This window comes from Camellia sinensis, chromosome 6, assembly GCF_055761805.1.
Source record: "Camellia sinensis isolate YWXY chromosome 6, ASM5576180v1, whole genome shotgun sequence".
Taxonomy (NCBI): domain Eukaryota; kingdom Viridiplantae; phylum Streptophyta; class Magnoliopsida; order Ericales; family Theaceae; genus Camellia; species Camellia sinensis.
The window spans coordinates 36434893-36497690 of record NC_138966.1 but is presented as its reverse complement, the minus strand read 5'-3'; the positions used below and the strand labels follow the sequence as shown (position 1 = coordinate 36497690).

At 37.0% G+C, this 62798-nt stretch overlaps 4 protein-coding genes and 1 non-coding gene across 5 annotated transcripts; 4 read left to right on the top strand and 1 right to left on the bottom strand.

The window, feature by feature from the left end:
- Positions 1–16520: 16520 nt before the first annotated feature.
- On the top strand, positions 16521–17528 carry LOC114320932 (protein FAR1-RELATED SEQUENCE 5-like). The gene has a single exon (XM_082876054.1). The coding sequence runs from the start codon at positions 16521–16523 to the stop codon at positions 17526–17528; it is 1008 nt and encodes a 335-aa protein (XP_082732180.1).
- A 77-nt stretch (positions 17529–17605) lies between these two features.
- Positions 17606–19124, top strand: LOC114320933 (uncharacterized). The gene is made up of 2 exons (XM_082873708.1): positions 17606–18693; positions 18775–19124. The coding sequence occupies exons 1-2, from the start codon at positions 17815–17817 to the stop codon at positions 18985–18987; spliced, it is 1092 nt and encodes a 363-aa protein (XP_082729834.1). The 5' UTR covers positions 17606–17814; the 3' UTR covers positions 18988–19124.
- Positions 19125–27101: 7977 nt separating this feature from the next.
- On the bottom strand, positions 27102–29797 carry LOC145793268 (protein FAR1-RELATED SEQUENCE 1-like). Its single transcript, XM_082876052.1, has 7 exons — positions 29192–29797; positions 29001–29103; positions 28598–28686; positions 28142–28445; positions 27627–28054; positions 27465–27545; positions 27102–27152 (listed from the first exon to the last, which is right to left on the bottom strand). The coding sequence occupies exons 1-7, from the start codon at positions 29795–29797 to the stop codon at positions 27102–27104; spliced, it is 1662 nt and encodes a 553-aa protein (XP_082732178.1).
- A 1291-nt stretch (positions 29798–31088) lies between these two features.
- Positions 31089–34643, top strand: LOC114320929 (uncharacterized). Its single transcript, XR_014332221.1, has 2 exons — positions 31089–31335; positions 34051–34643. It is a non-coding gene; the product is annotated as an uncharacterized LOC114320929 (transcript).
- An 8354-nt stretch (positions 34644–42997) lies between these two features.
- LOC114320930 (3-ketoacyl-CoA synthase 4) lies at positions 42998–45032 on the top strand. The gene has a single exon (XM_028268031.2). The coding sequence runs from the start codon at positions 43260–43262 to the stop codon at positions 44814–44816; it is 1557 nt and encodes a 518-aa protein (XP_028123832.2). The 5' UTR covers positions 42998–43259; the 3' UTR covers positions 44817–45032.
- The last annotated feature ends 17766 nt before the right edge of the window (positions 45033–62798 follow it).

The following is a 62798-nucleotide window of genomic DNA, read 5'->3' as shown; positions in this document are numbered from 1 at the left end:
GTATGGCAGTTCGGCCGTAGTTAAAACCATCCCACTCGGTTTAAGCAGTGGGGGGGGGGGTGTAAAAGGATAAGCATTATCCTTTAGGAGTATGGATCCTAGGAGGACTCTGCATGGAGAAATAACAGTCCTGCTAGGATTGTGCCACTCGAAACCTATAAAAGCTCACAAGCATCACCTTGGAGGAGGTAACATAACACAACATACAATTTTTCTTCCTGATTACATTGAGCTTTGTCTATTTGTCAAGTTTTCTGACTTAGGCATCGGAGAGGTTTCCGGCACACACCCGCCGGCTAGCTCACGTTTGTGTTTTCAGGTAACAAAGCGACGTCGTACGGAGGAGCGTGGACTTAGTCAACAGGATTATACGAGGAGAATTATTTCTTCCCCGTACAATTGGCGCCGTCTGTGGAAACAACAGACAAGAACAAAACCTCTTGATTAAAGCTTCTTCCCTTTACATTCAATGGCACACATTGAAGAATTGCCGCAGTCCGCCGTCGACGGACTAACTCCAGAAGGGGGCGCAAGGCGTGAAGGATTACCTTCTGTCCCTCCCATGGCGGACTTGGAGCCCCAACGACATACCTCCAGGAGGGATGCTAGGGGAAGGCGGAATAACAGCCCCCATCGCTCTCATTCACAAAGTCCAGACAGGCAAAGACGGAGGATTGACCCTCAAGCTCTGGAAGACCGCGTGAAAGAACAAGATGAATTGATAAGAAAGATGGCGGCGGACATGGAGGCCTTGAAACGCCAGATGAAGAAAAAAGAAGTGGCGACAGGAGAGGGGCACAGAAACAAGACGCCCCCTCGCCACTCAGAAAATCGTAGTAGGAATACTACACCTTCGCAAGGAGAGAGAAGAAGCCTCAGGACAGGCGACACTCAATCCTGGTCTTCCAGAACTCATCACTCCAGGTCTGAGAGGACGAGATCTGAAAGGTCATACACTGAATGAAGCACATATTGGCCTTCACATTCGCACCAAACCAGATCTAGACAGACAGAATTACCCAGATCATCCGACTTACGAACCGTGCTCGAAGAGAAAGCACGATGCAAGGAGGATGCCAGGGCAAGGGATCCACATAGAGTTTCAGCCTTGCAGCGGTTGGCTCCTCGGACGCATGGAAGCGTCGAGGTTGGAATGCCAATACCGCGACCGGCCTACGAACCAACGGACAAAGGATTGGCAAGACTACAGACTTCGCCGTTTGTTCCAGCAATCGAAAACGCGCCCCTTCCATCAGGCTTCCTTCAACCGAAATTCACTACATATGAAGGGAAGACGGATCCCTACTCACACTTTCGCCACTTTCGCCAAGTCATGGCTGTATACAGATGAAACGAGGCCTTAATGTGCATACTCTTCCCATCAAGTCTTGGCGACCTATGCTTGACTTGGTTTGAGAAACTCCCAGAAGGCAGCATAGCCTCTTGGGCACAATTAGCAGAAGCCTTTGTGACAAGGTTCCGAACAAACACTAAAACCACGGTGGAGATCGATCAGCTACTCTCCATCGACATGGGTGATAAAGAGACCCTAAGATCCTACAACAATCGCTACTGGGAGACATTCAATCAGATTGGGGACTGCCCCACCAATCTCGCCATTGCACAGTATAAAAAAGGCCTTCTAGTTGGGAACAGACTGAGGGACTCGATCACCATGACGCCACCCCTCACTATGGAAGCCCTGATGGAAAGAGTGCATCAGCACATCAGGGTAGAAGAGGATGGCGCACGAGCCAAAGCAAAATCTAGTGCGACCGCAATACCAGAAAAGAAGACCTCAGCAAAGGTCAATACAGTAGATCGTCAGAGCAAAAACGGACGTGGCAGACGAGATAATGGAGACGACCCTGATAAAAGATGGTTGAGAATCCGTACTGCCATAACCACGGTGTTCAAGAAACCGATATATCGGATTCTTAGCGAAATAAGAGATGAGCCTTTCGTCAAGTGGCCAACCAAGCTAGGAGAAGCCCAGAAGGATTATGACGAAAGATCGCGGTGCACCTTCCACAAAGAAAAAGGGCACCGTACTGAGAATTGCACGCCATTGAGACAACACTTGGAAGAGTTGGTGGCAGCAGGCCACTTGGATAAATATATTGAAGGAGGGACGCAACCAGCCCCCCAAGATCACAATAACCCCAACGGAATGCCAATCGACGGCCCACCTCAAGGCATTATCAATGTAATACATGGAGTCTTTGAACCTGAGTGTGTATGCGAGCTCAGGGGATCAATCAAGAAGGCTGAGCACTTTAGAGAAGTGTTAAGTGCACAACCTGCCATCAAGAAGGGGAAGACAGAGGCAACAAATGTTATGTCTTTTTCGGATAAAGACTTGGATCGAATATACTGTCCTCACAATGATGCCCTAGTCGTCACTCTCCGAGTCAAGGATTTTGACGTCAAGCGGATTCTGATTGACCAGGGTAGTTCATGTGAAATCATGTACTACGACATATTTAAACAACTGAAGCTACAAGACAAAGACTTGGCGCATGCAGTTTCTCCCCTAATTGGATTCAACTCCATGCCAGAGTGGCCCGTCAGCAAAATAATTCTTTCGGTCAGAGCAGGAAGCGTAACAAAACAAGTGGAGTTCTGGGTATTGAAGGTCCCCTCCATTTACAACATCATCTTGGGCAGAACATGGCTGCACGCCATGCGTTCGGTGGCGTCATCCTACCATTAGGTAATGCGGTTCCCCAACGACACCGGTATAATTGAAGAAGTCTATGGAGATCAGATCATGTCAAAACAATGTTTCGCTACGGTAAATGGCAGCTGCGCTGCCAAAGGATACGTTCATTCGGTGGAGGAACCTGAAAGTAATGAACTATTCGCGGACGTCGGTAAAGAGGCTGATCAAAAAGCGGTGGAGGACTTGGTAGAGGTAAAAATAGATGAGAAGAACCCGGATAAGTTCTTCTTACTTGGCTCATCGTTGTCCAGCGTTGAGAGATTAGAGGTCTTGGAATTCTTGACCTCTATCATCGAAGTGTTTGCCTGGACGCCCTACGACATGCCAGGCATTGATCCAAACTTCATCAGTCACCAACTCAATGTCCACCCATCCGCCAGACCAGTCATTCAACGCATACGCAGATTGGCACTCCACCACGCCGAAATAGTGGCAGAAGAAGTAGGCAACCTGCTGGAAGCAGGAGCAATTAGAGAAGTGCACTACCCAAGATGGATCTCCAACACAGTCGTAGTGCCAAAGAAAAATGGCAAATGGCGAGTCTACGTCGACTACAAAACAGTCAACAAGGCGTGCCCAAAAGACAGCTTTCCTCTACCCCGGATAGATCAACTAGTGGACCTGACGGCAGGGCACAACCGACTTAGCTTTCTGGATGCATACAGAGGCTATCACCAAATCGCCATGCATGAACCAGACCAGGAGGTCACGTCTTTTACAACTCCAAGAGGACTATACTGTTACAAGGTCATGCCCTTTGGCCTAAAGAACGCAGGGGCGACATTCCAACGGATGGTCACCAAGATGTTTGAACCATTGTTAGGCAGAACAATGGAGGCTTACATCGACGACATGGTGGTCAAAATCAAGGATGAGAATGACCGTCTCAAGGACTTAGGAGAGATGTTTGAAGTCTTGAAGAAGCACAAGTTACGCCTCAATGCATCCAAGTGCGCATTCGGAGTAGGATCTGGCAAATTCTTGGGCTTCCTTGTGACCAACCGGGGTATAGAAGCAGACCCCTCCCAGATCAAAGCAATCCAGGAGTTGGAGAGACCAAACTCAGTCAAAGAAGTGCAACATCTTACCGGCATGGCGGCTGCGCTCAATCGGTTCATAAGCAGGTCGTTGGACAGACTATGACCATTCTTCCAAGCTTTAAAAGCCAAGTTTGAGTGGGATGTAGAATGCGACCAAGCTCTGGAAAGCTTGAAGGAATATATGTCTTCCCCACCAATGCTTGTTATCCCAGTACCTGGTGAAGAACTCTTCTTGTACCTTGCAGTCTCTCAGCACGCAGTTAGCGCAGTGTTGGTTCGTGCAGAAGGAATACAACACTTGTCCATTTTTTATGTCAGCAAGACATTGTTGGGAGCCGAAACAAGGTACTTGCCCTTGGAAAAATTAGCATTGGCTTTAATGATGGCCTCCGGGAAATTGGCACACTACTTTCATGCCCACACCATAGTCGTCCTCACAGCCTTTCCACTAAAAGCTTTGTTTGAAAGGGCGAACTTTTCTGGGTGAATTTTGAAGTGGGCAGTAAAGTTGGGACAATTCGACATCAAGTTCCAACCCAAGACCGCAATAAAAGCCCAATCTTTGGCAGACTTCGTCGCAGAGTTTATTCCTGGAAGTCATCATATCTGCCCAGTCGACCTAACTGACAAAACCGAACTAGGGACGGAAGTTGACTCCGGAATAGCGCAACCCCTAGTAGAAGGTAGTCAATCAAACTCCAAGGCAGACCAGACTAAGGAAAACAAGGAAGAAACAAACAAAGGCTCACCAACAATACAATCAGATGACAAAGGGCAGACAGCAAGCATGGACCTTGAAGAAAACACCACTCTTGACCCCACGACATCATCTGACCCCTCCACGTGTTGGAAGTTGTTCGTTGGAGAGATGTGGAAGCTCTTTGTGGATGGAGCATCCAACCGGCATGGTGCAGGGCTGGGCATAGTCCTCATCTCCCCAGACGGCCTGGTTGTAGAGCAAGCAATCAACCTTGTCTTCCCAGCATCAAACAACGAAGCGGAATATGAAGCGCTTCTCGCAGGACTCAAATCAGCATGCTATATGAAGGCCACCGAACTAATGGTTTACAGCGACTCACAGCTGGTGGTAAATCAAATTTCTGGCGACTATGAAGCAAAGGATGATAGGATGGCCAAGTATCAAGAGTTGGTCAGAACAGAAATCAAGAAATTTGAAGTAGTAAGGATAGAACAAATCGGCAGGGAGGAAAATAGCAGAGCAGACGAACTAGCAGTCTTCGCCTCAATGGCAGATCCCTCCATACCTCATCTACTACTAATCGACTACCTACCTAGACCAAGCATAGAAGACCCCGAAGCAGAAGAAGTATGTTGCGCAGAATTAGGCCCCTCTTGGATGGATCCCATCATCCTGTTTCTAAAAGACGGCATCCTACCAGAAGAGAAAAAAGAAACCAACAGAATAAGGGCGAAGTCGCAGCGATTTTGGCTATCTCCATCTTTGGCATTATATAAGAAGTCATTCTCAGGGCCTTACCTAAAGTGCGTTCACCCCAGCAAAGTAGAAGCATTCTTGTTCGAAATACACGAAGGAGTGTGCGGAAGCCATCAAGGGGGAAGGTCGCTAGCTTACAGGGCCATTTCATAAGGTTATTGGTGGCCATCTATGCAGGCAGACTCAGAGAAATATGTGAAGAAGTGTAAAAAATACCAGAAATTTGCACATCAAATACATCAACCAGCTAGAGAACTCCTACCATTGACTAGCCCATGGCCTTTCGCAATGTGGGGCTTAGACATAGTAGGACCACTTCCAACAGCACCCGGCAACAAGAAGTTCTTTCTCGTGGCAACAGACTACTTCACAAAGTGGGTTGAAGCAGAAGCATTGGCATCAATCAAGGAAAAAGATGTGAAGAAGTTCGTCTGGCAAAACATCATCACTCGATTTGGCATACCAAAGGCCCTAATCTCAGACAATGGCACTCAATTCGATGGCAGAATCTTCAGAAGCTTTTGTGAAGAGTACAAGATAGAGTTCTACAATTCTACACCGGCATATCCTCAAGCGAATGGCCAAGCAGAAGCATCAAATAAAGTCGTCTTGGATGGACTTAAGAAAAGACTAGAGAAGGCAAAAGGCAAGTGGACGGACGAACTTCCTCATGTTTTATGGGCTTACCGCACCACACCTTGACGATCAACAGGAGAGACACCATTCTCCTTAGCCTATGGAATAGAAGCAGTAATCCCACTGGAAGTTGGCCTCCCCACAGTTCGAAGCGAAAACTTTGATCCAGACTTAAATGGAGAAGCCATAACATTGGAACTCGACCTTACAGAAGAAAGAAGAGAAAAAGCACTGGTTCACATTGCTTCATACCAACAAGAGTTGATTAGAAAATACAACAAAAAGGTGCATCCAAGACAATTCAAGATCGGCGATTGGGTATTGCGCAAGGTCATGGGAAACACCTTGGTACCAGGAGATGGCAAGTTAGGGCCGAACTGGGAAGGTCCTTACAAAGTGGTTGGGTTAGCAGGCAAAGGGGCATACCACCTAGAAGACAAGGACGACAAAGCAATCCCTAGGCCATGGAATACAGCCAATCTCAAGTTGTTTTATTTTTAGCTTTTTCTCTTTCAAACATATGTAATTTTCTCTTTCCTCAATAAAACAATCAATTCTTTTTCAGCATGAGTTGTTCTTTGTAAAAGTTAGTTTTAGTGAAGATAGGAATATTACAAACCTTTTATTCTAAGTTAGCTGGAAAAAACTAACTTAGAGGTTGGCTGGAATAAACCAACACCCTTTCTAAGCCCAGGATAAGGATCTAGGCTGCAGGACGTTTGGTCGAAATAACCAAACATTGTTCTAAGTTAGCTGGAAAAAACTAACTTAGAGGTTGGCTGAAATAAACCAACTCTTGGTACTGTTCAGCCGAAGTATGAGTACGGCTGAAGAGTGGTTGGCTGGAATAAACCAACTCTTAGTACTCTTCAGCCGAAGTATGAGTACGGCTGAAGAGTGGTTGGCTGGAATAAACCAACTCTTGGTACTCTCCAGCCAAAGTAAGGGTATGGCTGAAGAGTGGTTGGATGGAATAAACCAACTCTTAGTACTCTTCAGCCGAAGTATGAGTACGGCTGAAGAGTGGTTGGCTGGAATAAACCAACTCTTGGTACTCTTCAGCCGAAGTAAGGGTACGACTGAAAAGTGGTTGGCTGGAATAAACCAACTCTTAGTACTCTTCAGCCGAAGTATGAGTACGGCTGAAGAGTGGTTGACTGGAATAAGCCAACTCTTGGTACTCTTCAGCCGAAGTATGGGTATGGCTGAAGAGTGGTTGGCTACAAAACAAACTCTGTATACCCCTCAGCCGAAGTAAATATATCGGCTAAGGAGTGGTTGGCTGGTAAGCATAGTTTAACCAGCTAAAACCGGAATAAGAGTTCAAACAAAATTTTCATTCAAAACATTACAAATGCAAGCACACGAATCAAAACCGGAATAAGAGTTCAAGCAAAATTTTCATTCATTGAAAAGCCACTACAAAGAATGGGCATAGCCCGGTTACAAGGACAAAAAATAACAAAAGAGAAAAAGTACATAATCAAGAGAAAAGTTCTTCAATTTCGGCATCAAAAGCTGCATCAGCATCAGAACGAAGACCGGTTTCAGGAGGGAGCTCGCTCTCGGTTGCCAGGGTGGTTTCGGTTGGAACCACGGTTTCACCTGGTAGTTCATTAGTCAGGTCTTCCACCGTAGGCTCCAACCGAACTGACGGGTCCGCACTAACAACCGGAGTATCTTCAGAGATAGAATCTTCATCAGAATCTGAGTCTCCAAGAAACTGCTCTTGCATGGCATTAGCATACTCCACAAAGGAGCTCGGTATGAAGTAGGCTGGAGGGTTGAAAACCTCGGTCTGTGGATCGTGACCGAGCTTCTCAACAGCCGCCCTCCAGCCGCACTTGAAGAACAGCTCCTTGGCAGCATTGCATTACTTGGCATAAGCATCCTCTGCCTTCTTGAAGCCTTGTTTGCCGGCCTCTTTTGCGCTCTCCTTCACTTGGGATATTTCGGCATCTTTCTTTCTTTCGAGCTTCACCAGCTCGCGCATGTACTTGTCCTTCAGAGCTATGGCAGCCTTCTGCCTTTCTACTTCGGCCGAACTAACCAGTCCGGTCAGCCTGCTGTTCTCAGCTTGTAGCTCGGCCATTTGCTTCTTGATGTCTTCTACCTCGGCCGACTTCACTTCGGCTTCTGCCACAGCTTGCCTTGTAGTTTTTCTGAGTTCTAGCACTTTCTTGTGAGTGTTGTAGTTTTTTTGAATTGCCTGGCAAAAACAAAGACTTCCCATGAGCCGAAGTAAAAATTAAAAAACTAGACAGAAAAACGGACAGAGCTGCTTACCAGGATCATGGACTTTGTTGCAGACCGAATGGACTTTAATTCGGTATTTAGCTGCTTTTGGTGGTGCTCCATATCCTTGGGGAGGCACACACTCTTGGCCAGGCTAAAGGCCAACTGGTGATCTTTTTCGGCGACAGCCGAATCAGCATCTAGGATATCTCGGTCGTTGAAGCTAAGCTTTGGTGCCCAGCTGGTGATAGTTCGGTCGGCAGGCTGCGGTTGGGGGCTCGGTGGCAGAATCGGTGAAACAGCAGTCTCATCTTCTACCAAACTTGGTTCAGACTCGGTGGTTCGGGCGCGTTTGGTTCGGCGCGATGAAGATGGCTGTTGAGAGGGGAGGGCCACAACGGTAGGCTACGTTTGGCTTGGTAACGGTACTTCGGGCCTATTTGTCTCGGTCAGAAGCGCCCTTAGTCTGTTCTTCTTGGCTATTTCCTCTTCAGCGGTTAATGGAATTAATCTTATTTGTGGCAAGGTTGGGTCCGGCTCTGGGGCGTCTTCGAGAAGAAAGTCAGTTACTCTAGCTTTACGGTGACCACTGTATCGGTAGGTCGGCTCGAATTTCAGCAATTTGGCCCAACTACGTTCAGGATATCGTAGTGCGGCTCGCAAAATTGCAAGGTTTGGATAGCTGTATAACGAATGAAGGTGGGCAGAATCTGCGACGGAAGAAATTGTTAGTTCGGTTAATAGACTAACAAACCGAAATAAAAAAAATACAAGAAAGAAGACCGAAGTCAAATTACCAGGCTCTCCTTTTTTCCAATTTATAGGTCGGCCAGGAATTGGGGCTTGAAAATCCTCAAAGTTCCCAGAGACCCAGAAAAAATCGTCGTCGTTTAAGTCCTTATCCGGTGTATATTTAATTATCTTCTCTCGACGGTGGCGTATCCTAAGGTAATAGACCCACCCATCTTCTTTTGAGCCGATGGAGTATTGATGGAAAATTTCGGCCAGGCCAAGATTTAGTCCGGCTTGGCGGTTTAGTTCGGCTATTCCCATGATGATGCGGTAGGAGTTGGTGGACAGTTGGGTAGGGCATAATCTGGTCTGCCTAAGAAATTCACAGATCAACGGTTGAACCGGAAACCGTAGTCCGGTTTCTATGATGGATAAAAGGGTGAAGGGGACGAAGCCTTCATTGTCCCAGGGAATGACGTCTTTTTCGACCAGGACCAGATGGACGTCGTCAGGTATTTGGTAGTCTTTCCTGAATTCGGCTAGGCCGCCCGGAGTATTTACTAAATATCTATACTTCCCCATCTATCGTATAATTTAAGAATAAGTTATTTCGGTGCAAATATTGTGCTCAGTAGCTCGGTTGAGCGCACACAGGAGTGCCTGGGCAACCTAAGTCTGCAAAGTAAAAAACAAAGGGGTTAAGCACAGATCATAGGACCGTGCTACAAATTAAAAGCAAGGTACAAGAGCCCTACTTCGGCCTTGTGAACTGGTTCTACCTCGGTTCATCAAAAGGTTTGGTAGCTCGGTTTGAGCAGGTTACTCATTAGACCGGTTCATCGTCTGGGGACAGCTTTCTGAGTTCGGTCTAGAAAATTAAGAAAGCTGGCTTAGCCCCGAAGGCCTAATTCGGTTAAAATTTGAGTTTTGTTACTTCGGTTAAGCCTCTAGGGGCAACTTTCTGAGTTCGGTATAGAAACTAAGAAAGCTGGCTTAGCCCCAAAGGCTTAGCTCGGTTGAAGACTGAGGTTCCAAGTTTAATGTATTCAAACTTCGTTCGGTGATCTTATTTCGGCTAAGGTGAATCAGAAGGTTATTTTTTGAAACTGCTGTCATCCCTACAAGTTCTAGTTCGGTTATTGTCTAAGGGGATCTACCTATATAGGACAAACAGTATCCTAGTTCGGTTGCTACATGATTTTGGATCCAAGACTGGTTTTCTACAGGATAATTCATACACACATGAGTTCTACTGATTTTTTCATGAAAATACAGAAGCAAAGCAGAAATGGAAGAACATGTTTTGCAAAAATACAGTAAACCAAATGCATAAAGCAGATGTGAAAGCAAAAACAAGGGAGGGAAAAGGATTTGCTTACCAGATTGAAGGAGAGGGAACTAGAGATGGAGCAGTTGCAGCAATGAAAAGCACGGGCTTGGAAGTGAAGAAATGGAGGCACAGAGAGAGAAGACGAAGAATAGAAGAGTAAGTGATTCAAAAATGAAAGGATAGGGTTGTTTTGTGTAAAGGACAAAAGGCAAAAAGGGCGGGACTGTTCAAAAATTTCGTAGTACGAGGGCGGCGTGACAGCTGCCCCCAGCCTATCAGAGCCCGCCACGTGTCATTGGAAAGGGAAGCGTTACAGACGCTGTGATTGAAGAGACGTTTTGACCGGACAAACAGAGCCCGGAGTGAAAATAGCTCGGCTTAAAAAGCTTAGGAGTTTTTAGCTCGGCTGGAGAGGCTAAAGGGTTTTTTAGCTCGGCTGGAAAAGCTTAAAAACTCCAGCCCGGTTAGTAGACTGGTAATCCCAATCATGCTGTGCAGATAGAATTAAGGGGCAATTGAGAGGGTAATTTTTGGTGAAAATTGGGCCGAGCTGTGAGATGGACTTTGTGGCCCAAAGTACGAAGGATTGTGTAAAAAAGGCCGAAAAGTTACTCCGGCCCAGGAGAGATAAAGTTACTTCGGTTCAAGAGTGATAAAGTTACTCCGGCCTAGAAGAGATGTTGAGTTACTTCGGTCCGTGCAACTTGGAGTTAGGCCGGTCTCAGAAATAGTCCGGTCATGATGTATTCTGGGTAGGTCGGTTGGGATGTTGCTATTCAGTAGATCGGTCCAAACACACCATGGTTCGTGTATGGGAGAATCGAGATATGGTGCAGCAAGAGGAAGAACCGAACTACTGTTAGTACGGCCTACTCTGTGACTCAGTATAGCCAGGTTTATCTCGGTCGTATGGCAGTTCGGCCGTAGTTAAAACCATCCCACTCGGTTTAAGCAGTGGGGGGGGGGGTGTAAAAGGATAAGCATTATCCTTTAGGAGTATGGATCCTAGGAGGACTCTGCATGGAGAAATAGCAGTCCTGCTAGGATTGTGCCACTCGAAACCTATAAAAGCTCACAAGCATCACCTTGGAGGAGGTAACATAACACAACATACAATTTTGCTTCCTGATTACATTGAGCTTTGTCTATTTGTCAAGTTTTCTGACTTAGGCATCGGAGAGGTTTCCGGCACACACCCGCCGGCTAGCTCACGTTTGTGTTTTTAGGTGACAAAGCGACGTCGTACGGAGGAGCGTGGACTTAGTCAACACATACGAGGAGAATTATTTCTTCCCCGTATAATGGTGCAATGCTTGCTAAGCAAGGATGGTGGCTTCTAAAGTATCTGGATACCCTACTGCGTTAGCTATTGAAAGCAAAGTATTTCCCACAAACTTCTTTTCTGAAGGCAGAAGTTGATACAAACCCGTCTTATATGTAGAGGAGCATAATCCATTCTCAGCCCTCTATTGGCAGTAGTGGTTTGCTGGAGGGTTGGATGTGGTGAGAGTATTTGGATTGTTGGTGATAGATGGATTCCTAGGCCTACTGTGTTCCAGGTAATTGCTCCACCAACTAATTTGTCTGTTGATTCTAATGTGAGTTTGTGTTAGGATTGTGAGACACTAGAAATCAATCACACACAAATAACACAAGAGATTTAACATGGTTCGGCCTTAAAGCCTACGTCCACGGGAGAGTAACCGATTATTACTATAACAATGGAGAGATTACAAAAAGATTACAATAGAGGAAGAGCTCACACCATCCTCGCTCATTCACTCACCCGTCTCCCTCTCTCACATAGAGAGAGACGGTCTCTTTGCCTCATATCTCTCACTCTCTATTGGTTTGCTCACTATCTTTGGTTTTCTCTCTCAATTCAACCCCTCCTTCTCACCTCAATTTATACACAATTGAGGGATATTCTGATTGGTCACCACCTACCCCTTCCACTAGCTCCATCCACTAGCTAATGGGATAAGTGGAGTGGGAGAACCACCTTCAAGCTAATGGAGGAAGTGGGTTCTCTAATGGAGCTCCTCACACGGGGTGAGATATGAGATATCCAACAAATCACCCCCTCAACCCATGTGAGGTGATCCACTGTACACACTGCTGCTAATCTTGTTACACCCAAATTTCAACATAGTCTGCATCTCCTCATTGAGACGTTTGTATCCCCTGAAGCTAGAGACAACACACCAGAGATACAAGAAGAGGGGGGAATCCTACATCCTCAACTCAACTCACACCACTCTTTGATTTGGAGAGAGCCTCTGCTCCTATCTCCCACAGATCTCTTCCATGCTTCCTGTATCGGATGTCTTCACCTACTATGCTTGAACTTGCATAACCAAGATATCCTGCACCCCTTGATTGAGATGCCCAGCACCCCCTGCCCGAGATGCCTTGCACTCCTTTGAGTGCTCTGTGACACTACAGTTCTTCACTGATTTATTTGTTTTCCTAAATTAAATTGGTTTAGTTGATTTGGAGTTCCAACATTCCATACTAAATTCGTGAATTTTTAAGTTTAAAAATTAAAAAAAAAATTCATGATTTATCATTTCCAATTCCATATGATTTAGAAAAAGAAGAATGAAAAAGATCTTTCTTGTGCATTTTTTCTCTAACCAATTCTTTCTCTTATCCAAAAATCTTAACTATCATACATTACACATTCTCCAAGTCATTTATGTCATCCTCATTATATATATATATATATGAAACAATTGAATATTAGTTTATATTTAGTTTCTTGCATTCTTTAAACAAATTCTTTCATCCTTTAAGTACACCATTTTTTTTTCTTTTTTTTACTTCTGCCCACCTTTTTTTTGTTTTTTGTGCATTTCATATATATATATATATATCATTTCAAAAATGTTTGAGGGCCCGAAATCCCGTTGGCTCGAAACCCAAAACGACGTCGTTTTGGGTTTCATTTTTTTTTTTGTCTTTTCTTTTCTTTCTTTCTTTCCTTTTCTTTCTTTTTGTTGTTGCTTTTGAATACAGAGGAAGAGAGGAGAGGAGAGAGAGAGAGAGAGAGAGAGAAGAGAAGAGGAAGAGAGAAGAGAGAAGAAGGGGAAAAGACGATGATGGCGGTGATCGCCGGTGGGTGTCACCGATCGTCACTCACCACTCTATTTTTTTTTCTGGATCTGGAGCTGTAAATGAAGGGGGGGAAAAAAATTTGTTGGCTGTTGGCTGTGTTGATGAAGATGTTGATAATGAAGATGTTGTTGATGAAGATGTTGATTTTTTTTTTTTTTCTACTGGATCTAAATCTAAAGGTGAGGGGAAGAAAATAAAAATTGTGATGATGATGATGATGATTTGTTGGTTATTGATGATGTTGATGCTGTGTTGATGGTGCTAGGTTTGATTTCTTCTCTTCTCTCTTCTGTTGATGGTGCTGGGTTTGCTGTGTTGATGGTGCTGTGTGATGATTTCTTTTTCTTTTTCTTCTTTTTTCTTTCTTCTCTCTTGTGATGATGCTGTGTTGAGTCAGAAGAAGAGAAGGGAAGGAAGAAGGCAGGGGGAGGAAGAAGAAAAGAAAAAAAAAAAAAAAAATTTCAAAACGGCGTCGTTTTGAAATTCGAGGCAGTCGAGCCATGGGGAATTCGGGCTCTGTAGCGGGATTGATATCAGTTCCCCCTCTACTTTTTACTTACTATTATTTGTTTTTTTGCTTATAACCATTTTTTGTTGTGAAATATTATTTCACTAGAATTTTTGTTCAAAATTTTACCCAAAATTGATGTGATAGTGTCATTTGTATAACAAAAAATATGTCAATGGACTTTTTATTATAAAGTGATAGATTAAAATCCAACCAAATCATTATTAATATATTTCTTTTTTTTACTATTTTTTTTTATTAATTTTACGGCCATAATTCCATTTAATCTATTTTTTCAAAATTGTTAAATATGCATAAATATGTACGTTTTATTATGATAAAAAATTACTAATGATGTCTATTCATCAAATTAAAAAGTATTTACATAAATAAATTGGATAGGGACTCTTCAATCAATGTTGATTGACATAAATCTAACATAGTCTAAGTAGTTCGATCATCTCATAAAATTGAATTTTTTTTTTAAAATACCCTTACATTTTACGGTCAACTTAAATTTATCATATTTTATCAATTTATAAACCGTATTTTACTAATATGAGATTATTTTTCCTAATGTACTTACTGAAATAAATATAAAAATTTAAATATTTTATTTCATTTTTTTGCCACATCATCTTTAAAATAAAGAGAGATAGAAGATGAGTGGGAGAGACGACAAGCGACAAAAAGATTGTTATATCACTTGACATACTATGCTAGGATGAATTATAATTACAAATTTTGTAGATAACGTAATTATACTTGACCGAAAGTATAATTTTTGTAATTTTAGAAAATTTGTTTCTTTTAATTTTACCTTTGAATTATTATATATCTATTTGTTATTTAATACTTAGGACAAAATATTAACAGTAACAAAAAATAAAATAAAATAAAAATTGTGTAACTAATGTTATGTTTGGGATGTTATTTTTCTGATTAAAAAGTCAAGAAACTAAAGAGTGCTAAAATGTGTTTGGTATGTACAAAATAAATAAATAAATAAATAAATAAATAAGAAGCTAAGAAATCTTTGTACCAGTTTGAAAAGACCAAACAATTCTTATGAGTAAGTGAATAGGCGAGTAAAATGAAAATTTTAAGTACTATAAGAAATAAAAATATGACATCACTTATTTGCATTTTCCTATATAATTAAAAAACTCATTCTTAAATACATTCATTTTTTTTATCTCTTAAAAAATTCAAAAAGTCACTTAAAAAAATAATTTCTAACTCTTTTTGTTAAAATAAAAGTTAAAACTTACTTAATCTTATTTATTTTTTAAATTATTTTACAAATAAATTTATCAATCATTATTTAATCCTGTGCATAGCACGGGTCATTTGCTAGTTTATAATAAACTAAATGTTAATTAAATAAGGAAACAAGGAATTATGTTAATTTCTCGTTAGACAAGAAAATAAATACAAAATTATCAAAAATATAAAATTTGAGTTAAGCCCAAATCTGCATATTAGAAAGCAATAGAAATGCGCTAAAATAGACGTTGCTAAAAACGAACTTCTCAAAATAAAGATACTTCAAAAAAAAAAAAAAACTGTTCTAAAACAGCAAAATCACTAATTTGAAGGCCTAAACGAAAGAATTTGGCTAAAATCTATTGTTTGATTTAAAACGCTGTTTTCGAGCAGACTATCAAATTTGAGATAATTCCAAACTCGTCACAAATGTATCACTACAGCTCCGATTTGTAGCTCGAATACAGCCCCCCCGAATCCCTCGAATTTGGAAAAGGTGAGTTTTGAATGTTTGGCTCAGTTGCAACAACATTGGAGAGGAGAGGAACCACGCGCGAGAAATAGAAGAAGAAAAGAGAGGAGAGGAACCAGTTGAAGAAGAATAGGCGAGAGCGACCACCGCCGAGGTCGACCGGTGCTGACACTACCGACCTAGGTGACCATCGGTGACCAGCGAAAAACTTTGCCCACCGTCAGTGTTGTTCGTCGACCAGCGAAAAACTCTGCCCACCTGGTGCGTTTTTTGTGTTTTTTTTCTTCTGATAAATTTATATTTTTTTGTTGGAAGAATGGTTACTCACCTGAATCTGAATTTGAATCTGGTTCGTCAATCTGGTGCGAAATACCACTCCGTCAATATTTCACTCACCTGAATCTGAATATGGTCCGTCAAGTTATAAATTTTTTTGTTTTTTACTCACCTGAATCTGAATGTGGGGGATTAGAAGAATGGTTATCCATGTTTGGGTCTATGTGGGTAGACGATTTCAATTAAAAAATATGTTTGGGGGTCTATGTTTGCTCTTGTTGAAGTGAAATCTAAATTTGCTGAATCTGTGTGTATACTGTGGTTGGTTAATCTCTTTATCTCTTAATCTCTTAAATTTGTAGTCTCTAATCTGTGGTTGTTTAATCTTTGTGATGTCTCTAATCTGTGTGTATACAATCATGTTTAGATTTCACAAATCATGTTCTGTGGTGCTTTGGTTAATCTCTTAATCTGTGTGTATACAATCATGTTTTGGTTGGTTAATTGTTGAATCTGTCTGAATCTCTGAGTCTTGTTTAACATCCACTTGAACCTTATTTATGTGAATATGTGAATCTCTGAATCTGTGATGTCTGAATCTGAATGTAAGTGGTGTTTAACATCACTGAATCTGAATCTGTGAATCTGTGATGTCTTTAACCTTATTTATGATTTGTTGTGCATTTTATTTTGCTGATTTTATACAAATTACAGTAGAGTGTTTCACACAATGGACATTGATTCAAACAATCCTACATTAAGTGGGGGTGAGGAAGTTGAGAAAGCAGAGAACAATCCTTCATTAAATGAGAGTGGTGAAATTGAAGAACCTAAGAAGGGGATGTGTTTTACTTCAAAGCAAGAAGTGCACAAGTTTTATGAAAAATATGCTAAAAATGTTGGATTTGCAATAGCTTACAGAACACAGAATGTTGGAGCGGATGGAAAGGTGAAATACTTTGGAATTGAATGTACTCGAGCGCAGAAGAGGACAAAAAGATCAAAAGTAAACCCCCTGAAACCATCGTTGTCATCAAAAATTGATTGTAAAGCTAAGGTAAGAGGGACTTTACAACCGAATGGAAGATATAAGTTAACTACAGTTGTGCTTGAGCATGCGCATGATTTAATTCCTAGCGACTCACGCCATTTTCCAATGAATAAGAGGATTCGTACTCTTGTGAAGAAAAGATTAGAAATAAACGATGAAGCCGGAATAGGGGTGTCTAGGAATTTTGATTCTATAGTTGTTGAAGCGGGGGGATATGAGGCATTAACATTTGATGAACGAGATACAAGGAACCACATTCAAAATGCTAGAAGATTGAGGCTTGGGGTAGGAGATGCCGAATCAGTTGCATTCTATTTTCATAGGATGCAACAAGAAAATTCAAACTTCTATTCTGCAATTGACTTTGATGTAGATGGTCGCATACGAAACTTGTTTTGGGCGGACGCAAGGAGTAGGACGGCTTATAAAGCATTTGGGGATGTTGTCTCATTTGACACCACCTATCTCACAAACAAGTATGATATGCCGTTTGCTCCGTTTGTAGGAGTTAATCACCATGGACAATCAATCTTGTTTGGTTGTGGGCTATTATCTAATGAGAACACGGACACATTTGTTTGGCTATTCAAAGAATGGTTAAATTGCATGTCAGCCACTCCTCCAAAAGCTATTATAACTGACCAGTGCAGAGCCATGCAAAATGCCATACAAATTGTCTTCCCATAAGCTCGACATCGTTGGTGTTTATGGCATGTAATGAAGAAAATACCTGAGAAATTGAGAGGATATTCCCAATATGAAGCCATCAAATTCGCTTTACAAAATGCAGTCTATGATTCTTTCAAAAAAGATGAATTTGATGAGGAATGGCAAATGATGATTGAAAAGTTTAGCCTTCATAACAACGAGTGGTTTGGGGTATTATATAGTGAGCAACATAGGTGGATTCCTGCGTATGTGAAAGATATATTTTGGGCTGGCATGTCAACTACACAACGAAGTGAGAGCATGAATGCATTTTTTTGATAGCTATGTAAACTCAAAGACTACTTTAAAACAATTTGTTGAACAATACGACAATGCATTGAGAAGTATGGTGGAGAAGGAGACCAAAGCAGACTTCAAATCTCGAAACAAATTGTATGATTGCTTAACGGTGTATGAGTTTGAGAAGCAATTTCATGCTACCTACACAAATGTGAAATTTAAAGAAGTTCGAGTAGAATTGAAGAGACTACTGTATTGTCATGCGACTCTTGTGAAGGAGGAGGGATCCATTTGTACATATCATGTGAAGGAAGCTGTGCTTGTGGGTGACAAAATGAAGAAAGTTGAATTTGTTGTATACTTTAATTCAACTGAATTTGAAATGCAATGTGTGTGTCAGTGGTTTGAGTTTAGGGGGATCATGTGTGCCTATTCCATTAGTGTGCTCATTGAGAGGTGCATATATGAGGTTCCAGATAAGTACATTATGCCAAGATGGAGAAAAGATTTGGAAAGAGGGTACGCATGCATTCCAACAACATACACGAAATTCGGGGCAACTCTTATTGCAAAGGTACATGATAACTACCACAAGACACTGGATGGAATTATAGAAATTACTTCCAACGATGATGGTAAACACAAAGCCATTCAACTTGGGTTGAGAGAAATCAAGGAAAAAGTAAGAAAAGATGAATCTAGTTGTGCGAGTAATGTGCCACTTTCTAGTAGTACTGTCCCATCTTGTAGTAGTAATGTGCCACCTTTTAGTATTACTCGCAAGGTGCTTAGTCCTTTGGTTGCTCGCCGAAGAGGCCGTCCATGTACGAAACAGAAGGTGAGCAAGATGGATGAAATAGTGAATCGGTTGAAGGGAAAGAATAAAAAGGCACCAAAAGTCCAGGTACATTTTTTATTTTCTACTTGTATGTAAATTTCAGAATTTATTTTTTTCAAACTTTTTCACCAATGTGTGTTACTATAGGGTCGTAAGATGGGTCAATGTGAACCTCGCAAGTTGAATTTTGGTTGCACGGACGCCATGGAAGACAATACATACGATCGGGTATGTGTTTCATGGTCCATGTTGAATATTTTGTATGGTATTTATTACATTATGTTTGAACTTATTAATCATATTTTGTTATTATGTATCATAAGGTGCTGCAAGGTCAATCCTACTATTTTCCTTGTATAGATGGGACACAAGAGAGTGCATTGCAAATGGTTGACAAAACTGGAAGCTCATCTTTCAGTGAATCAGGAATGGCGAATATAGATGGTTCAACTTTTGTGGACTTGAATATAGATGTGGATCCGAACGCTCTGTTTTTTTTTTTTAGTTTTTGAACTGATTTTGTAAACTTATGTACTTCACAGATTGTGCACAGGTTTTATTTGATCATGAACAGATCTGAACAGATGCTGTGAAGTTTTTGAATAGATTTTGTAAATTTATGTACTTCACAGATTCTGCACAGGTTTTATTGGATCATGAACAGATCTGAACAAATTTTGTGAAGTTTTTGAACAGATTTTGTAAACCTATGTACTTCATAGATTCTGCACAGGTTATGATGAATATGTTAACTGGTTATATTTTGAACAGGTTATGATGAATCTGTGAACATGTTACATTTTTAACAAGTTATTTGATGAATCTGTGCATTTATTTTGAACATGTTATTTTGAACAGATTCTGCAGAGGTTATTTTGATGAAGATGTGAATAGGTTATTTTGAACAGATTCTGCACATGTCCTATGTTGTTGGATTCCCATTGTGTTTTCTGATGTTGTTTTCATACTGATGAATCTGTGAACGGGTTATTTTGATACATATTATGTGTGTTTTTTCATGTTTTTCCTTTTGTTTCCCCCCTCTAATGACAGATTGATTGTTTGATTCAGTTTTGAACAGATTATGTTCAGATTATAATTGATTCAACAGATTTTGCACAGCAGAATAAGCAGAATGAAGTACAGAAATGATCAGTCCAGAATGAAGCAGAATTGATCAGTCCAGAATAAAGTGCAGAACTGAAGCAGAATAAAGTGCAGAAAGGAAGTGCAGAACTGAAGCAGAACTGAGTAGTCCAGATTCACTGAAAGTACAGAACTGAGCAGTCTAGAATGAAGCAGCACAGCAGAATGAAGCAGGTTGATGCAGAATGAAGTAGAATGAAGCAGGTTGATGCAGAATGATGCAGGTTGATGCAGAATGATGCAGGTTGATGCAGAATGAAGTAGAATGAAGCAGGTTGATGCAGAATAATGCAGCAGAATGATGAAGTAGCACTGTTGATGCAGAATGATGAAGTAGCAGATGAAGTAGGTTGATGCAGAATGAGGCTTTGGGTTTTGTTTAGGTCTGTGCTTATGTAATAGAATTAATGACTCTACATTTCAATATAATGCATTTCTGGCTTTGCTACCGCATTTCTCTCTATGTTTGTTGTTGTGTTGTAATGCCAGAATTGCAGGTTGAATGTTGTGAATGAAAGTCTCTCTTGTTGGGTTTTGCTGTGATGTTTGTGTTTTCAGTGGCTAGTAAAGTGTAAAGACTAGAAAGAAAACTTGGGTTGAATTGAAGGCATGGTTTTGCAATTGGGTTTGTTCTTTTTGATAATCTTTTGCACTGGGCTTGGGTTTTGGTCTTGTTGTTTTGTTGTGGTTTAAGAGGATCTGATTATCAGTTATGTGTTATAATAGAAGCATTTAGCTCTTGTTTATTTGAAATGTTTTTCATTGCCCATATAGGTTTACTGGCTGAGTTTTGGCATTGCTTGGTCTGGTTAATTATCACCTGGATTTGGGCAAGTAATATCACTGACATGGTAATTTCCATAACTGCTACAGTGCTACTCCTGTAGAATGTTGGTTTGATGGTTTATGCCTAGCTCTTCAACAAAACAGCACACCACATATCTTTCTAGGCCTATGATGCATGATTCTCACATAAAAATTGAAAATTTTAAACATGGTTTTGTTATTCCATGGAACAATATCAAGAATGAGCAACATTCTAACCTTTATGACAACAAGGAGTTAGGAGAGCTAGAAGCATGTAATTCTATAAAATGAGCAACACATACACTGGACTAGTCTAGAAAACATGAAATTCTATAGTCTGGTCTCCACTTAGCTCCTTTACCTTGACATCATAATTCAACAAGTCCATTATAGAAATTCAATAAATTCAACATATCTGGTATTGAACTATCAACAAGTCCATTCAATCCATAGAAGTCTATTCAAGAAATTCAACAAGAACTTCAACAAGAAATTCAACCTATCAACAATAATTGAAAATAGAAGTCCATTCAAGTCCATTCAATCCATAAGTACATCCATAAAATCCATTCCATCAATAAGTACATCCATCAAATTCCCCAACAGCTATGAACTCAGTAATTTACATTATAAAATAGAAAACAATACAAAATACAATGACATAAAGCACGACATTTAATTTCTTCTCCATCCTTCGAAGCCTTCTAGCATGCTCTTGAAATTCATTATCCATCTCATAAACCCTTGTGCTTAGATCGTTAAATTCTTTGTTTCATATAGATGTACGAGGTGCAGCATTGGAGATCACGTCGTCATCGTCATCATCATCTGCGAACTTGAAGTAATTGTAGTGTTCCTCACTAATCTACAATGCATGACAATCAGTTAATCAAATCAGGGTAATAAATTTGCAAACAAATTTCAATACTGCTTACATATCTCGATGGACACACAAAGTACACACGCCCTTTATTTCCATTCTGATTGGTTCGGACAATGTGAATGGCAGCTGTTCTCCCACAATCACACAATCTTGGATTCAATCTTATGTTGCTATTATTACTAGAGGAAGAAGCCATTTTTGTAATCTGCATACAAAATGCAACATAAATGTTATAGGTTCGTCTGTTGGGTAGCAGCAACTATAAGCACGAACCCACAAACAGAACATAAATGTTATATGGCATCAGGTAAGTCAAGAATGATAGAACCTTAACTACAAAGCGAATATTTCAGTCTAAAACAAATAGGGACAAATTTGTGTGGAACTTTATTATATCATGCAACAATGGGTTTTGTGAGAAGACAAGAAGACAAGCTAGTCCTGTGAATCACCTATGTCACACACAATATCAGAATATTTAAACAATGGGAGAACTTCAAATCCTAGGAGGTCAGAAAACAGAATGAAGAATATCCAAAATTAGACAGTTTCTTCTCCCCAAGTTCTCTAGTGATATAGAACACAATTCCTAATCTTCACTAGAAGTGGAAGCCAAAGAATATTGTGAATAACCAAATGGAATGAATCATGCCCGTAAAGTCAACCACAAATCCATTACTCTTTACACAAATAACACCACCAATTATGCAGAAATTGCCAAATCATGCCCGTAAAGTCAACCACAAGTTTCTCATTATACGCTTATACAAGAAAATACAACTTCCAACCAAATAATTATATGAGTATCTCATAAGACACCTTCAACACAAAAAAGGACACCATCGATAATGGTTTACATATGCCAAACCCTTTTCCAATTAGCCAACTCTCTCAAATTCTTGCCAACATTTTGTAAAAAGATTGCTCCTCAAACCTGCTAGCCATAGAGGCAACCATGCTAAAATCCCATCATTCCCAGCCTTACAATCAAGTGTAAGCTTAATTTAGTTTACAATCAGTTCTAAGGTAATTTATTAGACTAATCTAATTTTCAAAAGTTATCAGTTGGGATGGCTGACCTAGATGATCAACATAACCCTAACAATCATTAATGTTATTAGACTACACATTCAACATAACAATCAACATAACCCTAACAATCATTAATCAACATAACCCTAACAACCATTAATGTTAACAGATTTTCATACATTTCGGTAGCATTTACCATGTTAACATTCCACCATGTTTTTACACAACTGAATGACACATTCAACATAATAATCAAAAAATGAAGGCAAAACCCATAATGCCCAAACCCTAACAAACAATCATAACCCTAACAATCATTCATTGACAAATCATGTTCTACAAATTCAAGCCAAAACCAAAACCCTAAATTAAGCTTACACTTGCGATTATGGGTTTACCAAAAATGTTCTGGTACCTTTTTTTTCTGCTATTCGACACTGCCGAATCCACACCCGTAGCACCCAGATCTGTTATGCGAGTCCACCCGTAGCTGAAGAGAGGATTTGGAAGAGATTAAGGGCTCCAGGAGAGAGTAAGTAGAGTGAGATGAGGATTTGGAAGGAGAGAGTGAGTAGAGAGACAAGAGATTAAGGGCTCGAATGGAGTCGACTCTGAGGAAAGAAAGAAAAAAAAAATTTCAAAATCGAAACGACGTCGTTTCAGTAATTCGGGGGATTCGGGGGGAAGTTTTTCGAGCTACAAAACATTTTTGTGTATCAGTCACTATTATCCTCAACAAAAATGTTTTGTAGCTTGAAAAACTTCCCCCCGAATCCCCCGAATTACTGAAACGACGTCGTTTCGATTTTGAAAATTTTCTTTTCTTTCCTCAGAGTCGACTCCATTCGAGCCCTTAATCTCTTCTCTCTCTACTCACTCTCTCCTTCAAAATCCTCTCATCTCTCTCTACTTACTCTCTCCTGGAGCCCTTAATCTCTTCCAAATCCTCTTATCAGCTACGGGTGGACTCGCATAACAGATTTGGGTGCTACGGGTGTGGATTCGGCAGTGTCGAATAGTAGAAAAAAAGGTACCAGAAGCAAAGGTAAACCCATAATCGCAAGTGTAAGCTTAATTTAGGGTTTTGGTTTTGGCTTCAATTTGTAGAACATGATTTGTTAATGAATGATTGTTAGGGTTATGATTGTTTGTTAGGGTTTGGGTATTATGGGTTTTGCCTTCATTTTTTGATTGTTATGTTGAATGTTCATTCAGTTGTGTAAAAACATGGTGGAATGTTAACATGGTAAATGCTACCAAAATATATGAAAATCTGTTAACATTAATGATTGTTAGGGTTATGTTGATTAATGATTGTTAGGGTTATGTTGATTGTTATGTTGAATGTGTAGTCTAATAACATTAATGATTGTTAGGGTTATGTTGATCGTCTAGGTCAGCCACCCCAACTGATAACTTTTGAAAATTAGATTAGTCTAATAAATTACCTTAGAACTGATTGTAAACTAAATTAAGCTTACACTTGATTGTAAGGCTGGGAATGATGAGATTTTAGCATGGTTGCCTCTATGGCTGGCAGGTTTGAGGAACAATCTTTTTACAAAATGTTTGCAAGAATTTGAGAGAGTTAGTTAATTGGAAAAGGGTTTGGCATGTGTAAACCATTATCGATGGTGTCCTTTTTTGTGTTGAAGGTGTCTTATGAGATACTCATATAATTATTTGGCTGGAAGTTGCATTTTCTTGTATAAGCGTATAATGAGAAACTTGTGGTTGACTTTATGGGCATGATTTGGCAATTTCTGCATAATTGGTGGTGTTATTTGTGTAAAGAGTAATGGATTTGTGGTTGACTTTACGGGCATGATTCATTCCATTTGGTTATTCACAATATTCTTTGGCTTCCACTTCTAGTGAAGATTAGGAATTGTGTTCTATATCACTAGAGAACTTGGGGAGAAGAAACTGTCTAATTTTGGATATTCTTCATTCTGTTTTCTGTCCTCCTAGGATTTGAAGTTCTCCCCTTGTTTAAATATTCTAATATTGTGTGTGACATAGGTGATTCATAGGACTAGCTTGTCTTCTTGTTTTCTCACAAAACCTACTGTTGCATGATATAATAAAGTTCCACACAAATTTGTCCTTATTTGTTTTAGAATGAAATATTCGCTTTGTAGTTAAGGTTCTGTCATTCTTGACTTACCTGATGCCATATAACATTTATGTTCTATTTGTGGGTTCGTGCTTATAGTTGCTGCTACCCAACAGACGAACCTATAACATTTATGCTCCATTTTGTATGCAGATTACAAAATGGCTTCTTCCTCTAGTAATAATAGCAACATAAGATTGAATCCAAGATTGTGTGATTGTGGGAGAACAGCTGCCATTCACATTGTCCGAACCAATCAGAATGGAAATAAAGGGCGTGTGTACTTTGTGTGTCCATCGAGATATGTAAGCAGTATTGAAATTTGTGTGCAAATTTATTACCCTGATTTGATTAACTGATTGTCATGCATTGCAGATTAGTGAGGAACACTGCAATTACTTCAAGTTCGCAGATGACAATGACGATGACGACGTGATCTCCAATGCTGCACCTCGTACATCTATAAGAAGCGAAGAATTTAACGATCTAAGCACAAGGGTTTATGAGATGGATAATGAATTTCAGGAGCATGCTAGAAGGTTTCGAAGGATGGAGAAGAAATTGAATGTCGTGCTTTATGTCATTGTATTTTGTATTGTTTTCTATTTTATAATGTAAATTACTGAGTTCATAGCTATTGGGGAATTTGATGGATGTACTTATCAATGGAATGGATTTTATGGATGTACTTATGGATTGAATGGACTTGAATGGACTTCTATTTTCAATTATTGTTGATAGGTTGAATTTCTTGTTGAATTTCTTGAATGGACTTCTATGGATTGAATGGACTTGTTGATAGTTCAATACTAGACATGCTGAATTTATTGAATTTCTATAATGGACTTGTTGAATTATGATGTCAAGGTGAAGGAGCTAAGTGGAGACCAGACTATAGAATTGCATGTTTTCTAGACTAGTCCAGTGTGTGTGTTGCTCATTTTATAGAATTACATGCTTCTAGCTCTCCTAACTCCTTGCTGTCATAAAGGTTAGAATGTTGCTCATTCTTGATATTGTTCCATGGAATAACAAAACCATGTTTAAAAATTTCAATTTTTATATGAGAATCATGCATCATAGGCCTAGAAAGATATGTGGTGTGCTGTTTTGTTGAAGAGCTAGGCATAAACCATCAAACCAACATTCTACAGGAGTAGCACTGTAGCAGTTATGGAAATTACCATGTCAGTGATATTACTTGCCCAAATCCAGCTGATAATTAACCAGACCAAGCAATGCCAAAACTCAGCCAGTAAACCTATATGGGCAATGAAAAACATTTCAAATAAACAAGAGCTAAATGCTTCTATTGTAACACATAACTGATAATCAGATCCTCTTAAACCACAACAAAACAACAAGACCAAAACCCAAGCCCAGTGCGAAAGAGTATCAAAAAGAACAAACCCAATTGCAAAACAATGCTTTCAATTTAACCCAAGTTTTCTTTCTAGTCTTTACACTTTACTAGCCACTAAAAACACAAACATCACAGCAAAACCCAACAAGAGAGACTTTCATTCACAACATTCAACCTACAATTCTGGCATTACAACACAACAACAAACAAAGAGAGAAATGCGGTAGCAAAGCCAAAAATGCATTATATTGAAATGTAGAGTCATTAATTCTATTACATAAGCATAGACCTAAACAAAACCCAAAGCCTCATTTTGCATCAACCTACTTCATCTGCTACTTCATCATTCTGCTACTTCATTATTCTGCATCAACAGTGCTACTTCATCATTCTGCTGCATCATTCTGCATTAACCTACTTCATCTGCTACATCATTCTGCTGCATCATTCTACTTCATTCTGCATCAACCTGCTTTATTCTAGACTACTCAGTTCTGCACTTCCTTTCTGCACTTCATTCTGCTTCAGTTCTGCACTTCATTCTGGACTGATCAGTTCTGTTTCATTTTGGACTGATCATTTCTGCACTTCATTCTGCTTCATTTGCTGTGCAAAATCTGCTGAATCAATTATAATCTGAACATAATCTGTTCAAAACTGAATCAAACAATCAACCTGTCATTGGAGGGGGGAAAACAAAGGGAAAAAACATGAAAAAACACACATAATCTGTATCAAAATAACCCGTTCACAAATTCATCAGTATGAAAACAACATCAGAAAACACAATGGGAATCCAATAACATAGGACCTGTGTAGAATCTGTTCAAAATAACCTGTTTACAGATTCATCAAAATAACCTCTGCAGAATCTGTTCAAAATAACCTGTTCAAAATAAATGCACAGATTCATCAAATAACCTGTTAAAAATGTAACATGTTCACAGATTCATCATAACCTGTTCAAAATATAACCTGTTAATATATTCATCATAACCTATGCAGAATCTGTAAAGTACATAGGTTTACAAAATCTGTTCAAAAACTTCATAGAATCTGTTCATGATCCAATGAAACCTGTGCAGAATCTGTGAAGTACATAAATTTACAAAATCTGTTCAAAAACTTCACAGCATCTGTTCAGATCTGTTCATGATCAAATAAAACCTGTGCACAATCTGTGAAGTACATAAGTTTACAAAATCAGTTCAAAAACTAAAAAAAAAAACAGAGCGTTCGGATCCACATCTATATTCAAGTCCACAAAAGTTGAACCATCTATATTCGCCATTCCTGATTCACTGAAAGATGAGCTTTCAATTTTGTCAACCATTTGCAATGCACTCTCTTGTGTCCCATCTATACAAGGAAATAGTAGGATTGACCTTGCAGCACCTTATGATACATAATAACAAAATATGATTAATAAGTTCAAACATAATGTAATAAATACCATACAAAATATTCAACATGGACCATGAAACACATACCCGATCGTATGTATTGTCTTCCATGGCGTCCGTACAACCAAAATTCAACTTGCGAGGTTCACATTGACCCATCTTACGACCCTATAGTAACACACATTGGTGAAAAAGTTTGAAAAAAATAAATTCTGAAATTTACATACAAGTAGAAAATAAAAAATGTACCTGGACTTTTGGTGCCTTTTTATTCTTTCGCTTCAACCGATTCACTATTTCATCCATCTTGCTCACCTTCCGTTTCGTACATGGACGGCCTCTTCGGCGAGCAACCAAAGGACTAAGCACCTTGCGAGTAGTACTAGAAGGTGGCACATTACTACCACAAGGTGAGACAGTACTACTAGAAGGTGGCACATTACTCGCACAACCAGATTCGTCTTTTCTTACTCTTTCTGTGATTTCTCTCAACCCAAGTTGAATGGCTTTGTGTTTACCATCATCGTTGGAAGCAATTTCTATAATTTCATCCAGTGTCTTGTGGTAGTTATCATGTACCTTTGCATTAAGGGTAGCCCCGGGTTTCGTGTATGTCGTTGGAATGCATGCGTACCCTCTTTCCAAATCTTTTCTCCATCTTGGCCTAATGTACTTATCTGGAACCTCATATATGCACCTCTTAATGAGCACACTAAGGGAATGGGTACACATGATCCCCCTAAACTCAAACCATCAACACACACATTGTATTTCAAATTCAGTTGAATTAAAGTATACAACAAATTCAATTTTCTTCATTTTGTCACCCACAAGCACAACTTCCTTCACATGATATGTACAAATGGATCCCTCCTCCTTCACAAGAGTCGCATGACAATACAGTAGTCGCTTCAATTCTACTTGAACTTCTTTAAATTTCACATTTGTGTAGGTAGCATGAAATTGCTTCTCAAACTCATACACCGTTAAGCAATCATACAATTTGTTTCGAGATTTGAAGTCTGCTTTGGTCTCATTTTCCACCTTACTTCTCAATGCATTGTCATACTGTTCAACAAATTGTGTTTAAAGTAGTCTTTGAGTTTACATAGCCATCAAAAAATGCATTCATGCTCTCACTTCGTTGTGTAGTTGACATGCCAGCCCAAAATATATCTTTCACATAGGCAGGAATCCACCTATGTCGCTCCATATAATACCCCCAACCACTCGTTGTCATGAAGGCTAAACTTTTCAATCATCATTTGCCATTCCTCATCAAATTCATCTTTTCTGAAAGAATCATAGACTGCATTTTGTAAAACGAATTTGATGGCTTCATATTGGGAATATCCTCTCAATTTCTCAGGTATTTTTTTCATTACATGCCATAAACACCAACGATGTCAAGCCTGTGGGAAGACAATTTGTATAGCATTTTGCATGGCTCTGCACTGGTCAGTTATAATAGCTTTTGGAGGAGTGGCTGACATTCAATTTAATCATTCTTTGAATAGCCAAACAAATGTGTCCGTGTTCTCATTAGATAATAGCCCACAACCAAACAAGATTGACTGTCCATGGTGATTAACTCCTACAAACGGAGCAAACGACATATCATACTTGTTTGTGAGATAGGTGGTGTCAAATGAGACAATATCCCCAAATGCTTTATAAGCCGCCCTACACGTTGCGTCTGCCCAAAACAAGTTTCATATGCGACAATCTACATCAAAATCAATTGCAGAATAGAAGTTTGAATTTTCTTGTTGCATTCTATGAAAATAGAATGCAACTGATTCGGTGTCTCCTACCCCAAGCCTCAATCTTGTAGCATTTTGAATATGGTTCCTTGCATCTCGTTCATCAAATGTTAATGCCTCATATCCCCCCGCTTCAACAACTATAGAATCAAAATTCCTAGACACCTCTATTCCGCCTTCATCGTTTATTTCTAATCTTCTCTTCACAGGAGTACGAATCCTCTTATTCATTGGAAAATGGCGTGAGTCGCTAGGAATTAAATCATGCGCATGCTCAAGCACAACTGTAATTAACTTATATCTTCCATCCGGTTGTAAAGTCGCTCTTACCTTAGCTTTACAATCAATTTTTGATGACAACGATGGTTTCAAGGGGTTTACTTCTGATCTTTTTGTCCTCTTCTGCACTCGAGTACATTCAATTCCAAAGTATTTCACCTTTCCATCCACTCCAACATTCAGTGTTCTGTAAGCTATTGCAAATCCAACATTTTTAGCATATTTTGCATAAAACTCATGCACTTCTTGCTTTGAAGTAAAACACATCCCCTTCTTAGGTTCTTCAATTTCACGACTCTCATTTAATGAAGGATTGTTCTCTGCTTTCTCAACTTCCTCACCCTCACTCAATGTAGGATTGTTTGAATCAATGTCCATTGTGTGGAACACTCTACTGTAATTTGTATAAAATCAGCAAAATGAAATGCATAACAAATCATAAATAAGGTTAGAGACATCACAGATTCACAGATTCAGATTCAGTGATGTTAAACACCACTTACATTCAGATTCAGACATCAAAGATTCAGAGATTCACATATTCATATAAATAAGGTTCAAGTGGATGTTAAACAAGACTCAGAGATTCAGACAGATTCAACAATTAACCAACTAAAACATGATTGTATACACACAGATTAAGAGATTAACCAAAACACCACAGAACATGATTTGTGAAATCTAAACATGATTGTATACACACAGATTAGAGACATCACAGAGATTAACCAACCACAGGTTAGAGACTACAAATTTAAGAGATTAAGAGATTAACCAACCACAGTATACACACAGATTCAGCAAATTTAAATTTCACTTCAACAAGAGCAAACATAGACCCCCAAACATATTTTTTAATTGAAATCATTTACCCACATAGACCCAAACATGGATAACCATTCTTCTAATCCCCCACATTCAGATTCAGGTAAGTAAAAAACAAAAAAATTTATAACTTGACGGACCAGATTCAGGTGAGTGAAATATTGACGGAGTGGTATTTCGCACCAGATTGACGGACCAGATTCAAATTTAGATTCAGGTGAGTAACCAATCTTCCAACAAAAAAATATAAATTTATCAGAAGAAAAAAAACACAAAAAACGCACCAGGTGGGCAAAGTTTTTTGCTGGTCGACGAACAGCACTGACGGTGGGCAAAGTTTTTCGCTGGTCGTCGATGGTCACCCAGGTCGGTAGTGTCAGCACCGGTCGACCTCTGCGATGGTCGCTCTTGCCTATTCTTCTTCAACTGGTTCCTCTCCGCTCCTCTCTTTTCTTCTTCTATTTCTCGCGCGTGGTTCCTCTCCTCTCCAATGTTGTTGCAACTGAGCCAAACATTCAAAACTCACCTTTTCCAAATTCGGGGGATTCGGGGGGGCTCTATTCGAGCTACAAATCGGAGCTGTATCCTCAATTTGGCTTATTCCTTGCTTTTTGTCAGTCCAGTTATTTCAAGAATTCTTTCGTTTGCTCATTTTATATCAAAAAGTGATGTCATTCTTTCATTTATATGGCTAACAAATTATTAATAAAAAATAAGCTAAATGTTATATGAATTTTTTTAAAAGAAAGTCAATATACTTATGTTAAAATTATAGAATTATATATTATTATTTTTTATTAAACAGGAAGTTTGTATAATTTATTTAAATACTAGGAGTCAAAATGAGAAAAAATAAAAAATTAAAGAACATATTTGGGGATATTAATTTTGAAACACTAGTTTCCTGGTCTACTCCCAAACCGGATTAAACCTGTGTACAAATCATCAGAGTGTTGATGAGCGATTGGTAGAGTCTGGTTTCATTTCATCCCAACATTTATGTTTGGCGTAAATTTTATCGTACGTTTGGAGGATTAGCCGAGAAAAGACATATTCATTCGGAGTCTCGCGTCTTCTTCGATCTTTTGAAGGTATTTCGTTTTCTTCCTAATTTTTGTTATTTTACTTACCCTTTTACTCTCTGAAATCAACCCTCTATGCGATTAGATTTTTGGGATTTTCATACTTGTATTTCCGAGGATACTGTTGTACTGCTTTCAGGGTTTTCTGGTCACTTTTATTTGCTTATTTATCTCTTTTAATGCATAGTAAGATTTTGTTTGGTTACTGAGAAACTCGAGGAAATAGGTAGGTGGACTTTCAAGTGCTGTTTTTTGGAAATGAAAACAGAGAAAGATAGATTTTAAAATTTCTTGTTCATTTTAGGTTTCTCTGGGATTCAAAAGAAAAAAGCAGTTGTTTTCAAAAGAAAATTATGTGGGTTTCTGCATTTGGTTCCCTTTTGGGTGTTTGGGGTCAGTTTGAAGATAATTTGATCATTGAGAGTATGTTTTGGCTCTTTGATTTATGTAGGAATTTTCTGAGGGAAAAGTGTATGAAACAGAAGCTTTTTCTAAAAAAAAAAAAAAAAAAAAAAAAAAAAAATTCTCTTCTCTTTTGCCACCCGCTTGTATAAATGTGACATCTATATTTAAAATACAAACACAGAGAGTTCCATTGGATTGAATAATTGTTAATTCTGCTTGGGTTTTCAAAAGATCAATTAACTGTATGACTGTTTGCAGTTTTTACATATATTCATGCATTTGGGTAGAGATTTAGAAAGGAAAATGGAAAATGTGGTTAAATGTGAATGCAATATAGCCTTAAGTATTTCTTGAGGCACTCACTGAAGTTCTTCTCTTGTAGCTTGAACTAAATTTTTTTTATCTTAAGACAGTGCAGCACTATATTCTTTTTATTTCATGTTGACTGATTTTTATCTTGGTCCACAATCCTTGTATTGTTATTTACACTATAAGTGTTGCTTTCTTTATGGATACATTGATTTACCACGAAAACAATTATGTTGTGTATATTAGAAAACTAAAGAAGGGAGGTTCTTCTATTGTTATTTGTTTAGTTAAATAAGAGGATATTAGATATTCGCAGATGAATAATGGATATTGAAATTTCTCGTTACAAGTTCTGTATTATTGTTGTTGTTGCTGAGAGCTTCCACAGAAAGCTGGCAGGGCTTCGTAAAATTCTTTATCAATGGATTTATGGGTAAAATTTTTTAAACATCAAACCAAATGAGTTTGAATCAATGAAGGAACTATATAATGATAATGACAAGGTAGACCAGAGAAAACAAATTTTGTCTTTGACAAAAGACCAGATGGCCTGGATTTAGCAAATGATATGGCTTTACACGGCAGAACAGTGAAAAAAGGATTTTAGTAAGCATCCCAATTCCCAAGTGGATCGGATTCAAGGCTTCTTTCAGTGGAGTAGTTAACATTTACGCAAATTCAGTCAAATGTCTCTATTATGATTACTTTCAGGCCAAAACCTCTACAGGAGAGTGGATGGTACATTATTGTTGTGGCAGACTGGCAGTTATGATCAAAGTTTTAAAAAGCTTTACTAAGATTCGCCTCAATGCTTGCTTCAAGGCTAGGCTAAGGCAAAATACACCAAGTCTTAGATTTTTAGGCGACACTCCAGAATAGCTTGCGCATCACAGTCAAAGATGTGTGCTTTAGGTGCACCTTGAACGCTTTTTGCATATAAACATATGAGAAGTAAGCATATCCTCTTTTGCATTTATATTCCATAGAAAAATTAAGTAAAATGACCAATCCAGAATAAACAATTGTTAAGACTTAAGTGAGAAGCTTGATAATTGAAACTAAGAATGATGATTACACTTTCGATGAGGGCAGGCTTTCTTTTCTGCAGTAAATGTTCTATGCCTTGAGGAAAAAAATATTTACACCTTCATATTTAATTTTTTTTTGCTTTTTAAAGTATATAATTTAATTACTAAATATAAAAAATCAAAATTTGAAATGCTTACGCCTCGACCCCTTAAGGCTTATGCCTCGCCTCATGAGGGGTAAAATGCCTCGCATTACGCATTCGCCTTTAAAAACATTGGTTCTGATTTTTAAGGAGGGTGTTCAGCAAAGATTGCACACTCTGTCGGTTATTTGAAACTGTATAGCATAATTTTTCTTCCCCCTCCACACACACACACAAAAATAAATAACTAAATAAATAAAAAAGTCTCTAATTTCCTTACTTAAATTTCCGCAGTTTAGAAATACAGTGCAACATCTGAAATTCTTGATACTTGTGTAAACACAAACCTAATAACACATGCTTATGCATTTTCACAGTAAGCATTTGTGTGATGTTCCTGTCAGTAAGGGCCATAGGTAATCAAAAGATGATGACTACTTGTTCATTTCTTTGTTATGATGCTGGTTAAGTCACTAGACATGGGAAACAGAATTCATGATTTGTTGATCTCCAAAAGAAGGGCTTTCCTTAAACTTATTGGTTTGTTTATCCCAGCTTTCTTTTTCCCTAACATGCATATATTGTAGTTCTCATATAGCTTTGTTAAAATAAAAATTTATGGGGTCTGTTGGGTAATGAAAAAGAGAAACAGGTAATCAAGAAAGCAACAAAATCTTGATATCTTAGATAGTTCTCTATACTTATGTATTATAACCTTATATGTTGATGTTTTATGCGTTATATGTTGATCTTACGTGTATGCATTTTGTTAAATAATTAATTATTGTATAGCTTCCCTCGTGTTGTCCTTTTTAAGATTGTTAAGTTTCTCCTTTCAGCATCTTGCTAGTGGGCAGCGTAAGAGATCCCTAAATGGAAGCCAAGTTCTTTCGTTTTCTGAAGATTGTGGGTGTTGGTTTTAAAGCCAGAGCTGAATCGGAAGGCCGCCTCTTGTACCTGAAACTAGGTTACAGCCACGAGGTTGAATTGACGGTCCCACCTGCTGTTCGTGTATTTTGCTTCAAACCCAATATAGTTTGCTGCACCGGAATAGACAAGCAAAGGGTGCACCAGTTTGCTGCTGCTGTTCGAAGTTGTAAGCCTCCGGAAGTCTACAAAGGCAAGGGTATAATGTATATTGATGAAGTTATAAAGAAGAAACAGGGAAAGAAATCTAAATGATTGACCGATCACCGGTTGATGGTTGTGGGGTTATTGGGTGTTTTTGCTTTTCAGATATCAGAACTGCAAGCTTGCAGTGCAGATAGGGCTGGTGCTGCCTGTATCTCAAATTTATGGACTTCCAAGGTTTCAGCAGTAATGTTTATATTGAAAGGTTAGGAACTAGCTAGAGACTTGCTTTTTGTGTTATCATTTGCCACTCCTTGAAGTTACCTTAATGCCATGGTTATTTGCTGGATGAGGTTATAAATTGTGTTTGTTTGTCTGGTAGTATTGATAGTGTTAGTTAGTCGTAATTAAATATATAAAATTACCTAAAAGCTTTTATTATGTAGAAGTGACTTTGTTGTTTCTGTAAAGTGAAAGACAAAATAGTTATTTCACCACCAATCTCATGGGATGGGTTTGTAATCCCACTCCCTCAGGGGATTGCTAGTCCCTTCACTAGAGTGTATTTATAATCTTATGGGACTCTTCGGCTGCATTGTTTGTTGGACTAGATTGGATGAGATTTTTAGTGTAATAAGATTGAATGAGGAGATTTGATGATATCGAGTTAGAAATGTAAAATAGATTGTGTGTATTTTTTATTTTGTTTTTATTTTTATTTTTATTTTTATTTTTTGAGAAAAGTTAAACGCAGTTATATAGATTGTGTTTATTTTTATAATAGTATGATAGTATTAGTTAGTTGAGATTAAATGTCCTATTTTTTGTTTGTACGCAAGTGTACTGATAATATTAATTGGTTAGAATTAAATTTATGAATTTTTATTGGGTTCGTATAGTTGGGATGAAAATGATAGATGCCTAAAAAATCGGATAAAGCTCTGAACGTTTAAAACAAGAAGCTTTGAATAAAAAATGAAAATAAAAAATTAGATGACTTGCAGAAAAAACTTACAGGAGAAGTGAAAGTATAAAAAAAAAAATATAAAATATAAAATTAGATTACTTGCAGATAAAACTTAAACAGGAGAAGTGAAAGTGATATGTAGAAAGTTGGGGTTTTGCAGCAACCTTCTATGATTGGATTGGATCAATAAGAGTAAATTAAGTGTATAGAGAATTTTATAAAATGAGAGAGATATGAAATAAATGATGAATTTCATTTATAATGAATTTGACATTTGAAATTTATCTTTTTAACAATGATTGAGACTCCCATTTTTTAGAGACCCCACAATTCCTTTTGAATCTCCACCATTGATGGTATGAGCTCCACACATACATGAGTAGATCCCATACATACATCAAAGAGAATTGTGGGGATCTTCAAAAAATAGGGTCTCAAACATTTTTCTTATCTTTTATCTTATCAGAAATGTTTGGGACCCGTTTTTTGGGGTTCCATGACCCCAATTTAATCTTGGTTCTTGATGTATGTGTGGGTTCCGCTCATATATGTGTAGGTCTCACATTATGAGTGGTTGGGATAAGAGTGAGGGTTATGAGAATCATGTATATATGGAGATGCCTATCACAATTGTTATCTTATATATGTGTCTTATTTTTTTAAAAATTGTTTCCATTCACACTTGAATTGGTAATAGAAGCGTGGGTGCTTGGATCATGTGCATTGATTTCTAGATCAAACTGAGATTTTTGTATCAAACTCTACGTCAGGTGCTTGGATCATGTGCATTGATTTCTGGATCAAACTGGGGTTTTTGTATCAAATTCTACATCACAAGAAGTTGTAGTAATAACAATATGAGCAATGTCGCATCGAATTTGATGTGTTTTGAATTATTCAAATTTATTTATGTCAGTCGTCCGGCAAGTCAATCGGTCAGTTGGTTGATAGGATGATGATCGTAGTAGACGAGAGTGAAACTAGTTGTTCGGCTAGCATAAATTCGACGATTCAAACAATAATAAATTCGATGAACAAATTATTTTACTAATAATATTCACCTTTAAAGGTAGTGCTTTTGTATTTACATTTTTTTGTTTTGTTTTGGTCTTGGTGTGGTGTGGTGTGGTGTTATGTCCTTGTTATTGTCTGATGTGTCAAACCATACTAATCAATTAATTTTTTTAAAATTCTTTTATCTATTTTTGAAATTGTTTGTCACATTATTGAGGGGGTTTGGGGTGGGAGAAATGGGGGATGGTGCATTGCTTTTTTTAAAAAATAAATACAATAAAACAAAAAGCACAATGCCACATTCTACATTTTTAAATAGGGATTGCTTTTATCAAGTTTAGAATCTCAATTAAATTGTTTGTGAGATTTTTAATTTTGTAAGGTTTTATGTATATCATTAATGAAAAAATTTAGTTAATGAGAAAATCATATAGTGTGTTTGGTTTAAATTTTTTGGGTTTAATTTTCTGGAAATTAAATTTTTTGTTTTTTATTTTTTTTATAAAATATTTGTAGTGAATATTTTTAAAATTTTAAGCAATTTTTTTCTTAGATGCACCTTACTTAGATGTATTTAAAAAGTAAAATATTTTTTAAAAAAATCAATAAATACACAAGAATATGAAAAATGTACTGAATTCTCATTTATTTTTTATATTTTTAGTATTTAATGAATTTTCTCAAGATTTTTTTTCACAAATATTATACTTTTTAAGTATATTTATGTTAGGTGTATCTAAAAATTTAAAAAATTACTTAGAATATTAAAAAATTCAGTGAAAACAAAAAATATACGAAAACAAAAAAATTTAATTTTTTGAAAAGTGAATCCTGAAAATCCAAACCAAATAAGCTGATAATTTTCATTTTATTTTATTGCATTCGTTAATAAAAAAATAGATGGTCTATTTTAAGAAACACACTTATCGTTTATTTTTTCAGAGGCTGACGCCTTAAAATGAAGATGCTACATCTATTGAATTGACCAATTTTTTTTATGAATGTGCCCAATAAAATGAACTGCTAGATCATCGAAATATGACTCGTGATAGGTCACATGGACCCAAATAGCATTGTTAAGTTGAGATATCAACTTGAAAAAAGCCCCTTTAAAAAATTATTATATAATTTTAAAATATTGTGTGATATTAGAGAAATTTCAATAGTTTGCTACACATCATGCCATTGCTAAAATTTAGCCTGATATGTACAAAAATCACACTCTAACAATGTGTTATTCAACATGCCAAATTTAATAGGATGCTATTTATCGTATCAAATTTGACAGTATAGGAACATTATGCTAAATTTTAACATGATAAGTCTTGTTTGGCAAGTGGTGATTTTAGTCAAAAAATTAAAAAGTCACTAAAAAAATAAAAAGGCCAATAACTTATATAAAAAAGTCAAAGATTTTATTTTCTCTCTACTTTGTACACCTTTTCTTAAAAAATTAAAAAATCAACCTAAACACACTTTGCTTGGTTCCCATTTTTTAAAAACAATTTTCAAAAAATTCTACACTCTTATTTTCCGTGTTTTTTTGTTTTTACTGAATTTTTTTAATATTTTATGCAAATTTTTTACTTTTTAGACACACCTAACATAAATACACCTAAAAAGTAAAACAATTGTAAAAAAAATCTTTTAAAAATTCACTAAATACCAAAAATACAAAAAAATACAAGAATTTAGTACATTTTTTGTATTTTTATGTATTTCTTAATTTTTTAAAATATTTTTTCACAATTTTTTTTACTTTTTAGACACATCTAAGTAAGGTGCATCTAAACAAGTAAAAAAAATGTTTAAAATTTTAAAAATATTCACTAAAAACAAAAAAACACGAAAATCAAAAAACTCAGTTTTTAAAAAATTTAATCCAGAAAACTCAAACCAAACACAGTGAATAATTTTTTTTACATCATAAGTTAATCAAAAAATTAAAAAATTACTAAAAAAACATGTTCTGAAACGAGGCCTAAATGTTTGACTATTACCTTTTAAAATTTTACAACATTAGCGCCCAAAATTATCATGACGTGTATTTTTTTTTTTTAATACAAATTCAATAAAATTACTCTTTTCGTCCCAAAATAATGGTCATTTTTGAGGAATCAAACTTTTTTTGGTAGTACAATTATTACACTTAAAAAAAAATTGTTTTTCCAAAATTATGCTTTGATAGTACATTTTTTAGGAAATATCAATGTCATAATTGTACTTTTTATGTTGTTAATGAATTTAAAAGAAGGGCAAAATGAAAAATTTATATTATTTTTGTACTTAATTTTTGAAAAGGGACTAATATTTTGGGACAATAAAAAATAGAATAAGAGACTAATATTTTGAGACAGATGGAGTAATAAATTACTATAAAAAAATATTAACATCATATTACAATAATTGTAATTCAAAATACAAACACTGATTACTATTTTTTTTTCTTTAATGTATTTTAATTAATTTATTTAATATAAGTGTGAACAAAAAATTTTAAATACTAATTGTTAGAGTATAATATTTTTAATTGAAAATTAAATTTAAAGACATTGTTAATACACATAATTAGATAGACACGATTAGATTGTATGGTATAAATTAAATTATATAGTGATCATGCTAATTAATAATACAGAAATAATACAGACCCCACAAACACTCTACCCCTACGACTCTACGCACACGTGTGAGAGAGATAGGAAAAGAAAAAAAAAAAAAAAAAAATCCACACACACATGACCAATCACAATCATTTGGGGTTATGGGGTCCCCAAAATGGGAGTCCCAAGTATTTTCCTTAATAATATATGTACTATTGGAGTGAGTCTCTCAAAATATGTCATTTTGATAGTAACATGTTAAAATATAGTATTGGCAAGATTGAAATAACACAATATATTGGAGATGATCTTATGAGCACTTGACAAGTAAAAAATTGAATAACACTAGAAGTATAAAAATAACTTGCGGTCTGTGGGCGGCCCGAAACCCGCTTGAGACCCGGGGTGGGCTCGACTCGATTAGGTCCTAGTTCGAGCCCAGCCTGAGACCTTAAGCTTGGGCCTAGGCCATCATTTTAAAGCCTAACCTGCCCATGGTCCAACCCATCGGTCCGCTTAAAGTCCACTCAAAACCCGGCCCGAGGCCTGGCTCGTTTGAGGCCCAGTGTCATTTTTAATGAAAAAATAAAGTTTTGGTGAAAAAAGTAAGGAAAAGAAATGTTCAAGCCCTGCCCAAACTCGAACCCAAGCTCAGACCCACCGGCTTGGCCCGCCCAAGGCCTGAATATCCCCTGGGCCTAATTTTCTAGCCTGTGGACCGGCCCGAATTTTGGCAGGAAACCTGCGAGGCTTGACATGGCTGGCCCGGACCCGGGTGGGCCGGGCCAAATTTACACTCCTAAATAACACACTAGATGGGTCATTATTTATTTCTTAACTATCTAGTAAAAGTGAGTCAATATTATTTTACTGACACATTTTTTTTCTTTTACTACGTTATTAATTGGAAGCAACTCCTGAATAATATCATATAATATTTTCAATTTATTAAATTAGACATAATGTTATACTAACAATATATTCGGATCATATTTTAAATATCATCTTATAGCGTTTTCAATAGCATACCATTAGAGTTGCTATTACCAAAATTTCACTAGAGCAAAGAAAAATAGGTCTCCAGAGGGTTACAATCCCTCATGCTAAAATTTGGCAAAGCAACAATGATTCATCCCACTAAAAACATCACCACTAATAGCACTAATGCATTAAAAAAAAATAAAAAATACAACTCCAAGACTAAAACATCACATCATTAATGACGGGACCCACTGCCACCTAATTAGTGGGAGCACTAATTAGTGCTCCCAAGCATTTTTCTTTGGCAAAGCCATTTGGTGCCCGAAATTAGAAAAGTTTGGCGATTACCAAACATGACACATCATCAAAATAACTGATTTACCAAACATGACACATCATCAAAATAACTGATTTAGGCTCCAAGGTTTCCAGCAACAAACAAACACAAGGGAAAATCCAATTCATACCACAATTTTAACAACACAATAATCAAAAAAAAAAGAAAAAGAAGTAATTAATACAGAAATGTTAACAAGTTATTACCAGAAAACTAACAAACAAATAAAAACAAATTAAAAAAAAAAATTCAATTGTAGGTGTCTCTTCAAGACTGGTAGCTAGGTGGTTGGTAGGTCAAAATAGTACTCTGTTTTATTTTTCAACTTTTAATGTAAGTAGTAATTTTTTTTTTTTTTTTTTTTTTTCAATTTGTGTAGTCTTGTAGAATATAAAGTTTGTAAAAAAGTTTAGCAATTCAATGGGCTTGCTAAAATTTACTGACTACAAACAGTAAAATTTCATTGTCTCAAATAGAAAACATGCTGAAATTTGATAATTATTTTTAGAATTTTTCATTCAATATAGGTCTTGTTTGATATATTCTAACGAAAGAGTTTAAACAACAGCAATTTTATCAGCAATAGACATCTAAAAAAAAAAATTTATAATATTTTAAAATTTGATAAAACTATCATTAGGAATTTTGGGTAATTCGGCTGTGTAGTAGGTGTGTTGTCCTTCTCACCAAAAAAATAACTTAAGTGCCTGTTCTTTTCGCATGAAAGTCTTATCATGAGTAGTGTGCCACTGAAATTATTTTAAGGAAAGTGATTGAAACCTCCTCCAATCACCACCCTCACCACCCCACACACACGTGGCGGGTGGTGATTGGAGGAGAAGGAAAAAAAGAAAAAGAAAAAAGAAAAACTGGCCAATCAGAAAGAGAGGGGGTCAAAGGGGGTGCCTCTTTGAGGGGGTCCAACTCATTTTAATTGACATAGCATAGGTGAGGTGAAAAAATTCAAAGAGAGAGAAAATAAAAATTAAAAACAAGAAGCCCAATTTTAGAAGGAACAAGCAGTGTCAAAATCATACATAATTTGATAACTAGGGGTAATTGATGCACTATCAGCCTCTTTTTTTTTTTTTTTTTTTTTTAGATTGTGAACTTAGAATAGTTGAATCGAGCTTTTATTTTTAATTCTATAAATATTATAAGAGTTAAAAAATAAAATAATATTGCGACACTAAAAATTTGATAAAATTTAGGTGGCTAACCTAATGACATAGATTGTTATAGATCAATTATTAATTTGTTTAAGAGTTAAATACCCATGACATAATTTCCTACCATGTTATTTTGAATAAATTCAGATGTAATATTTTCAGGAATTTTGACAATCCTTAAAAAAGAATAAATGGATAAATTAGATTTTGTCCTTTTTTATGTTTAGTCATATCTTCACTTTGGCTTTCAATTTTTTTTGTTTTTTGTTTTTTTGTTTTTACTTTGGCCCTTCATTTTCAAGTTTATCTAATCAATTCTAAAAATAACTTGTGTCCAAAATAATATATTGATAGTTGTGTGATACAAAAATATGTAATTATATATAACTCATATTTTTAATACAAACTCAAATTTTTATATAATATATTTTTTTTGTTATGTGACAAATAATATGATATTTTTTTTTTCTATTTTTAAATATAAATTAATTTTAAGCATAAATTTAAAAAATTAAAATATAAAGAGCAAAAGTGAAAAAAAAATAAATAAATAAAAAACTTAAAAAAAAAAAAACATTAATAATGAATCGTGTATGGGGTTGAAAGTCAGCGGTGCCCGTCCCTTTCATGAATCAGAAGTCATAGACTTCACTTCAGACTCGCATGCGGATTCGTATTCATGTATGTATAGATTCGCCTTTTCTGACTACTGTACACAAGAATGGTTTTCGTGTACCATATCTTAAAATCGTATTTTAATCTACGCTAAGGTTTGAAAGTTTTAATTTTGAAATTTTAAAAAAATTTTAGTGATGTAATGAAGAATAAAATCTATATGTAATGTGATATATAAATATATATATTTTTTATTTTTTTTTCTTATCACATCACTAAAATTCTTTTTAAAATTTTAAAATTAAAATTCTTTGTCATTATTGTTTAATCTAATATGTATGGATCACCGAAAGTCATGGTAAAACCAGTGGTGTGATGTGATTTTTTATTTTAAAATTTTTATTGACTTTGTATAAATTTAATTTATAATAAAAAAAGCACAACTTTCAAGATAAGAAAGATGACCTGATTAAGTGGTCGTATTGTTGAATTGTATTTTATTTATATTTAAATAGTAAATTTATTTATAATAAGTAGTAAATGAGTTAATGATAAATAGTAAATATATTTGTAATAAATAGTAAGATCTATTTTTTTCATTATCAAATTAACTAAAATCACTTTAACTTTTGAAAAACCACTTTAATTTCCTATCTATTTTTAGTGATAAGACTCTTATCCAAATCTATTGGTTCACATGTATTTAGGTAACAATACAGCATAGCAGTCGCTATTGTGTAGTTTTATAGATTTATTTTGGGATTCGTTTTTATAATTCGAACTGTTTATATTTTAGAGTACATCGAGTAGGATATATCTATAAAAAATTAAGTTAATCAGATATCGTTAACATTTTCATCCACTCACATTTGTATTTATTTTAATATTTTAAATTACAATATCATTTATTTTTAAAAATACAAATATGAGTTGATGACAGGATTAACAATATTTGATTAACTTAATAATTTACAAGTACATTTTACTCAATATACTCTAAAATATGATCGATTCAGATTATCAAAAACGAATACCAAAATAAGTTCATAGAGCTGCACAACAGCAGGCACCCCAAATCCTAACATACATGAAAACAAGTTTGATGTACCATACATATTTCCCTCCGCATACGCTCGGCAAATCGGAACGGTTATTTAACCGCCATTATTATCCCATCATCTCCAAATTCCCACACTTCTCATTCTCATCATTACCAAACCCCTCTCTTTCTCCGATTCCTTCAATTTTGCAATAAAAAATCTGAAAATTCCCGCGTATTTCTTCATATAAAATGGATTCTCAAGTCAACGCCGTGCACGGCGGCGTTCGTGGCGGTGGCGGAGCGGCGGTTGGGGTTCAGATCCAGCACCCTCGAAGACTACCTGATTTCCTCCAGAGCGTGAATCTCAAGTACGTGAAGTTAGGTTATCACTACGTGATCTCGAATTTATTAACTCTCTGTCTCATACCCCTAATGGCTATGTTAGTACTCGAGTCTTCCCAAATGAATCCTGATGAAATTCACCAATTATGGGTTCATCTTCAGTACAATCTCCTCAGCGTTGTAATTTGTTCTGTTTTTTTGGTCTTCGGATCCACTGTCTACATCATGACTCGTCCTAAACAAGTCTATCTCGTTGATTATGCTTGTTATCGTGCCCCTGATCACCTCAAAGCCTCGTACCACAAGTTCATGAACCACTCCAGGCTCACCGGGGACTTCGACGAGTCCTCGCTTGAGTTCCAACGCAAGATCTTGGAGCGTTCTGGGCTCGGCGAGGAAACGTATTTCCCCGAAGCTATGCATTCCATTCCTCCGCAACCGTCCATGGCGGCTGCGAGAGATGAGGCCGAGCAAGTCATGTTTGGTGCTCTGGACAATCTATTTGCTAATACTAATGTTAAATCTAAGGATATTGGTGTTCTTGTTGTCAATTGTAGTTTGTTTAATCCGACCCCTTCGCTTTCTGCTATGATTGTTAATAAGTATAAACTGAGGGGAAATGTCAGGAGTTTCAATTTGGGGGGTATGGGTTGTAGTGCAGGGGTAATTGCCGTTGATCTTGCTAAGGACTTGTTGCAAATTCATCGGAATACTTGTGCTGTTGTTGTTAGTACTGAAAACATTACTCAGAATTGGTATTTTGGGAATAACAAGTCTATGTTGATACCCAATTGTTTGTTTAGGGTTGGGGGTTCTGCGGTTTTGTTATCGAATAAGTCTGTTGATAGGAGGCGGGCTAAGTATAAGCTTGTTCATGTTGTGAGGACCCACAAGGGGGCTGATGACAAGGCTTTTCGATGTGTTTATCAAGAGCAGGATGATGTTGGGAAGACTGGTGTGTCCTTGTCGAAAGACCTCATGGCAATTGCCGGTGGGGCTCTTAAAACCAACATCACTACATTGGGTCCTCTTGTGCTCCCAGTTAGCGAGCAGCTTCTGTTCTTTGCTACTCTGGTGGTTAAGAAATTGTTTAAAAGGAAAAATATTAAGCCTTATATCCCGGATTTTAAGCTGGCATTTGATCATTTTTGCATACATGCCGGGGGAAGGGCTGTGATTGATGAACTAGAGAAGAATTTGCAGCTTCTGCCGATGCACGTGGAAGCTTCTCGAATGACTCTACACCGATTTGGGAACACTTCATCGAGTTCCATTTGGTATGAATTGGCATATATTGAGGCTAAGGGGAGGATGCGCAAAGGGAACCGAATCTGGCAGATTGCATTTGGGAGTGGTTTCAAATGTAATAGTGCAGTCTGGCAGGCACTTCAGAATGTGAAGCCGTCTTGTAATGGTCCCTGGGAGGATTGCATAGATAACTATCCCGTGGAACTAGTCTTGTAGCTCAACATGAGGTTGGCTAGGCTCATCATTCAGAGTATTGCTCATCAGTTCATACTATCTTCTTACATTCTGATATTGTGCTTCATTGGGTCTCTTCACTTGTTCACTAAATGTGTTTTCTATGTAGGTTTTAGTCGTGTGTAGAGTACTGTTTGACATGTAGATTTGCTGATCTTTGTACTGTACTATAAATTTCAACTTCAAAGTTTCGAGCCATCCTTTCTATTTTTTTGGTAGAGTCAAGCACATATGATTGTGATTCCTCATTTTACAGTGTCATTATTTCTGTGCATTGGCATTAAGAGGGAAGTTACCACGTAAAATGATTACTTTTCCTATTTTGGTTTGACACTGGGTAAATATTTCAAATGAAAAGTAGTTTTCCTTTGTTTAATCATCTGTATGCCTTTGTTTGGGCTTAATTATCTGACTAGAGGAATTATAGAACAAGGACTTCAATTTGCTTTGCAAATGAACCGAGCTATTCATGAATAAGCTCGGCTTGGCTCGGCTCGTTAAGGGCTCAGCTCGTTTAGTAAATGAGCCGAGCTCGAGCTCGAATATTAGACTCGTTTAATAAACGAGCTGAGCTCGAGTTCGCATAAGCTCGGCTCGTTAGGCTCGGCTCGTTTATCTTTATCTAAATTGTATAATAAATATATTATTTATATATTAAATAATATATAAATATATATGAATACATTGTTTATATATTAAAAATATATAAATATATATATATAAATAATAATATAAATACATTTTTTATATATTAAATAATATAAATAATATTAAAAAAAATTATTGAGCCGAGCAGAGCTCGAGCTGAGCTCCTTATCGAGCCGAGCTCGAGCTCAATAAACGAGCTCGATAAGTAAACGAGCCGAGCTCGAGCTCAGCAAAGCTCGGCTCGTTAGGCTCGGCTCGTTTATCTTTATCTAAATTGTATAATAAATATATTATTTATATATTAAATAATATATAAATATATATGAATACACTGTTTATATATTAAAAATATATAAATATATATATAAATAATAATATAAATACATTTTTTATATATTAAATAATATAAATAATATTAAAAAAAATTATTGAGCCGAGCCGAGCTCGAGCTGAGCTCCTTATCGAGCCGAGCTCGAGCTCAATAAACGAGCTCGATAAGTAAACGAGCCGAGCTCGAGCTCAGCAAAGCTCGGCTCGGCTCGGTAAAGCATATTAAAAGAATTTAAGTGCTAAATGTTTAATTGTGTTATTTGCATGTTCATTGTATATTTGTGTATTAACTCCCCTTAAAAGTCCTACATCTCTGGTAATAACATTTATCAAAATTGAACTACTCCTGTAATTTGACACATTGGAGATTTTTGTAAGAATGAGAGTCTCTTCAGTTGCTATAACTAGTGTTGTGCTAATTTAATATTGCTAGATGAGACAGGGAGCTGTGGGTGGGAGGCCACTTACTTGCTGTTCAGGTATGATACACTCAATAAAATAGTAGATTTTTTCATGAAAATTCTTTCAGGTGGAAGAAGAATTTGCCTAAATTTGACTTGGGAAATATGCTTTGCTTCTTTGTTTGCATTATTGACTATGCATGTTTGGAGGATGTTTTGAAATAACATAGCAATGACCTTTTTCCACTTGGAGAATATTTGAGGTCTTTGGCTTGTGGACTTGAATCTGAGAGGTGTAATTATTGAATAATCAGGTGTATATTGTCACACAATAAATTGTCCAGCTTCTTTACAGGATTACACTCCTTTCATGACATCCAACAAGGACATTTTAGCAACGAAGCTCGTGCACCGAAATGATACAGGCAAGCAGGCTATGTTGAAATTTGTTCTTGGTTTGTTTTTTTTTAGTGAGCTTTTTTCAAATTCGAAGCATTTTTTTAGGTGTCATTAGAGTAGAAGTCCCTAAAATAAGAAAAATTTGCTCGAAATTGGGAAGGGTTGTGTAAAGAAATTTTTTTCAATAGAAATAAGCAGATGACTTGCTTGTATTGGTGTTTACATCACATTTTCATTTCCCTATGACTTGAGTAATATTGTTCAGCATCAGAAGAGTTGTTCCATCCCTTCCTTTCATTTTATTATATATATATATATATATATTTTCATGTTAGAAAGGTGGTCCTCCAATTTTGGACAGTTTTCCCTGCAAATAGAACTTTATGATAAAATGCAGTGTGTGTGTGTGTTTTTTTTCTCTCTCTATAATTTGCATTCCATGCCAACTAGCCAGTCATGAGCAGCTTCCATTGGCTATTACTCACAGAATCTGGATGTCTTGGCACTGTGTTGGCCGGATATTCTTTGTATACCACTCTACCTAGATTGATACTCAGCTTTTTGGCTTGTTTAACCAAAATTTTTTTTGGCTGATCCCAAACATCATCCTGTTTGTGAGAATGGGTTCTTTCAATTTTTCCTCTTGTTACTCTTTTAGGGCATGTTTGATTGGAGGGATTAAAGCATGGGATTGGGATTATTAATCCGTGGGCCCAATTATCCTATGTTTGTTTTGACACTTTGGTTTAGGATTATTAATCCAATGGATAATTAATCCAACAAATTTGTAGGATTATTAGTAATGGGGTAGGGGTGGGATAGTTAACACCACACTAATTTGATAGGATTATTAATACTTCACTAATAGTGAAGTGAATCAAACATGACCTTAGGGTATAGAACTTTTTTGAATTGCATATTCTCTTGCCCCCAAATGAAATGTTCTGCGCATCTTAACAATGACAGCTTCATGAACAGCGAATATTAACACTTGGTTTTAGATATCTCAATCTTGAATAATTTGAGTATCAAAAGTTAGATATCATGGAAGATGGGATACATAAACAATGTAATGACGAAGCCACCCTAATCCTGTTAGGGATGGCAATGGAGGTTAATGGGGGTGGATATTAATTCCTCATCCCCATTCCCTTATAATAAATTTTCCCCATTCTCCATGAGTATCACCCTCCCCATTTCTTAATGGGTTTGGATTTTCTCCAACCCACTTTAATCCCCATTTTTATTTTATTTTTATTTTTTATATTTAATGTTAACACCACTTTTTTTTTTTTTTTTTTTTTTTTTTTTTTTTTTTTTTTTTTAAGGTTCATAACAAAAACTAAATATACCTTCAATCTTTTTCTTTCTTTTTTAATATATTTAATCTTAACAACTTTTTTTTTTTAGCTGAATATACCTTCAATCTCTTTTCTTTCTTTTTTAAATATATTTAATGTTAACAGCTTATTTTTTTATTTTATTTTTATTTTTTTTAAGGTTCACTACAAAAGTTAAATCTCTTATTTTAACATAAATAATAACAAATTAAAATTTTTTACAAATCAAAACTTAACAAATAATTATAAATTGATACTCATAATTTTTATTTAAAAATAAAAAATTATAAATAAAGTTACATGTAAACAATGAAAAGAAGATAACAAGGTTATAGAGTGATTTCAAATTTGTATTGTGTGATCCTAATCTGGTGAATCGCGAGTTAATAAATTACAAAGTAACAAAGAGAGATAATATATATATATATATATATATGAAAAATGATTTATACCCCCACTAGGAGTCGACCCCCAGTGAGGTAGAGGCCCATGATTGGGTGAAAAAAAATAGTTTTTTTTTTTTCGATTGGCAGCCAGTGAGGGTGCGCCACCCCACGGGGTATAAGGCACAGCACAGCCGTATATATATATATATATATATTGCTGCCGTTTTTCCATGAATCAAAAAAAAAAAAAAAAAAAAATAATTGAATTGAATTGAAGTTGTGTCAGTGTGTGCATGTGTGCGTGTGTCCAAGTGGGCTACTTATGTGGCACTGCGTGTAAGCTCAAACAAAACCAAAAAAATAAAAAAAATAATAAATAAATAAATTTAAAAAATTTAGATATACATAAAATTTGACAAAAATAATGTGACAATTTTAATTAATGTGTATTCGATTTTATTGTGGAGCCAAATAAAATAAAATAAGATTGAATGTATATTTAGTTTTGGTTGTGAATCTAAAAAAAAAAATGGTTGTAAATCTTAAAGAAAAAAGATTGAATATATATTTAGTTTTGGTTGTGAATCTTAAAAATTAAAAAAAAAATGGTTGTGAAACTTAAAAAAAAAAAAAAAAAAAATGGTTGTGAACCTTAAAAAAAAAAATTAAAAAAGAAAAAGATTGGATGTATATTTAGCTTTGGTTGTGGATCTTACAAAAAAAAAAAAAAAGTTGGTTGTGAACCTGAATAAATAAATAAATAAATAAAAGAAAAAAGATTGAATGTATATTTAGTTTTGGTTGTGAATCTTAAAATATATATATATGAGGAAATTAGTGGGTACCCATCCCCAACCCATCCCCTGTGGATATTTAAAGAATATCATTTACCCTACCCAATGGATAAGAAAAAAAGGAGAAAACCCATGTATTTGGGTTGGGTCTCCATGAATACCCACAGGGTAGGTTATCCATTGCCATCTCTAAATCCTGTTGTTGAGCCACTCTGGGGTGTGATGTATTTGTAGCCTTTTGGCTTCTCTTATTTCAACATGGAGATATGCAAAATTAATCATATAAGAAATAAAGAGAAAATCACAGCAACACACCAACACATTTGAAAAAATGATATGGAAAGAAAATTGATAAATGAATACCGAAAAACACAGTCCAGTGGGAGAATTATCTTGGCATGTGTATGTGGTGATCTCGTTTAATGAGTTTATTTATTTATTATTATTATTATTTTTAATGGATGAATGGATTCGACATTGTTTTGACCTAGCCAATCAAAGTAAGCTTAGATCAGTTCTACTTATTCTGTGACTAGTATTTTTATTGATGTCAATATGATGAATCTGTTAGGATCAAACACACCCAGAGAATTATCTCACACACACAGAGAACACAATATTTACGTGGTTTGGCCCAATGCCTACATCCACGGACAGAAATGAGAATTATCACTAAAATGGAGCAAAAATACAAATACAGAGGAGGAGATAAAACTCACTCAACTCACAGCTCTCACACTCAATTTCTGATAATTTCAACTCTCCCCTCAACCTCTATTTATACACCAAAGAGGGAGAGCCTCATTGGTCACCACCTACCCTCTTCCACTCTCTAGTGGGGTTGGTAGAGTGGGAGAGCCACTTCCATTGGGTGGAGAAAGTGGGTTCTCCAATGGGAGCTCACATGGGATGATCCAACAAATCACCCCCTCAACTCATGTGAGGTGATCCAGTCCACACACTGCTGCTAATCTTGTCACGCCCAAAAGACCAACAGAATCTTCATCTCCTCACTGAGACATTGCATCCCCTGAAAGCTAGAGATAATACACCAGAGATACAAGAGGAGGAGGGAATCCTACATCCTCAACTCAACTCAACTCACACCACTCTCTGATTTGGAGAGAGCCTCTGCTCCTATCTCCCACAAATCTCTTCCACGCTTCCTGTCTCGGATATCTTCACTTGCTATGCTTGAACTTGCGCAACCAAGATATCTTGACACCCCCTGATTGGATGTCCTGCACCCCCTGCTCGGGATACCCTTGCATTACCGTGCAACTCCTTGCATGATGAACACGGGAGCAACTAGAAAACTTCAGAGTGTGACACATCAATATCCTCAATTTTCCTTGCTCGGAGCTTATTTCTGAACAACCAGCCTTTGCTTTCTGCACTTTAGAACAACTTCCCAGCGATCTCATATGCCCGTTGTCTGTGCTACAATCCCTGATGTTCGGTTTAGTCTCACTTGTACGTCCGTACTGATGTTTGACAGTTAGCCCTTCTGCCAAGACAACTTCCATCGGTCTGTACAAGGTATCACTATGCAACTCCGTGCATAGTGCTCGCACCCCCTTATTGGAGTGCATTGCAACGCTCACTTTGCGACTCGAGATTGCATCCCTCCTTTCCATGCATCTTTTGAGAGGTTGCAAAATGTCTCTAACACGGAAGCAAAAGAAACTCTCTTCTTCACTGGCATAGTCTCTACAGACTTGGTTTCTTTGCTCTGAACTTTCTTCAAGATTGGCTTCACTGGCTCAGATCTGTGCACCTTTGAACTGCCTCCTTGCGTTCCCGTGCACCGTTTTCGCCATTCCTGATGAAAGCCTTGCTCAATCATACGCTTTGGTTGCGTATGTTCTCTCTTTGTACCCTTCGACTGGCATTTGACAACACTCATCTTTGTCAAAACTTCTCCTTCCAGTCTGTACAGTTTGTTGCACAATTTGCCTTGCAACATTTCTCTATCACCTCTGCGTACATGAAGAACCCCCCCACTAGATGAGAAACAATTTCCTTTTAGATCTAGCATACTCAGGGAGATTAGATTCCTCCGTACTCCTGGCACATGTCGGACCTCAGATAAAATTACTTTTCTTCCATCCTTAGTAAGGAATCGCACTGTCCCTATGCCGACAACTCTGTTTACTGTGTTGTTGGCCATCCGGATAATGCTACCGCTGACTCTTCGGTAAGTGGAGAAAAGCTTCCTATCCGCACATATGTGGAACGTACACCCTGAATCCAAAATCCAGCCGGGTGTTTTCAACTCTGACGAGACTGTAAGCATCACCTCTTCATCGTCAGAGGAATGCACTGCAACTGCTGTAGTTGAGGGACCTCCGTGTCCCTTAGCCTTCTCTTTGGCTTGTCTGTCCGCCTTCTTCTCCGGGCAATCTCTTATTACGTGATCCTCTTGATCACAGTAAAAACACCTCCTCGTGTTGTCCTGTCTGGACTGTGAACGCCCTCTGCTTTTACTTCTTCCTCTACCTCTGCCCCTTTCTCTATCTCTGCCTCTACTTTCTGTGACAAGGGCATGGGACTGCTCTCCTTCCATCTCTTTCTTCCTTGCCTCCTCGTTGAATAAGGCGTCTGTGACCATCCCCATGGTCAGCTTCCCTTCGGGTGCAGAATTACTGAGAGAAACCACCAACGTCTCCCAGCTGTCTGGTAAGGAACTGAGTAATAATAATGCTTGCATCTCATCCTCCAACTCCATTTTGATTGATGCAAACTGGTTCACAAGGCTGTGGAATTCACTGGTGTGTTCAGCAACAGACACACCATTCTTCAGCTTCAGGTTTATAAGCCTTCTCATTATCAAGGCTTTGTTCCGTGCGGTCTTGGACTGGTACATGCCCTCCAATTTCATCCATAGGGCATAGGCGTCTGTCTCTTGGGCAACATGGTGGAACACACTGTGGTCAATCCACTGTCTGATTTGACCGACAGTCTTCCGGTTATTTTTTATCCAGTCCACATCCTTGTCTCCATTTGGTTTGACCCCCTTTAGCGCTATAGGATCAAACAAATCTCTACAATACAGGATGTCCTCCATCCGCGGCTTCCATATCGCATAATTAGAAGCGTTCAACCGAATCATCGGCCCTGAAACTGATGTGGATTCCCCCATCATCCAGAAAATAATCTCTGTTTGAAAAACAGGCTTTGCTGTGAAGTCCGGACTACTCAAATTAGCCGGAAAAGCACTTCGGATTGCCAAAATAAAAACTGCAAATTTTTGAAAGTTTATTTGCAAAATCTGACCGTACGGATGTGTCCGAAATATTCCAAATAGTTTGAAAACACTATTGGCTCACCGAAATCGGACCTCAAATGGCTTAGATCAAGCCAAAACAATTTTAACGGTTCAGATCGGCAGAATCTGGTGCGCCTCAGAAGCACCAGATTTTTCTCCGGTTCGGCTGGCGTCTGGCTGACGTCAGCGGCTCAGTCAGCGGCTCGGTCAGCGGCTCGGGCTCGGTCAACGCGGCTCCGGCTCGAGCGGCTTGGTGCGCGCGCGTGCGGCGCGTGTCACGCGTGAGATCACGCGTCGTCTACCTCTGAAAGCGCGTGAGGCGCGTGAGGAGCGTGAACTCACGCGTCTTCTACCTCTGAAAGCGCGTGCGGCGCGTGACGAGACTGGGATTCACGCTCCAACTTCTAGGGGCGCGTGAGAGCGCGTCTGGCCTCTGTTGGGTGTCGGTTTTATGTTTCTGGACTCCTCTCGTCGAGCCCTTGCTCCTGGTATGCTCAAAATGTGATTTCGAGCAATACGATTTCTGGGCAGTTTCGAAACAACGCTCTGTTTTTCCGAAAAACGTACAACTTGGCTCTGATACCACTTTGTTAGGATCAAACACACCCAGAGAATTATCTCACACACACAGAGAACACAATATTTACGTGGTTCGGCCCAATGCCTACATCCACGGACAGAAATGAGAATTATCACTAAAATGGAGCAAAAATACAAATACAGAGGAGGAGATAAAACTCACTCAACTCACAGCTCTCACACTCAATTTCTGATAATTTCAACTCTCCCCTCAACCTCTATTTATACACCAAAGAGGGAGAGCCTCATTGGTCACCACCTACCCTCTTCCACTCTCTAGTGGGGTTGGTAGAGTGGGAGAGCCACTTCCATTGGGTGGAGAAAGTGGGTTCTCCAATGGGAGCTCACATGGGATGATCCAACAGAATCAATGCTCCCCAACATTACAAGGGTAAAGGGTGATGATGATAGTATAAAGTTTAACTTTTTTATTTTTGTGTTTTGGGAAAATTTAACTTTACCATTTTGTGGTGTAGCTTACGTGTAGAAAATTTTTGTCATTTAAAAATAACCATGTATTATGAGCGGCTAGTTTCCTTGTCATGACTATATTGTCCTTGTGTGTAATGTGTTTGAATGTTAATGGTGCTTGGTGTTTGTAGATTGATGCAGTGGTTGGTGAGGTAGTTGATGATGTTTTCCGACAATTCTCGCAGGTGTTGATGGTAGTTTTGCCATGAGGGAGAAGATAAAATTGTTGAGGGTGGTGATCATGCATAAAGGAGACTGGAAGAACAATATTAAGAAAAATGACAATTTTTTTTTTTTTTTGGTGGTAAATTTGAGATGTTATTAGGAATGGCAATGGGGGCAATGGGGTGGATATTAATTCTCCATCCCCATTCCCCTATAATAAATTTTTCCCATTCCCCATTCCCCATGGGTACCACCCTCCCCATTTTTTAATGGGTATGGATTTTCTCCAACCCACTTTAATCTCTTTTTTTTTTATTTTTTATATTTAATGTTAACAACCACTTTTTTTTTTTTTAAGTTCACAACAAAAACTAAATATACCTTCAATCTTTTTTCTTTCTTTTTTAATATATTTAATGTTAACAATTTTTATTTATTTATTTATTTATTTATTTTTATTTATTTATTTTTTTTTTTTTAAGGTTCACAACAAAAGTTAAATATAACTTCAATCTTTTTTCTTTCTTTTTTAATATATTTAATGTTAACAATTTTTTTTTATTTTTTTTTATTTTATTTTTTTTAAGTTTCACAACAAAAGTTAAATTACCTTCAATCTTTTTTCTTTCTTTTTTAATATATTTAATGTTAACAATTTTTTTTTTTATTTTTTTTATTTTTAAGGTTCACAACAAAAGTTAAATATACCTTCAATTATTTTTCTTTCTTTTTTAATATATTTCATGTTAACAACCTTCTTGTTTTTCTTTTGTCTTTTTTTTTTTTATAAAGGTTTTAGCTAAATATACCTTCAATCTTTTTTCTTTCTTTTTTAATATATTTAATGTTAACAATTTATTTATTTATTTATTTTTTTAAGGTTCACAACAAAAGTTAAATATACATTCAATCTTATTTTATTTTATTTGGTTCAACAACAAAATCAAATACACATTAATTAATTAATTAAAAAGTTTGTTTTATAATAATCAAATATATAATTTTGAGACAATCAAAAAGTTTGTTTGAAGAAAGTGTTATAAGACTCATATTAAATTGCATCAGGGCATAAACAAGGAATTGTTAGCCACGGACAATTTAGACATTAAATCATCTTTCTCTTAGCAAATTTGAACCATTCATTTTAATTTATCCAAAATCTAATTATACCTTTAACAAATCTGAACCACTCATTTTAAGATATCTATGCATTACCACACTCAATCCATCCTCCATCTTCTTCCTTTAGTCCCCCACGAATTTTGTTGTTTGTTACTTTTAAAAAACAAAAAATATTTTTTCAATTAAATTTTTACTAATTTCACAACACCGTCACCACTATTCTCACTTTCACTGTCACACTACCATCACCATAGCCACTACCATCATCACTGCCGCCATCACCCCACCACAATATAACAATTTCTACTTTCACCTTCGTTCCATCACCACCACCACCAAATATAAAAAAATATATTTTGAATTTTTTTTATAAAAAATATTTTTCATTAAAAAATATTTTCTATCTAAATAAATGAAGCATAACATTGGGAAACAAGTTGATTTCAGTTAAATCTGTTCATAACTAAGAAAAATTCTTTTAATTTAAAAAAAAATTATTTAGTATGACTTTGTATCCCCTTTTTGTTTTTCTAGCAAATAAATCTTTGTACCCATCATTTCTAACCAATCACAACTCATGCTTGTTTTGATTCTCTACAATTTCCTTATTTTCAAATACATATATATATATATATATATGTTGTATAAATTGTGTGATAACATAAAACAAATAGATTCATACTCGTTAATTGAAATTTCAGAACAAGCAAACCATTCTGAAAATTACAATACACAACAAAATAAAATAACATAGAAAAGCAAACCGAAACCTACACTAGACAGTGTCCTTAATTTTTTTTAAATAAATTTAAAAAATTCTAGATATGCATAAAATTTGACAAGAATAATGTGACAATGTTAATTAATGTGTATTTGATTTTATTGTTGAGCCAAATAAAATAAAATAAGATTGAATGTATAGCTTTGGTTGTGAATCTTAAAAAAAAAAAAAATGGTTGTGAACCTTAAAAAATTTTTTTATTACTTACCCAAAAAAAAAAAAAATTTTTTAAAAAAATTAAATTAAATATATATTTAGCTTTGGTTGTGAATCTTAAAAAAAAAAAAAAAATTGGTTGTGAACCTTAAAAAAAATTAAAAAAAGAAAAAAGATTAAATGTATATTTAGCTTTGGTTGTGAATCTTAAAAATTAAAAAAAAAATGGTTGTGAACCTTAAAAATAAATAAAAAAAAAAGATTGGAGGTATATTTAGCTTTGGTTGTGGATCTTAAAAAAAAAAAAAAAAAAAAAAATTGGTTGTGAACCTGAAAAAATAAATAAATAAAAAAAAGAAAAAAGATTGAATGTATATTTAGTTTTGGTTGTGAATCTTAAAAAAAAAAAAAAAAAAAAAACATATGGAGAAATTAGTGGGTACCCATCCCCAACCCATCCCCTATGGATATTTAAAGAATATCACCTACCCTACCCAATGGATAAAAAAAAAAGGGAGAAAACCCATGTATTTGGGTTGGGTCTCCATGGATACCCACAGGGTAGGTTATCCATTGCCATCCCTAGATGTTATAGGGGGTATTTTTTTGTCTTAAAAATTTATTACCTATTTCATAGAGAAAATTTCTATTGGCACACCACATGAAATCTCACTACACATCATTTTTGCCATTTAGATATAAATTTCTGAATAAAACTCAAATGTTCAAATATAAACTTATGGATAATTCTATTTTCCCACAATTTATTTTCTCAGTAGCCACCATTTTTTTTTAAAATTTAAAATTATAGATTTATCCCCCAAAACAAATTACTTTGTTGGACAAAAATCTAAACCTTAATTTCTCTATACACACATACACACCACCGCTAGCCGCCGCCTTACCTCTAGCTTTGGCACCGCCACCTCTCCAGCCTCGGTCGCTTATCTTTATATCTTCCCGACACTGCCTCCTCCTCCTTCTCTTTTTCTTCTTTTTCTTCTTTCTTCTCATCCTCCTTATCCTTTCTAGATCTAGGGTTTCTAGTTGAGAGGGCGACCACCGCCATCACCCTCAACCATTCCTTCTTCTTCTTCTTCTTCTTCTTCTTCATATATATATATATATATCTCACTCGCTATGGAGTAAAGGTTGCGGGGCTGGGAAATGCAAGGGTGGTGCATCGAAGAGATATAAGGAGAGTGTAGAGGTGGTAAGTCGCGAATATATGATTGTGATGGTGGTAGAGCAATGAAAGGGGGTTGAAACTGAATGGTCGATGGGAAGCGGTTGGTAGTGGAGAGAGAGGGTAGAGAAGAAGAAGAAGAAGAAAAAAAAAAAAAAAAAAGAAGAGGAAAAAGATGAAGATTAAAAGGTAGCTATTGGAGGGAAAGGTTGGATAGGGGTGACGAGGAAGAGAGACAGTTGGAAAATGGGTGCTAGACGGTGACCGTTAGTGGCAGTGGTTGGAGTTTGGGTTAAGGTTTGCTAGGAAGAAGGTAATTTGGTAAGGTGCCTCTATTTACACGCCATCTTTCATTTCAAGGCACACCACTACTTAAGGCACACCTTTAGTAATTTGATAAATACAAAATTTGTTCAATACACACCACAATCTTCCATCTTTACCTTTACTCACACACCCCACCCACATCTTCCATCTTCACCCTTACTCACTCACGCACCCCACCCATGATCTTCCATCTCCTCATCCATTCTCTGTTTTATCAAAGATGGCCGTGGTAAAGACCCATTCTCCACTATTCTCTGTTTCATCAGAGACGCCGGTGGAAACAACTCCACTTTGGAGATACAATAGGTGAGAATTCTTATTTTGCTTAGATTTGAGGGTTTTAAGCGTCGTTTGGGAACATGCTAATTTAGTAATTTTTTGGCTATTTGGCTAAAATATGAGCTAAAAAAAACTAGTATGTTTGGGATGACTTTTTAGTTTTTTACGAAAAGATGTGCAAAAAGTAGAGAGAAAAGAGAATCTTTGACTTTTTGGTATGAGTTGTTGGCTTTTTGGCTAATTTAGTAACTTTTTGACTAAAAATGAGGGTTCCCAAACGAGGCCTTATGTACGTTTTTTCATTGCCATGAGCATTGTATATGAATGTTTGATTTTGTGAACCAGTGGCATTGTATATGAAAGTTTGATTTTGCAAACCGTTCGACACTGGTCTGTCGAACATTAACCTTTTGTTCGAAGTGTTTTTATCGAACAACTTCAATATGTTCGAAATTTTAGTGTCGAACTTAATAAACTATTCGGACTTAGTCTGTCGAACAATTTCAATTTGTTTGAAATTTGAGTGTCGAACAAAATTGAATAGTTTGGCTCTGTACTTTCGAATGGACTTATCGTCCACTGTTTTCTGTTTCATTTTAAAAAATGGATGACTCTTCGCGTATTCCACCTACTACTTCAGAGAGACAATGCCGTGCATTAACAACTCCTGCTCGTGGCCGAGTTCGAGTTCGAGGTCGAGGTCAAGGTCGAGGTCAGGGTCGGGGTAGAAGTCAGGGTGATTTAAGTAACATTTGAGATACTTGGTGTGTATTGTATTCATTATTGTCCTTTACGGTAATTTTACAAAAGGTGTGTATCATATCCCTTTGTCTTTGTGGTCATTTTACATAAGGTTAATATTGCAATAAAAATTAAACCAATTAATATTGTGTCTTGAGATGAAAGGTGGTGTGGTATCATTTGAAAACTAGTGGTGTGTATTGAGACAAAATAATTATATATATATATATATATATATATTTTAAAATTTGGGTGTGATACGAACTAAGTAAATGGTGAGGAGATGATGTGTATTGAGACAATTAGTAGTGTGCAAATAGAAATTTTCTAAACTTACGAACAAATATAAATTGTTTAAATATATATTTCGTTCAACTGTTTATGTCCAAACAATTACTTTTTAGGGTGAACTACCAATAGGCCTTAATAGTTGGACTTAATTCTCATCAAGTCCCATTGAAAATGAGCTATAATAAAATCGTCGCTAAAAATAATTATTTGTGATGATTTTTCAAATATGTCATTAAAAATTGACAATTAGTGACTTTTTTTTGCTACGGTTTTTATAAATTGTCACTAAAACTTACAATTAGTAATATTTTTTTGTGAAGAATTTTTCAAACTGTCGTTGAAAATTAAAAATTAATGACTTTTTTTGTGACGATTTTTTTTTAAATGTTGCTAAAACTTATAATTAGTGACAATTTTTGTGATAAAATTTTTAAACTGTTACTGAAAATTAACAATTGGTGACATTTTTTAATAGTGCTTTAATGAAAAATATAATTAATTCTCATAAGACCTATTGGATAATAAATCTATTTATTAGGACCTACAAGTAAGTTCCCATATTTTTTATTCATAAGTTTATATTCGAATATTTAATTTCTATTTAAAAATTTATATCCAAAAAATATAAATAAGGGAGAGTTACTGATAAACCCCATAGTGTGGAATGTTGGTCCAATTAGTCCTTAAATTATTTTACTACTCCGTGTGATTCTGTGGTAATGTATATTCCTGAAATGCCCTTATTTGTTGGGCTGTGTGTGAATTTGTGGCGTGGGGTGTTATTGGGTGTCACGGCGGCGAAAAGGCCTATAGTAGTCTTTCTTTGGTTGTGGGTGTGCGACGGGGTGTAGTCATACCTGTGCAATCCGACCCATACATAACAACCCGCGTGTTATGTTAGGCAAAACCCCAAATCAGGCAAATAGTGTTGCGTAATCCCTAATCTCTTGGTGTTACCGTTTTAGTGTTACGGGATTTGGGGGATTCTGTGGAATTGGGTGGGGTTGTGGATATTGATTTGGGAATCGCAGGAATACGGTAGGGTTTTGAGGGAGATTGTCCACATTTTTTTCTGAAATTGTGTGGTCGAGGCGCAGTGTGTTTATAGGGTTTGGATGCTGTGAACATAGACGTGTGGGATGAACTTCGACGGTGGCAATGGCGCACAAGCATAAGTTTTTTTCCGTTTCTGGTTGTAGTGTTGTTATGTGTTGTTTTTTGTTTCGAAAGTTGTTGAACGGTGGGCTGGTATGTTTGGTTGTTGGGGGGACAGGTGTGTGGGTGTGTGGTCCATTACATTGTGTTTTGTAGTGCTTTTGTTTGTCGGCATGTATGTATGTGACTTGGTTGTTTTTTATGCAATAATGTGTGGGGTTGTGGGTGAGTCGAAAGTGTGTGGGTTTAACATGTTTGGTCCCCACATTATGTCTTGAACGTGTACCTTGGTGCTGTTTTTTGTTAAATTGGACGTCCGTCGTGTGTATGACATGATCACATATGTTTGTAATTTCTAGTATCACATATATTGATATGGGACTTTTGGATAATTTTCCATAAAAAATGTATGGGGTTGCTTGTAGTGATCTGTTGGGGGGAAGGGGTAGTGATGCTGCATTTTATTGGTTTAGTTTTGGTTTGAATAGTTTTTGTTGTGTTACATCATTTTTGTGGCATGTGTTATGTGGTTGGGATCAAACTCTGAGTGGGTGGTGTTTTGTGGAACAGATAATGTTGTGCCATTGAGGAGCCCGTGGACTAGGTCGGCCGAGCATAAACGTTTAGAGGGTCCAAGTGTGGCATCGTCGTCGAGTCTTGGTGTGATGTTGCAGGGGCGTGTTTTGTTTAAACAGCCGCAAAGAGTTGGTTAGAGTATACGGTCGCCTCGGAAACCAACACAGTGTATAAATTTCCGTTCGAATATGGCAGGTGTGATTAAGCTTGTTTCCGAGTTGGGGTTGAGTGAAAGACACTTCCGGCAGCTGAGGCGAACACCGTTTTGGCTAATGTTTGAAGCCATTATTATCAACAAACCAGACTTCAATGAGTACAGGAAATGTGATGAGCTGGTGGTTAAAATTCTAAGGACGTTCAGGCTGTGTGACGACGCGTTCTATGTTGGCAGTTGTCCTGTTAAAGTTTGCAAAGCTGACATTAGGTTGGTTTTCCGGCTACAATGTGGTGTACAACAGTTGGACCTGACACCGGGCACACGTCCTGCATCTGATTTCATTCAGAGATGTTGTAATGGCGTAGGGCGGATAACGGCGAGTCTTATTAAAAGTTTACTTGATGATGCGGTGAAAGGTAATTCAAAGTGCGATGAGGAGGACACTGCTAAGCTGCTGTGTTTATATGTGTGCGTCAAGTTATTTTTCTCAACGTCTAGGGAGACGATCAGTTGGGTGTTTGTTCGGTACATGGACAACTTGGACACTGTCCAAAATTATGACTGGACGGCGGCAATTTTGAACACGCTTATGGGATCTGTTCGTGAATTTTGGCGGACTCCGGAGAAAGTTACAGGCTGTGTTGTTGCGCTACTGGTATGTTGTTTACGTTAAATGATTTTTTTCATTGGCTGATGCCATGTGTGATGAACGTTGCTGATGTCATGTGTGATGAACGTTGCCGATGTGTGAATTTGTATATTATTTGTTGAATATGTTGTTGGTATCATGTAGTAATTGATGTTGTATTTGTGCATGAACAGTACTGGCTTTGTGAACATACAAACATCATGTCCATGACTAAACCCATAATCTTCCCCCGATTTCTGAAATGGAACATTACCACACTGTTGGCCAAAACGCGTGGCTTGGATTTGGGATCTGTGTCACAGTTTAAGGTGCGTCAGTACGAGTTTGATGTGTGTTAGTTTTGTGGGTGTGTTTAAATTGAAATTTTGTTTATGTTTTTTTGGGTGGTAGTACGTAATTAATTTTTGGTTTTTTTGTGGCAGGTGAATAGGGGCAAACTTATTAGCCAATCGTACAAAAAAGTCATAATAGCTGGAGAAGAGTTTGATGGTGGGGAGGACGCTAATATTAATGAAGATCGAGAAGTGGGTGGAGAATACAATAGCAATCGTAGTGATGATTTTTGTACTGACAGTGGGGCCGGGAACGATGTTAACATGGGTGTTTGTGGCAACGAAGGGGTGGCTGCTAAACGCAACGTCAGGGGCAGTAGTGATCATAGACGATTTGCAGAGGAAGGGGGTGTGGTCGAAAAGGGTAAACACAGTGTTGCGGTTGATGGCGTAAGTTCAGCGATGGGGGATGTTGGTGGTATTGTATGTGCGACACGGGTGGAACGGATTGGTGATGGCCAGGGGGAATTGGAGACGGTGTTAGCCGAGTTATATGCACTTCGGACGGAATATAGACTTAAAGATGGTATGATTGCGGAGTTGCAAGCAAAGGTGGACCAGCTGAGGAGGATGAAAGAAAAACAAGCTGTTGATATAGTTGGTGGTTTCACCTTAGTTTTCAAAGTAAAGGAAGATGAGATGAAGAAGCTGGTGGAGGAAAATGTTGAGCTACGGAAAACGATAGGTGTTTTAGAGGAGCAGTTAGCTGAACAAGTGTAGACACCCTATTTTTGACCGTCCTCAAGACTTGGACGTCACCGGTGGGGACACTCGGTGATCATCCATGTTTGTGTTCGTTTTGAGTTCCCGGAGGCCTTGGTTGCGCGCCTTGCCTCAAGATCTCTCAACTTGTTTGTCTTGCGTTTGGTTTCGCACCAAATACTTGTGTTTTTGCTTTGAGGGGTAGGGAATGGCTTGTTGACCATCCTCACACCCCATCGGCCTTCCCTTTGCATCACCGGCCATTAATTGCTGACACCGGCCATGGTTTCTTAATACCAATGGCGGTCGACACTCCATATGGCCGGCCGGCTATCTGTTTGGCCGGCAACCTCCTTTTTTGGCGGGTAACACCTTTTTGCCTTCTTCAGGCATGGTGCATGCCAGCTGTGCCAGCTGGAACACACCAAACCTACCCCGGGGCTAACATGTGGCTGTTTTGCCCCTTCTGCCCCCTTTTGGTCAAAGCTTCCTCAAGAAGCTTGGCCAGCTGTCTTAGTTTCCTCAAGAAGCCTTGACCTCCTTGCCCCCTTTTACTTAGCTTCTTTGAGAATCTTAGAACCATTTCTTTTGCCTATATAAGCACCTCTCTTCTTCCATTGTAGAGGGTTAGAGATTTTGAACAAAAAAACCAGAGATTATACATATATACATCTATTATATACTCTCTCTCTCTATATTTCCCTCTCTCTCATCCTTAGTGTGTGTTTG

Excerpts from the sequence above, each read along its gene's own strand:
- LOC114320932 (XM_082876054.1), top strand. The coding sequence starts at position 16,521 with ATGGACATTGATTCAAACAATCCTACATTAAGTGGGGGTGAGGAAGTT.
- LOC114320933 (XM_082873708.1), top strand. The coding sequence starts at position 17,815 with ATGCATTTTTTTGATAGCTATGTAAACTCAAAGACTACTTTAAAACAA. Across the intron at positions 18,694-18,774 it reads AAAAGGCACCAAAAGTCCAG|GGTCGTAAGATGGGTCAATG; the intron begins GTACATTTTTTA and ends GTGTTACTATAG.
- LOC145793268 (XM_082876052.1), bottom strand. The coding sequence starts at position 29,797 with ATGGACATTGATTCAAACAATCCTACATTGAGTGAGGGTGAGGAAGTT. Across the intron at positions 29,104-29,191 it reads CTACAAGATTGAGGCTTGGG|ATTGTCGCATATGAAACTTG; the intron begins GTAGGAGACACC and ends ATTTTGATGTAG. Across the intron at positions 28,055-28,141 it reads AACTGAATTTGAAATACAAT|ATAAGTACATTAGGCCAAGA; the intron begins GTGTGTGTTGAT and ends ATGAGGTTCCAG.
- LOC114320930 (XM_028268031.2), top strand. The coding sequence starts at position 43,260 with ATGGATTCTCAAGTCAACGCCGTGCACGGCGGCGTTCGTGGCGGTGGC.